This window comes from Salmo trutta, chromosome 12, assembly GCF_901001165.1.
Source record: "Salmo trutta chromosome 12, fSalTru1.1, whole genome shotgun sequence".
Lineage (NCBI taxonomy): Eukaryota > Metazoa > Chordata > Actinopteri > Salmoniformes > Salmonidae > Salmo > Salmo trutta.
The window spans coordinates 49,890,340-49,959,768 of record NC_042968.1 but is presented as its reverse complement, the minus strand read 5'-3'; the positions used below and the strand labels follow the sequence as shown (position 1 = coordinate 49,959,768).

General features: G+C 42.3%; 1 protein-coding gene across 6 annotated transcripts; it reads left to right on the top strand.

Annotated features, from left to right (window-relative positions):
• Positions 1 to 25,715: 25,715 nt before the first annotated feature.
• LOC115203731 (ubiquitin carboxyl-terminal hydrolase 20) lies at positions 25,716 to 66,019 on the top strand. Of its 6 annotated transcripts, none has more exons than XM_029768665.1 (26): positions 25,716 to 25,873; positions 29,201 to 29,297; positions 29,553 to 29,606; positions 29,800 to 29,862; positions 29,979 to 30,149; positions 32,106 to 32,214; positions 32,797 to 32,866; positions 33,099 to 33,212; positions 33,412 to 33,490; positions 34,118 to 34,616; positions 34,775 to 34,927; positions 35,088 to 35,200; positions 35,483 to 35,655; positions 36,361 to 36,455; positions 36,572 to 36,605; positions 36,720 to 36,765; positions 44,609 to 44,789; positions 45,051 to 45,177; positions 52,225 to 52,394; positions 52,703 to 52,784; positions 53,017 to 53,125; positions 54,464 to 54,566; positions 54,907 to 54,975; positions 56,888 to 57,051; positions 65,512 to 65,596; positions 65,938 to 66,019. In XM_029768665.1, the coding sequence occupies exons 2-24, from the start codon at positions 29,217 to 29,219 to the stop codon at positions 57,043 to 57,045; spliced, it is 2,853 nt and encodes a 950-aa protein (XP_029624525.1). In that variant the 5' UTR covers positions 25,716 to 25,873; positions 29,201 to 29,216; the 3' UTR covers positions 57,046 to 57,051; positions 65,512 to 65,596; positions 65,938 to 66,019. The 6 variants fall into 6 exon arrangements, with proteins under 6 accessions (XP_029624525.1, XP_029624524.1, XP_029624526.1 ...); XM_029768664.1 differs by having other exon boundaries at positions 33,412 to 33,511; XM_029768666.1 differs by lacking the exon at positions 56,888 to 57,051 and having other exon boundaries at positions 33,412 to 33,511.
• Positions 66,020 to 69,429: the final 3,410 nt, after the last annotated feature.

The window sequence follows — 69,429 nt, the reverse complement described above, 5'->3', positions numbered from 1 at the left end:
GTGTAATTTAACAATTAGCTGCCTACCGTAATGCAGGCATATTTTATTATCATGTTTGGTAACATTTGCCCATGTATTTATTTTCAGAGTTTCAAGGAGTTGTAAAAATGTCTCAAAACTCTGCTGAATTCCATCAATTGAAGGTCAGCTAAATTTACCTAGGCTACTTAACGTTACTAGCTCGGTATTTGAAGTTGTTATATTATCATTAGTAGTCTATTATCAGGTTAAAGCATATGCTTATTATTCATAATATCTCAAGTATTTATTAGCTAATCATTCAGTCGAATACGCTATGCTTCAGCCATTGAATCTGTCTTTGAGCATTAAGGGACATTAATGGCTAGCTCTGTCCACGAGATTATGTTATTATATTTTTCAATCTTGAAATACAAGGGCAAATGTTATTAATCAGTGACTGAAATTTCGCGGTATGTGATATTCACTTCCGGACTTGGAGACTTGGAGAGCACTCAAAGCTTTGTAGAACGGGGGCGTGGTTTTGGCTTAACTGCGTTGGGAAAAAGAAAGACCCGGTCTGTCCAACTGATTCGTTCTGGCCCCGGCCTGTTTCAGTCACGTCTTTGATCACGTTCGCGTTGGTCAAACAATAACACCCTAATGATTGGTTGACAATAGAGAGCCTCCCACAATGCAGGTGATGCCGGCAGGATGAAGTTCTTTTTTAGGATTTGGTTGGATAATCACATCCAACTTGTAGGTGCATATACCGCCACCTACTGTACTGGTGTGTGGGGCCATTAAAGACCTACATGAAATTATTGATAAGGTAATATAAATTGGGAAAAAGTAAAAATGCCCTGCCAACTACTAAACCTCTATAAAAAACACACACCACCCCATTCCACTATTTAACCCTACTCCAGACCAACGGTCTGAGGACAGAACTACTAAACCTCTATAAAAAACACACACCACCCCATTCCACTATTTAACCCTACTCCAGACCAACGGTCTGAGGACAGAACTACTAAACCTCTATAAAAAACACACACCACCCCATTCCACTATTTAACCCTACTCCAGACCAACGGTCTGAGGACAGAACTACTAAACCTCTATAAAAAACACACACCACCCCATTCCACTATTTAACCCTACTCCAGACCAACGGTCTGAGGACAGAACTACTAAACCTCTATAAAAAACACACACCACCCCATTCCACTATTTAACCCTACTCCAGACCAACGGTCTGAGGACAGAACTACTAAACCTCTTTAAAAAACACACACCACCCCATTCCACTATTTAACCCTACTCCAGACCAACGGTCTGAGGACAGAACTACTAAACCTCTATAAAAAACACACACCACCCCATTCCACTATTTAACCCTACTCCAGACCAACGGTCTGAGGACAGAACTACTAAACCTCTATAAAAAACACACACCACCCCATTCCACTATTTAACCCTACTCCAGACCAACGGTCTGAGGACAGAACTACTAAACCTCTATAAAAAACACACACCACCCCATTCCACTATTTAACCCTACTCCAGACCAACGGTCTGAGGACAGAACTACTAAACCTCTATAAAAAACACACACCACCCCATTCCACTATTTAACCCTACTCCAGACCAACGGTCTGAGGACAGAACTACTAAACCTCTATAAAAAACACACACCATCCCATTCCACTATTTAACCCCACTCCAGACCAACGGTCTGAGGACAGAACTACTAAACCTCTATAAAAAACACACACCACCCCATTCCACTATTTAACCCTACTCCAGACCAACGGTCTGAGGACAGAACACAACGACTCAACACCCGCAGGATGAAGTTGGTGAAGAGCAACTGCAAAAACTTGCAGTCGACTAGTCAAAACTTCATGACCTTTGATCATATAATTTTTTTGTAAATTCATGCAGTCGACATGTTGGGCAATTTTTTACCCCAGAATGCAACACACTTTGAAAAGCGGTGACCAATCGTCACCGCCTTGACAAAAGTGAAGGACTCAAACGCGCCTATTATCTCTATGGTTCAGACCAACAACTATATGTAGAAATGGACAAAGCCATTGACCAAGTGACACAATTAATTCCTATTCCTATTGAAGGCTCAATAGCACATTGAAGTCGCACGGAGACATAACATGTGCAGTTTTAGCTACTCCAGGAATAGACGTTGCAGTCTAGCTCAGTGCTGCCCCCTCTCATTGAGTAAAGGAGTCCGCATGTCTCCTAGCCAAAACTGTTTAAAATTATTTTTTTTTTTAACAAATATCAACAAACATAAGAGGAATAGTCACATGCAAACAAGCATACATACAAACTATTTACATTGCCAGGAATCCTAAACAAACAAATCATATTCATTAATAATACAAGTTTTAATTGCCTTTTTGTTTTTCATTTTAGTTAAAGTAGTGCCATATTGTTTAAATTGTTTAAATTCATTTATAAAGTGAAAAAAGTTAGGTTTTGAATTAGACCATTTGCATTTGTGAATATGAAATGTACCTAGTATTATTAGCAGTTGAATTAAATATACTACATCTTTATCTATGTTTGAAATAAATCATTATATCAAAACCATTAAATAGTACAACCGGTACTATTTTTTTGTAACAAAATTCTGTTTGTCAATCCAAAACATTCTGCTATAAATACAGGTAAAAAAACAAATGCAAAATGGTCTCCTTCTCCATTCCACAGAAATCAGTTATATTCAATATTCAGCTTGATTCTTTCCAAAACATGTTTCACAGGTTAAATTCCATGTAACATTTTAAATGAAACTTCCTTTACCATGTTACTGATACAATATTTATTAGCAATTTTCCATGCTTTCCCCCATTGTATATCACCATAGATATTAGACCAAACGAATCTTGCTGAGGGAATTGTAGTATCACAAACAATATTCCTAATCTGTTTATCACTACATTTATCTTTGATGTTAATATTTCCAATTAATATATTTTCATGTAAATATATATTACTTACATCAACCACAGAGGAATTTAAAATAGATGGAGTCGCATTAAAAACAATTGCATATTCTTTCGGGTTATTGGAATTTTAAACTTATCAAGAAATTCCCCATATGAGAGCAGATATCCATCCTCATTCAGTAACTGACCAACCAAAATAATTTTATTCTCAAACCAGTTACAACATTTTTCAAATGATTTTTAAATCATATATCTTTGTTGTTCCATAGAAAGTATCTGTGAGGGGAAAAATTGTGATTATACGCTAACATCCATGCTAAAATTGCCTGCTTATGGAATTTGGCCAATTTTACTGGGATTTTATCAACATCAAAATTACATCGAAGCAAAAAAGTCTAGACCACCAACAGAGTCAAATAAATACTTAGGGAAGACATTCCAAATGCTTTTCTGGTTCTTAGTATACTACAGAATCCAATTTATTTTAAAAGTATTATTTAGAGTATTGAGATCTAAAACCTCAAGACCTCCTTGTTCTTGGGTATTAGTGAGAATATCTTTCCGTAGATATTGAGGCTTGTTCCTCCAAATAAAATTATAAAGAATCTTATCCCCGTCCTTTACAATTTTAGGGGATAATTCAAGTGATAACGAGACATAAACCGATCTGGATAACCCTTCAGCTTTGGACAATAAAACCCGACCGTATAATGAAATATCTCTCAGCAACCAGAGGCTCAATTTCTTTGTTTTCTCAATAATGGGGTTAAAGTTTAATTCACTCCTTTGTTTTTTATCCTTGCATATAACAATTCCAAGATAAGTAACCTTATCTTTAATTGGGATACCATATACTTCCTGTAAAACACAATCCTTGAGTGGAAATAAGACAGACTTATTGATATTAATTTTCAAACCCTAAACTAAGGAAAAGTCTTCAATACAGGAAACTGCTTTAGAAACCTCATTCCTGTCTCTCAAAAATATGGTGGTTGTCACATCCTGACCAGCAGAGGTAGTAATTGTATTAGTTTTGGTCAGGACGTGGCAGAGGGTTTGTGTTTTGTATGTATTTCTACGTTCTGTCTAGTTTAGTTTTTCTATGTTTAGGATTGGGTGTTGGACTCTCAATTGGAGGCAGGTGTTTCTAGTTGCCTCTGATTGAGAGTCCTATATATAGGTGTGTTTGGTTTGGTTTGGTATTTTGTGGGTAGTTGTCTTTAGCACTGCTGTTATGTGTATAGCTTGTTAAACTGTCATTCTTCGTTTTGGTGTTCACTTTATTTAAAATAAATATTCAAGATGAGCATCCACATTCCTGCTGCGTTTTGGTCCTCTCTACCCAAAGACAGCCGTTACAGAACTACCCACCACAAAAGGACCAAGCAGCGGAGTAAGGAGCAATGGGAATTCGATATGGACTGGCGGGAGAAATGGACCTGGGAGGAGATTCTGGACAGGGCAGGACCTTGGCATCAGGCTGGGGAATACCGTCGCCCAAGGGAAGAGATAGAGGCCAAGGCAGAGAGGGGTCGATATGAGGCCATGTACGTGCTGAGGGAGAAGCACGAGAGGCACCCCCAATATTTTTTTTGGGGGGGGGCACACGGGTAGTTTGGCTAGGCCAAAGAAGAGCCATAAGCCAGCTACCCGTGCTTACAGGGAGGAACGTATGGAGTGGAGGGCGTCGAGTTATGAAGAAGTGCGCACGATCTCGCCCATACGTACGCGCAGTCCAGTGCGAGTTTTTCCAGCCCCTCGCAGATGCCGTGCTAGAGTGGGGAGAGGGGGTGTTGCACAGGTGCCGTCGTTGACGGCAGCCACCCTCCCTTTAGATTAGGGGGATATTTTTGTTGTTTGGGGTTTTTGTGTTTTCTTTTGAGGTGCATTCGGGGTCTGCACCTTTAGGGGGGGGGGGGGGGGGGTACTGTCACTTCCTGACCAGCAGAGGGAGTAATTGTATTAGTTTTGGTCAGGACGTGGCAGAGGGTTTGTGTTTTGTATGTATTTCTACGTTCTGTCTAGTTTAGTTTTTCTATGTTTAGGATTGGATGTTGGACTCTCAATTGGAGGCAGGTGTTTCTAGTTGCCTCTGATTGAGAGTCCTATATATAGGTGTGTGTTTGGTATTTTGTGGGTAGTTGTCTTTAGCACTGCTGTTATGTGTATAGCCTGTTAAACTGTCATTCTTCGTTTTGGTGTTCACTTTATTTAAAATAAATATTCAAGATGAGCATCCACATTCCTGCTGCGTTTTGGTCCTCTCTACCCGAAGACAGCCGTTACAGTGGTATCATCAGTCAGTTGACATAGTTTAAATTCATTGCCAAGTGCTGAAACACCTTGAAAAGTGCTGAAACACCTTGAAAATTCCCTTTATTGATATGAAGAGCCATAATTTGAGTAACCAATAAAAATGGACTAATTGGGCAGCCCTGCCTCATGCCAGGGCCAATATCAAATCTTTGGGATGTCCCGTGAGCTAATTTTACAGAGCTAGTACAACCACTATATAAAGTTTGGACTGCTTTGAACATATTGCTTTGAACATAAACTCATGTTCTACAGTGTCAAAAGCTTTATAAAAATCAACAAACATAAGACAACTATCATCAAGGACGAAGTCATTATAGTCAATCACATCTAAGATCAACCTGATGTTATTACTAATGTGTCGACCATGCATAAAACCAAATTGTTCTTCATCAATTATACGATGCAAGCCTTGTTTCAACCTCTTATCAAATACAAGGGCAAATAATTTACCATCATTATTCAACAGGCTAATGGGTCTCCAGTTGTCTATATAAAGACTAGCCTTATTAGGTTTGGGAATCAAAGTAATTACACCTTGCTTTAAGGAAGCCGGTATCTCCCCTTTTTCTATTGATTCTTGGAACATAGCAAGAATGAAAGGAATCAATTTATCATTGAATGCTTTATAAAACTCGCTTATTAAACCATCATTTCCAGGGTACTGTTGGTTCCGTTTTTTCTGTGCTCCGTTTTATACACTTAACAAATAAGGAACACTCAAAATGTGCACTTATAAATCATAACAATTTGAATCAAAATACAGCTGTAGACAGAAGTCAAAGATCAAACATCACATATACAACTGATGTCTCTCATGAGTTCTGCAAAATAGGAAAAGTCCAAGTTGCTTTTATCATGCTTGTAGTCAACCCCCTGTGATGTCACTGCATACGTCATTACCTGCTACTCCTCAGACCAAGCCCATGCATACACAGCTATACAAACTTGCAAGAGATACAATAGTTCCAGTGTTTTCCAAGGCCTCAGCAGTAAATGTCCACTCCCCCAAGTTGATTTATAGAGGTATGTCTGACTAGCCTCTTATCTCTTCTACTCCCCTGCAGGGCTCTATGTTTATTTGAAGTGCTTTCTCACAGACCCCATGCAATAATTCACACATTTCTCAGACCATTTCTTTATAAGAGGCAGAGATTTAGAAAAGACTGTGGAACAATTTTAAAACCTTATAATGAATATATATTGTTAATCTGTAGTCTAGGATCCTATAGCCCCTCCCCTTCTATTAATATAACAAAACCATAATCAATTATTATAATACATCAAACATTTGGTGCAGCCCCTATCATGACCCCAATTTGACCCCATCAGTACCTATTGTCCTTAAGGCTTTTAATACAGTCTTTTACCTCAATTTCAGATAACTCATCATTACAAAAATCCCTGAAATCATTATCTATCTTCTTAGCAATGTTTGCTACATTGTCTAAGAAAAGATCCATATTGGAAGTTGACAGGGCTGATGTATACAGATTCTGATAAAACTGGGCAACTTGCTGAGAGATTTGATTTTCATTGGGAGTATTATTAATCATTAATTTACATATGGAAGTCCTTTCACCTGCCCTTTTTTCTAAATTAAAGAAATATTTTGTATTTTTATCTCCCTCTTCCATCCATTTTCGTCTTGATCTTACAAATGCTCCCCGGGCCTTTTCTTCGTAGATACAGTCTAACTGCATTTGCAATGATGATAGCTCCAGTAATTCCTGATTAGTTAGTTCACTTTTTTTTAGTATAATCCATTGGACCGGTTCATATTGATTTCATATTCTTTCTCTCTCTTGGCACGAGCAATTTCTTTCTCCATTGAAATAGCTAAAAGCCTTAATCAAATTTCATTAGCTCCCAGTAACTTCCAAACATATTCATAACACAGGCACAATTCCAGTATTTATCAATAATTCCTGCTACTTCCTTCTTAAATACTTAATTCTCTAGTAAAGTCTTATTCATTTTCCAGTAACTGTCACGTCTGTCGTAAGGATGGGACCAAAACGCAGCGGGATTGTGTATACTCATCTTCTTTATTTAGAAGAAAACCAAAATAAACACTTAATCAAATACAACAAAAAACAGTCCTGTGAGGCACACAGCTACACACAGAACAACTACCCACAAATCCCAATGAAAAAACACCCCTATTAAATAGGACCTTCAATTAGAGGCAATGAGAAACAGCTGCCTCCATTGAAGGTCAACCCAATAAACTAAGCATAGAAATAGAATAACTAGACACAGACATAGAAATAGACTAACATAGAACATTACCCCCCCAAAAAACGAAACACACTAAACAAACACCCCCTGCCACGCCCTGACCAAACTACAATAACAAACAACCCCTTTTACTGGTCATGACGTGACAGTAACCTTTACTAACTTTTTTTGTTGACAAACCATGCATATTTATCTTTATTGAGATCCCTTTGTGGTCTGTTAAAATTGATGGTTCAATCGAGACTGTATCAACCTTGTCAGCCATATCTTCAGATATCAGCCAGAAATCAATACGGGATTGTATAGATAAATCTTTAGTACTCCATGTAAACATAATCTTATCTGGGTTCTTATGTCTCCAAATATCTAGAACACCTAACCTTACACATATATTCCTTATCTCACAAACAGAATTGCTATCCTTAGAAGGCCAGCTATCTAGCATATTATGTAATACTGTATTAAAATCTCCACCCCATATTACTTTGGCCAATGGAAATGTAGACAATTTTACTTGTTTTCCTCTCAATGTCTCTAAATAAAATACAGTTACTTGACTTGTTATTGGAAGCATAAGTATTTACAACAATGAATTGAATGTGGTTGACATCTACCAATAGTATAATCCATCTCCCTGTATTATCTGCTTCATAACTCAATATATGACCCTTAAAGTTGCCTTTTAAAATAGCGACACCTGCTGACCGATTAGTACCAAATGAAAACCAAATATCATTCCTCCATTGACACTTCCAAAACGCGGTATCTGTGGAACAGGCATGAGTTTCTTGAATGAAATAAAAGTCGGCACTCTTACCCTTACAATACAAAAATAAAGATTTCCTTTTCAAAATATTACGGATTCCCCTGGCATTAATAGAAAAAATAGAAATGGACATTTACTATCACAGTGACTATATGAAGAATATTAAACTTGTATATGTTCACATGAAGCAGGTTCTCACAAAAAGGAAAGTTCTTTCAAGTTGCAAATAAAAACAGTCCTGTGCACCACGCAAGTGGTTGACCTAAATTATATATATATATATTTTTTTCTACAATTGCAAATAACATTGTGCCATAGATTGGTAAAACAAAAATAGTCCTCAAGCTAACATTAAGTGTCAGTGCGAATTTCCCTGCCATAAAAAATATATACATATAAAAAAAGCTTGGCTCACACAAACAATGCTTTTTCCTCAAATATAAAGTTTTATCAGATGCAAATAAAACTTAGTCCTGCACAATTCACTTGATAAATCCAACAGTCAACAAGCTAGGCGTCAGCGTGAATTTCCCTTCCATTAACAAAAGCCTTGGCTCCCGCAAAGTATGCACTTTTCCCCTCCTACTTTGCTCTCTCAATTATTGGCTACAGACGATTCCGAGCTTCTTTGTCAAATGCTGTCAGATCCTCTTTGAACAACAGGTTGTTGTTCTTTAAATAGTAATTTTTCTTTGCACTTTTCCATGTCATATCCCTCGCTGTCCTGGAGATGAATCTCATGATCACTGGTCGTGATGGCTGTTTTTTTCCCCCATCTCTCAGCCTACCCAGGCGGTGCACTACATCCAGAGAACCTGTAACAACATTGCCATTAAATCGGGTTAAGGAGGAAATCGACGCATTTTGCAGCCTGAATAAAGCATTTTCTTATGTATGAACCGGTCCAAAGGGGGTAGGAGAGTATAGCCACAGAACAATGAGACAAATATTTCACTGGAAGTATAAATGTGAAATATGGTAGTGAGAGGTAGCCCACTGAGATGGATTTTGGCCGACATTCTGCACATTTCCTCATTGATGACGCATTTGATCTAAAATTTGTTATGAACAGAGTGGACTAAGTTTTGTAGACTTTTCTCACGTCCTGACCAGTAAAAGGGGTTATTTGTTATTGTAGTTTGGTCAGGGTGTGGCAGGGGGTGTTTGTTTTGTGTGTTTCGGGGTTTTTGGTTAATGTTCTATATTTTCAATTTCTATGTGTTTATCTAGCTTTTCTAATTCTATGTTGTGTTTTTTCCATGACCTCCATTTAGAGGCAGCTGAATGTTGTTGTCTCTAATTGGGCCCATATTTAAGTGTGTTCATTTTCACTTGTGTTTGTGGGTGGTTGTTTCCTGTATAGTCTGTGCACCTTACGGGACTGTTTTCGTCGTTTGTTTTGTTTAAGTGTTTTTTCCTTCAATAAAGAAGATGATCAATATACCCACTGCATTTTGGTCCACTCCTTACGACGCCTGTTACAACTTTACCATTTGCAAAAGTTTTGAAAAATCGCGTTGTTTAGAAGGAGCGCAAAGGCGAATTGAGTTATTGCACACACGCCAATAGGATCTTGCTACCTAGTGCTTGGCTCTGCCCACCTCCTGCCCAGGCTGTGGTCTATCTTGGTTTTGATAATACAAAACTTTGGTATAGCCAGCTGCATACATTCCCTTTGGATGGTAAGATGAAACGTCTCAATATCACCATCTGCCAGCCTTTGGGCTAGAAACTAGACATCATTCACATCGCGGCTGGCTTGCTAGCTAGTTAAACAGCAAACGTCTCAAACACTACCTAACTTTAGCTGTTATCTCATCTTCCTCTTCATTCGAAGAGCTTTCTCTTCTCCTTCCAAAATTCTTACCCGACGGCAATATTGTAGAATTTTAGAAAGGATGGTAGCAAACTTTTTTTTGTGTACACAACTTTACAGTGTACTCAGCTTTTTCTTCTGTGGGTTTTATCGCAGATTTTAACCCAAAAAGGTGTATTGCTGCCACCAACTGGACGGGTTGAAAAAACAAGGTAAAAAGAAAATCCATATGTGGAGGGGAAAACTTTACTTAATCCATCCGAATAAAAATAGTGCATTGACAATAACAAAACTCCCACTTCTTCCTTCCTTCCTTTCTTTCTTTCTTCCTTCCTTCAAATCCCCATCTCCCCCTTCTCAGGCTCTAGGGCTTTTACGGCTCGTGATAATACTTCATGTAACTCCTACTCCGAGAAGGTTTTCAGTTTCAGGAACCGCTCGGTCGCATCCACAATGATATCTATTTTCCTGGACTTCCTCTCCACCTTGGCAGTGCCATTAACTTCTTACATCTAGGTGTTCCGCTAGCGGAACCCCTAGCCAACAGCCAATGGGGTTGCATGGCACGAAATACAAAAACCTAAAAAATGCAATAATTTAAATTTTTCAAACATACGACTATTTTACACCATTTGAAAGATAAGACTCTCGTTAATCTAACCACATTGTCCGATTCAAAAAGGCTTTACAGCGAAAGCAAAACATTAGATTATGTTAGGAGAGTACATAGACACAAATAATCACACAGCCATTTTCCAAGCAAGCATATATGTCACAAAAACCCAAAACACAGCTAAATGAAGCACTAACCTTTGATCTTCATCAGATGACACTCCTAGGACATTATGTTATACAATACATGCACGTTTTGTTCAATCAAGTTCATATTTATATCCAAAAACAGCTTTTTACATTGGCATGTGATGTTCAGAACATGCATTCCCACCCAAAACTTCTGGTGAATTTACTAAATTACTTATCATAAACGTTGACAAAATACATAACAATTATTTTAAGAATTATAGATACAGAACTCCTTTATGCAATCGCTATGTCAGATTTTAAAATAGCTTTTTGGCGAAAGCACATTTTGCAATATTCTGAGTACATAGTTCAGCCATCACAGTGAGCTATTCAGACACCCGAAAAATGGTATTACCTTTGCTGATCTTCGTCAGAATGCACTCCCAGGACTGCTACTTCCACAAGACATGTTGTTTTTGTTCCAAATAATCCATAGTTATGTCCAAATACCTCCGTTTTGTTAGGGCGTTCAGGTCACTATCCAAAGTTCGCCGGCATTGGACTCTGAAACAGTGGAAAAGCATTCTCTGGAGCAATGAATCATGCTTCACCATCTGATGGACGAATCTAGGTTTGGCAGATGCCAGGAGAACGCTACCGGCCTGAATGCATAGTGCCAACTGTAAAGTTTGGTGAAGGACGAATAATGATCTGGGGCTGTTTTTCATAGGTCGGGCTAGGGCTTTTAGTTCCAGTGAAGGAAAATCTTAATGCTACAGCATACCAATGACTTTATAGATGATTCTGTGCTTACTTTGGCAACAGTTTGGGGAAGGCCCTTTCCTGTTTCAGCATGACAATGCCCCGGTGCACAAAGCGAGGTCCATACAGAAATGGTTTGTCAAGATCGGTATGGAAGAACTTGACTGTCCTGCACAGAGCCATAACCTCAACACCATCGAACACCTTTGGGGTGAATTGGAACGCCTGAATGGAAGCAAGTCCTCACAGCAATGTTCCAACATCTAGTGGAAAGCCTTCCCAGAAGAGTGGAGGCTGTTATAGCAGCAAAGGGGGGACCAACTTCATAGTAATGGCCATGATTTTGGAATGAGATGTTTAATGAGCAGGTGTCCACATACTTTTGGTAATGTACAGTTTTGTTTACTGAGGTTAGGAGATTGTACCGCGAGGTGATTGAACTTTAGAATCGACAGTCAGTAACACCTGTAAGCAGTAGCGATTTTAGCAGGTAAATCTTGGTGGGGCAAAAAAATTAATGTGGGATGCATGCAGGCAAAGCCACTACACAACACTAAACAATACATTAATTGTACAATACCACTGCTACACCTGGCTATCAGCGAAGCCTTGTCTGGCAGCGAAACAGTTCATTCAGCCTCATTTACTTCCTTTTAAAAAAACATCGCTGAAATGGCTGACTTGCTTAAACAGATGTTTCTACTGACAATTGAGATGTACAAACTATGGTAAAAGGGAACAGTGAGCGGATAAGAGGCAATCTGCAATTTCAATTAAGACATTGAGTGAGGTAGGATAGACGTAGTAAATATAACTATTTATTCAACATTTTTTAAATGTATAGTGACAGAATTCAGAACATGGGCCGTTCTTACAGTGTTCTCCCTGTACACCGAGTTAAAACCGTAGAATAAATAATGGGGGCATATAAGCAGACAATGAAAGCTCTTACAATATTCGCTGATTACATTTCTCAAAAACAGCTATAGGCTACATGTGCACCACCAAGTCAGAACAGTAGGTGAAATTAAGAGGTGAAAACATATCAAACAGCTACCAACAGCTTACTACACAACATACACTTAGTATTACTTTCTTAGCTACAGTATACATATCTCCCTGGCATTTTACATCCTTTATGCAGCAGCATACAAGACATTTTTGGACTCACCTTGTTGTGCTGTGTTCACTTGAACAGGAAGGTGGCGCGGTGGTCCTTCGCGGGTACATTTTGTCATCAAACTTTGTCATCAAAGTCTGGCATTCTCTGGAATTTTGGTGCTTTCAAGACAACTGGGAACTCGAGAAAAAAAGTTGAATCATGATGACGTCAGTGATCTTCAGGTCGTAGATCTAGAAAGAGGCCCGAGTTCCCGATTTACAATTCCGAGTTGGATGAAAGTTTACAACATATTTTCCCAGTCGTAGCTCATTTTTCCCGAGTTTCCAGTTGTCTGGAACCCACTGAAGTCAGATTTTGTAGTTTCGAGTTAACAGTTGTTTTGAGTGCGGTACGAATCATGTTTCATTGACAGCATGGCCAATGTTGAATGTTTATAATTTGAAACTAGGAAAAGAGACCCTTAATCTTAGACTTGGGACCAAACAGCCACTCTGAATTGCAGGCTAATGATTGCTTTGCAATGCTTGCAGTTAGCCACTGATTCCTTCCAAACCACTCATTGCTGAATTTGCGATTTCCAACTTGTTGTGTAATGTTTATGTCCAATGGCCGATGAGCACCGATACATTTTATCTATAATTTCTCTTCGTTATTAATCTTCATATGACATTGATTAAAAAGGATATGCCAGTAGATTGGCGAATTGATTCATGATGATGACTGCTAGATTTTGAGTCCAATCAAAGCTACTGTAGATATAACATGATTTGATGTCATTTTATCTCTGGCCAATGACCTTGAGCCTTCTTGGATGGGCAATTCTAATGTAACTCTATGGCAGCACCCAAAGGGCTTGAATTTTCTAGCTCTACCTTTAGGCTGCATTCCAAACACTTAACAGACACACCCTCACCCCTCAAAAAAATGTGGACACTTCCGATGACGTATCATGACGTCTGACAAGTATACACTTGCAGAGCAAGGGCCGAGGGAGGAAGGAATTATTTTTAAATGGACCGCTCTTGCTCAGAAATTCGTCACTCGTTCATCGCATGATGATTGTGTTTTTACATGCGCTAGTCAGTTATGATTGCATGTCTACTTACATTGAATATATAATTATTAATATACGCCTACTGTACGATAGCTAGCAAATTAATTTGATAAATAACATTTGCCTGCCTAGCTGGAACTTCTGAAGAAGGAAAATGTTTTATTTCTACTACAATTTCCAAAAACTAACCAAACAAAAACATTACTTTTACGAGACGTGTTTGTGCCGTCACGTGCATTAGTAGCACAATTTCTAACTTATTTACATACATTTTTACTTACACTTGTATGTTGACTTCTCCATATTTACATTGAGGTTTTTCTTAGCAGATGTACAATCATCGCAAATTGAATTATGGGGCGTTTCAGGCCCCGACGTGAACACAATTGTGCACTCGCAACTCAATCAAAAACGAGGGCTGAGGGGCTTATGTTGCGAACTTCCCTTGTTTGGCTAATCGTTTAGACCGATGTCCAAGATGTTGACGGGGATTCCCCCAAGGGCATAAGGCGAGGATAAGTGGAGGAGTGTGTGTATTTTATGAGTTTGAAACGCAGCCGTAGACTTGGCGGTGACGTAGTGTCCCCATGAGTGACAAAACACTGAGCCAATCACGGTGCAACGCTCTGTATTTTCTGTTGGCTTGCCCCACCACCACAGAAAGCACTGAGCTAGGCTGAAACACCTGCATTTTGGAGCTGCCCTACTCAAGAAAACAAAAAAGAGACCATGGTTGTATTAACTCAATTCTATAATTTTTTTTACATTGTTTGCAAACTGATACGTGACACGTATTAATGCCAAAATAACATGCAAAACAGGCAAGGCCAAAATGTTTTCATTTTTTTGCTAAAAATGCGGGGCTCAAAGCCCCACCTGCCACTGCCTGAAAGTTTTTACTATGCTCATGTAACAGTGTAGGTTCCGTCCCTCTCTTCACCCCAACCCGGGCTCCTTGCACACATTAACAACTGACACCCACCGAAGCATCGTTACCCATCGCGCCACGGCTCTTGCAACGCAAGGGGAAACCCTACTTCAAGTCTCAGAGCGAGTGACATCACTGATTGAAACGCTATTAGCGCGCACCACCGCTAACTAACTAGCCATTTCACATCGGTTACACTCACCCTCTCTTTGACCTCCTCCTTTTCCGCAGCAACCAATGATCCGGGTCACGGCACCAATGTAACAGTGTAGGTTCCGTCCCTCTCTTCACCCCAACCCGGGCTCGAACCAGGGACCGTTGCACACATTAACAACTGACACCCACCGAAGCATCGTTACCCATCGCGCCACGGTTCTTGCAACGCAAGGGGAAACCCTACTTCAAGTCTCAGAGCGAGTGACGTCACTGATTGAAACGCTATTAGCGCGCACCACCGCTAACTAACTAGCCATTTCACATCGGTTACACTCACAGACTCATGGCTGAAAAGCCATTCAAGTTCCCTATGGGGGGTTATTCATGCCAGAATTAAGCCTCGTGAAGCTACTGATACCTCTCACCAAGTCACCTAATGTCTTCCTAGCGTCATAAAATAATGGCATGAATTAACATAGACTGTCAATGGAGACAAGTTTGTTTCTAAGACGTCAAACTGCCGACACGTTCACGTCATGTAGACGTAGTGTTCACGTCGCGTAACGTGTCACTTTGCGTGTAAGTTTATTATGAATGATCTTACCATGAACTCCTTAAAACGTCTACGTGTTACGCATTACGTGTTAGTTTAAGTGTCTGTTAAGTTCGTAAATTTCATTTGTCAATTTAGCTAAAATAGGCCTATCACCTCAATGCAAAAATTATTAGGCTAGTTGATATCGCAGCCACCATTAGATATGTGTGTAGATATGCGTATTTCTCACATCAATACAAACACAAGGGCTTCTTGGTAGCCTAGTGGTTAGTGTTGGGCCAGTAACCAAAAGTTTGCTAGATTGAATCCCAAAACTGACTTAACTTTTTTGATGTTTAGCCTGAGCAAGGCAGTTAATCCACTGTTCCCGGGTGACAAATATGTGTATTTTGATTAAGGCAGCCTCTGATTCAGAGGGGTTGGGTTAAATGCAGAAGACACACTTCAGTTGAATGCATTGTTGTACAACTGACTAGGTATCCCCCTTTACTTTTCTTTGTTGGAGGTAGCCTAGGGCTGCGGTCTAAACACTTAAAAAAACACACCCTCATCCACTTACCCTCGCCTTATGCCCTTCAGGGAATTCCCGTCACCATCTTGGAGGGTGGTCCAAATGATTAGCCAAGCAAGGGAAGTTTGCAACGTAAGCCCCTCAGCCCTCGTTTTCAGTCGGCTTTGCGAGTGTACAATTATGTTCACACCGGAGCCTGAAACTCCCCATAACTCAATTTGCGACGATTGTACAACCGCTAAGAAAAGTCAGCGAAAACATCAATTTTTATTTAACCTTAGTTTAAGTCAGTCAGTTAAGAACAAATTATTATTTAAAATGACAGCCTAGGAACAGTGGGTTAACTGCCTTGTTATATGTTTTTTAATCTCAAATATTGCTAGATTGGTTTTCACAGCTGTTTCATAAGGTGTTCGTTATTATAAATTGTAACGTATTCCTTGATTATATTTGTTAGTTCAACGGTATTAATTGTATGAGACATACAATTAATATATATTCAACCACAAGGGTGCACTAATGAGCTATGTTTTAAAAAAAAAATCATAATTGGGGACTCAAATTATTTCAGTGTAGATAAGGGAATGCCTGTTTAAAATGAAAACATGCCAGCCAGACAAGCCAGTGTATGAATAAAATGTATTTGCATATGAATGGAGTGGAAATTAGCTCACTATGTGATCTGTAAGGTAAGTAACATTAATGTGTGTGTGGGGGGGCATTGAAATTATATTATGTTTACCCTGATGCCTGTTTATTCATAAAAAGCAGAGGATGGTATTTTATCTGTTAATTTGTTCGGTCGATGCATAGACTCATACCGATTCTAACTTTTTGGTATTTTTCATTAGGCATAGATTGCAGAGAATTTAATAAACCAACGCCATTTTGTAATGTTTAGGCTGCGCAAGACCTTCGATAGGCTAGTAGACTGCGGAAATAATCGTGGAGTTTTATCATTGTTACAGCCTAGATCGCTTTATAATATCTGGACCGTTGATTTTACTATGGCTAAGCAACATGCTTTTTTGCACGTCACTATAACAAGGCCTATATCCTCAATCCGAACCCTGCTTTTAACCATAAAACATCCACAGAAATGTATAGACGAAGGATTCCATGGTGACAGTGATTGTGTCTGTTAATCCAGTAGGGTGGGGGGGGCGAGATCAAATCATGACATCAGTGATATTCAGGTCAGAGAAAGATGCCAGAGATTCCGAGTTGGATGACTTCAAAACAAAATACCTTATGAAACAGCTGTGAAAACCAATCTAGCAATATTTGAGATTTAAATACATAACCATTGTTTTGGTACTTGTGAGTGTACAAAAAATCTGAAAGTACATTGTCACATGGCAATCATAGACTGAAATACAGAATTCTGGAGTGTTGATTAGAGAGGGGGTGGGTATTGTGTGGATGGCAGGTTCTGCCTGTCACTTATTTTTCAATAGGTAGTGGACTAGAAAGAGGGAAACTGCAAAGTCCAGGTGCTGCTGCCCTCTTGTTCTGAGTGTTTGCAGTGCTAGTGTTTTTAGCTGATCTGTGCAGCTCACATTATGTGCCCAGTATGATAGTTTTCTTGCTTATTCTTAGCAGACAATGACAACATGACAATAACAGTAGCTGATGTAATGAAAAGTTGGAAGGTAATGGAGGACATCTGGTGGCTCCATGTCTGGGTGTTAGGCAGAACCCCTAGGTCCTGGAGAACAGGAGCAGAGTAAAGAGAACAGGGTATGAGAGATGTAAACAAGCAAACACACGTTAAATGATTATCAGGTATGTAAAAATACAGCTATTGAATGATTTAATTTAAATGTTTGATTAGACATGCAATAATGTTAATGGCAGACAGAAAAGAAAGGATACCCGTCTAATGTTTTATGTCAGTGGGGTTGGTAAGGGGTGGTCCCTGGAAAAGATAGAGAGATGAGTTGGGAGAAACTCCAGGGTGGTGTCATGACCACTGGAGTCATACACCTTAACAGTACCTATCTGGAAGTGGCGGTTACTTATCGTGACCCAGTGGTTAGCCTTGAGATTGACTATTTGGAGAAACCCCTGGGCCAGTGTTGGTACTGCTGACAGCATGGCGATGCCACCCACCATGAGGCAGCAAATGCAAATAGTTATCATCTGAGATTTTTATATTCACCTTAACGGATGTTGACCCCAGCTAGAAGCGAAATAGCACCAAGCTTTCCTGGGTCTCTCCTTCCTTTCATCCTTCTTCCAAGCTAAGTCATTCGCCCAGATGTCAAAGCACTTGATCCCCTTGATTCTTCTCAGGTGGATCTCCTCCTTCTCATGCACCCTGTCCATGTTCAGTCTCACCTTGATTGAGAATAGAAATAAATGCAATTATATTTCAAATTATTACAAATACATCTCATATACACATATACACATACATACATATATTATACATACATATATACATATATATACATATACTATATACATATACATATACATCTATCTTGGAAGGCCAGAAAATAAATTAACAGCAGACAACTTTTTACCTGGTCAAAAACCTCCACATCCTTCTCAGTCCGTGCCTGAAGGTGGTCTTTGAAGGAGTTCTGATCTGGTTTGACAACTTCCACCACATCAGGTGGTGTATCAGTGACCTCAAAGTACGTTATACAAGTCAATCCAAAAAAAAAAAAAATACTACAGTATATGCAATAATGTTATATAAAATTGCACTGCAGGCGATAGAGTGAATACTCTGGAGGCCTGGACACTGCGGTGTTGTGTGCAAAGATAATTACCTTCAGATTGTCCTCTCACCATTCCTGGTACCCGTCAAGGGACTTGCCCATGTCAGTCCGTTCAGCCAAACGTGAGTCACCATACATCTTCTACACATTCACATTATATATAACTCACTGTACTATCAGTGTCAATTTCGAAAAAATTCTAAATTACTGGACGCCTATGCAAAACAATGCTACAACCATTACATTAAGATGCTATTGATTAAAACCAACTAGGCTGGAGCCAACTACTATAGCGCTTAGCCAAGCTACATTTTGTTAGCGTCAAGCTAGCGAACTGTTAAACGCTATTTTCGTACAAATATTAACACGAACACATTTTATCGTGACATCACGTTTACATATTGCCTAAAGTAAACGGAGCCTTTGTTCATAGAAAATAAAACAAATTGGATTTAAAACGTTGGGGGAAAAAAAGTACAGAAAGTTTGGATGCCACGTTAATCCGTTCTCGTTCATGTAAACAATTAGCAACCTAGCCTCCATTAACTCCATTAATTTACTTACAATGGGGAAAATACCAACCAGTTTTTCACTCAGTTAAAACTGCCTTCAAACATCACCAAACGCATGGACTATGTAATTCACCATGTTACCTCAGCATTTTGCACATTACATACCTGAATGAATATGGTAAAATGATGAGACGGAGAAACGTTCGCTTTCAGAACCAGTCATTCTCCATAATGAAGAAGAAACGTTAAATATCTCACTAACTCACTTCATTGACGTCACAGCTCCCCTAGCGGAAGTAATAATATACATTCATTAAATGCAAATACTTGGGAGGAAAAATAAACAAAATAAACATAAACATGGCATATGCTTGAGTACCACCTTGACATCTCTGATCTGCTTGCCTCAATAAATTAATACTAGAACATTGGTAGCCAGGATTAGCTATTTCAAATCAAACTTTGTCACATGCGCCGAATACAACAAGTGTAGACCTTACCGTGAAATGCTTACTTACAAGCCCTTAACAGTGCAGTTCAAGAAGAGTTTGAGGAAAATATTTACCAAATAAACTAAAGTAAAAAATTAAATACAAAAATAATAAAAAGTAACACAATAACTACAGGGGGTACCGGTACAGAGTCAGTGTGCGGGGGTACATGTAGGTAGGGGTGAAGTGAGTAGTAGCAGAGTACAAAACAAACGGAGGGAGGGGGGGGGGGGGGGGGGTCAATGTAGTAGCAGTGTATCTAGTCTCCAAATAATTCCATAACGGTGCAAGTTAGACACGTTTGCATGTTTTTTAAAATATTTTATTTTATTTAACTGGCAAGTCAGTTAAGAACAAATTCTTATTTACAATGACGACCTACCCCAGCCAAACCCTAACCTGGACGACGCTGGGCCAATTGTGTGCTGCCCTATGGGACTCCCAATCACAGCCAGTTGTGATACAGCCTGGAAATGAACCAGGGTCTGTAGTGATGCCTCTAGCATTGAGATGCAGTGCCTTAGACCACTGCGCCACTTGGGAGTCCCAAGCATGTCTTTTTTGTTGGTCCTGTCAATGTTGAGTGATCACACATGCCTCAGCACACAGGTTACTGTGTTTCATAGTATTTCTGATTAACTCACCACCACCAATATTTTTTTCTTCTTCACAGATATCCACGTAACCATGACTGCAATATAGGCCTACACTCAGATAAAAAAAGTGCCATCTACAAACTATAGGATTCTTCCGCTGTCCCCATAGGAGAACCCTTTTTGGTTCCAGATAGAACCCTTTCTATGTCTAGGTAGAACCATTTTGGGCTCCATTCCAGGGGGTTCTACATGTAACCATTTTAGATCCCAAGGGGTCTTTATTTTCATACTGTATGCTCTCACCACTGTCTCCTTTGCCATCTTCTCAAGTCTACTTGGAACTCCACACACACACACACACACACACACACACACACACACACACACACACACACACACACACACACACACACATCTTGCTTACATTTATCATATTTTAGGCATCCAGCTGAGGCCTTGGATGGATCATGTTACACTGAGATGGCACAGGGGTACGTGTACAGTCATTTTTTAGTGTGGTGGCAAAGTAGTTGAAAAGGAGAAGAGGATGCAGTTACTTGTGGAGGGAGAACAGTAAGGGTAGTGGGTTGAGCACCTGCAGTGAAGCTGATTAGTTGCTCTGGCTCATCACATCTTGACTAAAAGAAAGAGATTTACAAATTAGTTCAACAGCTGAAAAGCCATCATTAACATACTCCCAGAGATAGCAATATACACTGCTCCAAAAAATAAAGGGAACACTTAAACAACACAATGTAACTCCAAGTCAATCACACTTCTGTGAAATCAAACTGTCCACTTAGGAAGCAACACTGATTGACAATACATTTCACATGCTGTTGTGCAAATGGAATAGACAACAGGTGGAAATTATAGGCAATTAGCAAGACACCCCCAATAAAGGAGTGGTTCGGCAGGTGGTGACCACAGACCATTTCTCAGTTCCTATGCTTCCTGGCTGATGTTTTGGTCACTTTTGAATGCTGGCGGTGCTTTCACTCTAGTGGTAGCATGAGACGGAGTCTACAACCCACACAAGTGGCTCAGGTAGTGCAGCTCATCCAGGATGGCACATCAATGTGAGCTGTGGCAAGAAGGTTTGCTGTGTCTGTCAGCGTGGTGTCCAGAGCATGGAGGCGCTACCAGGAGACAGGCCAGTACATCAGGAGACATGGAGGAGGCCGTAGAAGGGCAACAACCCAGCAGCAGGACCGCTACCTCCGCCTTTGTGCAAGGAGGAGCAGGAGGAACACTGCCAGAGCCCTGCAAAATGACCTCCAGCAGGCCACAAATGTGCATGTGTCTGCTCAAACGGTCAGAAACAGACTCCATGAGGGTGGTATGAGGGCCAGACGTCCACAGGTGGGGGTTGAGCTTACAGCCCAACACCGTGCAGGATGTTTGGCATTTGCCAGAGAACACCAAGATTGGCAAATTCGCCACTGGCGCCCTGTGCTCTTCACAGATGAAGCAGGTTCACACTGAGCACATGTGACAGACGTGACAGAGTCTGGAGACGCCGTGGAGAACGTTCTGCTGCCTGCAACATCCTCCAGCATGACCGGTTTGGCGGTGGGTCAGTCATGGTGTGGGGTGGCATTTCTTTGGGGGGCCGCACAGCCCTCCATGTGCTCGCCTGAGGTAGCCTGACTGCCATTAGGTATCGAGATGAGATCCTCAGACCCCTTGTGAGACCATATGCTGGTGCGGTTGGCCCTGGGTTCCTCCTAATGCAAGACAATGCTAGACCTCATGTGGCTGGAGTGTGTCAGCAGTTCCTGCAAGAGGAAGGCATTGATGCTATGGACTGGCCTGCCCATTCCCCAGACTTGAATCCAATTGAGCACATCTGGGAAATCATGTCTCGCTCCATCCACCAACGCCACGTTGCACCATAGACTGTCCAGGAGTTGGCGGATGCTTTAGTCCAGGTCTGGGAGGAGATCCCTCAGGAGACCATCCGCCACCTCATCAGGAGCATGCCCAGGCGTTGTAGGGAGGTCATACAGGCACGTGGAGGCCACACACACTACTGAGCCTCATTTTGACTTGTTTTAAGGACATTACATCAAAGTTAGATCAGTCTGTAGTGTGGTTTTCCACTTTAATTTTGAGTGTGACTCCAAATCCAGACCTCCATGGGTTGATAAATTGGATTTCCATTGATTATTTTTGCGTGATTTTTGTTGTCAGCACATTCAACTATGTAAAGAAAAAAGTATTTACTAAGATTATTTCATTCATTCAGATCTAGGATGTGTTATTTTAGTGTTCCCTTTATTTTTTTGAGCAGTATATTTAATATTCACTGAATGAAGTAGCCTGCCCATCCCCATTCACAATTGTATTAATCCATTAAATAAATGATACTATAGCACATTCAATTACATAATTATTGTAGACTATAGAGTACTCCTGTATCTACTTTATACAATAACGTAATCATTGAATGAAATACCATACCCATTCACATTTACAATTGAATTGATCAATTAGATAAATAATACTAGCACATACAGTTTCATTGTTGTAGAATAGGCTACTACTGTATCCACACTATGCACCCCAGGAAGACTGCAAATGGGGATCCATAATAAATACAAATATTAGGATACCGTTGTGATATTTTTAGGCATGATTTTAGGTCTTTGATCGAAGTTACATGTTGTACCCTGTTTCCCTTCTTCAGTGAAAAGTAGTTATTTAATTTACAATTGAATGAATCCATTAAATAAATAATCCAACACATCAAATGACGTTATTGTAAGCTAGCCTACTTGTCATAGCTGTCGTAAGAATTGGACCAAGGTGCAGCGGGAACGTGTATGCACATCTTCTTTATTAAATAAAAAGAAGGGAAAAAAAACAAGTATACTAACGAACACCACTAAGAGACCTGTCAGGCGAACAGACACTAAACAGGAGACAACTACCCACAAATCCCAATACAAAAACACCCCTATACATAGAACCTTCAATCAGAGGCAACGAGGAACAGCTGCCTCCAATTGAAGGTCCATCAAAACCCTAAACATAGAACTAAAAGGACTAGACTAGAACATAGAAATAACTAACATAGAACATAAACCAACAAACCCCGGAACACATAAACCAAACACCCCTCTACCTAAATACATAGCCCGAACCACATAAAACAAACACCCCCTGCCACGTCCTGACCAAACTACAATAACAAATAACCCCTTTACTGGTCAGGACGTGACACTACTCCGCTATCGACACAGTAAATAATATTGCCTACGTGCTTTCGACAATACGTTATCAACCACATTTTCCTTGACACAGTAGACCTAAATATTTCCTAACGATATCGCAACTGAAATATAGCCTACTACTCCTCAATTGGATCAAGGACATCTTGGTAATTATTTTCATCGTCTCTAATAAGAAAACTATCTGGGGCAGATACTCGAAAATCGCTTCTGCCACTTGTAAAAAAATAAACAAATTAATGTCTATGTTGCCGCCTAGCTCTCAAATACCGTGCCAGTCTCTCTCTATGAACGGTCACTGCTATCCGGATTCCTTGGAACGTCCTTACCCTGACCCTAAACTTAACCATTTTTCACTTGATAGAGATAGGGACATCCCAAGGATTCCGAATAGCACCTATGAACTCCTCTGAAAGCCGTGGACACAACTCTTATTGGTTGTCTGATGTGGAACTGGTAACAACACAGTCTGTGATTGGCTAACAACAGTTAGATCTGTACACAGCGAGATAAGATGACATACCATGCCATGATGTGTTGAGGGAAAGACAGATTATCTATAAATTGGGCATAATCTTTTCTAGGCCATTAGCGATAACCGGAAATACACAAGCCGTAGGCTACACTATAGTTCAAGGTGGCTACAACGGAATGTCTGCTTGCACGGGAAAAATTGTAAATTTCTAACATTTATGGTTGAGATTTAATAACTATAAACTATGCACATTATGACTTTCATTAACACGCTATGCAGGCGTCAGTAACGCTTTTAACACACCGACTGTGTTTTTGCGTTTTGGTACACTAGAAATAAATTAATTTGGAACGCTGTGTTTGCCTTTCAGCATTGGGTTGCAGTTGCACTGCTTAATCGAACGTATGCATCAAATTGTATGCATAGACTTCACAGAAAGTAGCAAAATGGGAATGTTGAATTTTTGTTGCACATGTAACAGTGTAGATTCCGTCCCTCTCTTCGCCCCAACCTGGGCTCGAACTAGGGACCCTTGCACACATTAACAACTGACACCCCACGAAGCATCGTTACCCATCGCGCCACAAAAGCCGCAGCCCTTGCAACGCAAGGGGAAACCCTACTTCAAGTCTCAGAGCGATTGACGTCACTGATTGAAACCTTATTAGCGCGCACCACCGCTAACTAACTTGCCATTTCACATCGGTTACACACACATATCCAGTAAAATATACACACACATATCCAGTAATAAAACAGTTTATTTGCATAATTTCTTTACATATTTCATTAATTTATTTGCCAAGTAGTATACATAACAATTTATTGTGAGAGCCTATAATATAATTTCCCTCCAAAATGCATAGTTTTGGAGCAAAATGCAATAATAAATAGTCAAGAAAGCAGAGACTAGGCTCTTTCAACAATGATACCAATGCTGAGGAAGATGGTTTTGATCGCGCTGTTGGGCTGGGACCAGCCGTGTCACACAGAACCCAAACCGGCTGTGCGCGTTCACCATCATGCATACATTTATTTTGTCCCCCCACACCAAACGTGATCACGACACGCAGGTTAAAATATCAAAACAAACTCTGAACCAATTACATGAAATTGGGGACACGTCGAAAAGCATTAAACATTTATGGCAATTTAGCTAGCTAGCTGTCACTTGCTAGCTAATTTGTCCTATTTAGCTAGATTGCTGTTGCTAACTAATTTGCCCTGGGATATAAACATTGAGTTGTTATTTCACCTGAAATGCACAAGGTCCTCTACTCCGACAATTAATCCAAACAAAACGGTCAACAGAATCGTTTCTAATCATCTCTCCTCCTTCTAGGCTTTTTCTTCTCTGGACTTTATATTGCGATTGGCAACTTTCATAAATTAATTGCATTAATGCCACCGACCTTGTTCGTCTTTTAGTCACACACGTGGGTATAACCAATGAGGAGATGGCACGTGGGTACCTGCTTCTATAAACCAATAAGGAGACGGGAGAGGCAGGACTTGCAGCGCGATCTGCGTCACAAATAGAAATGACTTTTATTTTATCGCGTGGCAACGCAGACACTCGTTGGTGCGCTCAAGCAGTGTGTGAGCAATAATTTAATAATATAGATTTCTACATTTATTTTTGCAACGCACGCGACAGGAGAGGTGTAGTCAGCCTGTAAGGCGTTGGTATCATGTCATGTCAGGTGGTACCGTTGCTTAGGCTTATATATGTCCCTTATCACTCCCCATAGTTCCTGTTCTTGCTGACATTGTGCATAACAACACTGACGTAAAACCAATCTGTAAGACGGCAGCACGTTCACGTTACAACAGCTAGCTGGCGTACAATCACTCGTTAGACGTTAACTTACTGTTTGCCTATCTTTAACGGAAGTTTTCCCGTAAATGAACTGTTCTGACATCGCCCGGTGTTGGTAAATATAATTCCGGCAAAGCATGTATTTGTTGTCATCCTTAATGTCTGATGCTAGTCTGGAGAGGAAAACAGGGCCTTCAAGTTTGCAGCAGAGCTGTTATTTCGGTGGCTCTGTGGCCAAACCAAAGTGCAGAAAAATGTTGTCTCGTCTTTGATTTCATTCTGAAACAATATGCCTATGTTGGCTGATATGCGGTAGCTAGATGATGAATTAATTGATCATCAATTTCTAGAATGCAGTTAGCTACAGGGTTGATGTTCTATGACTTCAATCACTTTGACTTCACCCGTTTTGATTTGAACGAAATCTTTTTCATGCATGTTTACCCGGCCATGGTACTAGTTGTCAGAAAGTGACTTTTTGGACCGGAATGCCAAAACATTCATGAGTTAGAGATGCTCAAAGTTGACCCATTTTGGTAGCTACAGAATGTACGCTAGCCCAATACTGGACTAAAGGAGCCTGACTTTACTCCTTATAGTCCAAGGACCTTTCATAAAGCGAGTTGGCTGGCAGCCAAATACTCCGTCTACAGTGAATCGATTCTCAAGTGCCAATTATCGTACGGTTCTAGAAACACAAAATACACTATTTTCATATTACATCAAAATAATTACCCAAATGCAAAATATACACTTATTGTATACTGTTTTAACACAGTTGCAGCCAACAGTATATTTCGGCATCCGTCTTCTGTTTACACACAGGTGTTCGGAGACGCAGATAACACATTGGCACAGGCCAACTGTCTTCCGTCTGTTTTGTCGTAAACAACCGAGGTAATATTGGCATGTGGGAATCCTAAACATCTTTAACAATATGAACGGGCAAATTGTATGCCAGATAATGTGACATAAACCAATTGTATAGATATATATATATCACACACACACTAGATGACTAATAGGGGGCGATGTGTTGAATCCACCGTGCCTCCAGCTTGGCACTCCCTCACCGTCGTTAAACAACATTTTGGAAGCTATAGCAATGCATTTATTAATGTCGCCATCTGTTTTTTGCCAAATGTATTATATTACAGACACCTTAATACATACTTTTAAATTATATTATGTGAGCTAAAAAATTATAAAAACATCCTTACAAGTGTATTTTTTTTAGATTACTAATGTTACTTAAATACATGTAATTTTGTCCTTAACCTTTAATTGAAATACTGTTCCATTAATTTCTATGGAGGACTGCTCCTACTGGGAAGTGGCATAATGGCGGACCGGTGGCTTCAAAGCTTCTCAATGGCCAATACATAGCATCTACAATCCCAGGGTTTATATTCAGCATTGGATAAACAAAGATTTTTGGTGTCCATTACTGAGCATTACAGGAAAGACCCATACACATCGCCGCCATAGATTTTTCATCTAACCTGTTCTTGGCTATACTCGATTCGGTGAAAAAAAGTATCTTAGAAATGTCAGTTTCCAGTTGCAGGTGGTTCCACAAAAAACTAATTCAGAAAGATATTCAATACATGTTTTGTGTTAAACGACTAGTTCCTGCAAAGATGATGGGAAATGCTAGATGTGCGGCAGCTAAGATGGCGAGAACCTCCTTGCTCGGTACAAAACATGGATCTCATATCTTTCTGGTTGAGTTTTAGTTTAATATCAAACTGTTGAGTTTGATATCATTTGAAAGTGTACCAACTATTCTATGTTTTCTTGAAATATATATATATATATATTATATCTCTTTTATTGTTATTTAACCTTTGACATCAATTATCATTTTTTTTACTCACAAATGTTGTATTTTAGCCCTATTTTACATGACGGGCACAACTCAAACACCTGAGCTGATGTAAAATAGGGCTAAAATACAACATTTGTGAGTTAAACAAAATGGCAGCTGTGTCTATGCTGTGTCTGATGACGGGCACAACACAAACACCTGAGCTGATGTAAAATAGGGGTGGGTGTTATTTTAATCATTGAAATATTATTCATAGTTTGGACCTATCCCTTCAGACCACTGCAATTTAGCTGGTGCACCATTAATATTTAAATTGAATTAAAATGTCCAATTACTACCAGAAAGATAGCCGCCCATCCACCCACCATTGAGTGTAAACTTGAATGGTAATGCCTATTCAATTGTATTTATTTCAATAGGTTACCAATGGAAGATTGTCAGTTTAATTTATAACAATGGATATTTCATTGCAAGTGAACATACTCTGATGTATGGACCTCCTATCTTTGTGGTACTATTTCAAAGATGAAATTTCAATTTTATTCACATTTTAGTACATCTATCAGCCATATTTACATTTACATTTAAGTCATTTAGCAGACGCTCTTATCCAGAGCGACTTACAAATTGGTGCATTCACCTATAATATCCAGTAGAACAAACACTTTACAATAGTGCATCTAAATCCTTTAAAGGGGGGGGGGGTTAGAAGGATTACTTTATCCTATCCCAGGTATTCCTTAAAGAGGTGGGGTTTCAGGTGTCTCCGGAAGGTGGTGATTGACTCCGCTGTCCTGGCATCGTGAGGGAGATTGTTCCACCATTGGGGTGCCAGAGCGGCGAACAGTTTTGACTGGGCTGAGCGGGAACTGTGCTTCCTCAGAGGTAGGGAGGCGAGCAGGCCAGAGGTGGATGAACGCATATCCTCCCAGTATTCAAGAGTATGCTGTGTCTCAGCCAATGGCGGACCCATCACAAACACCTCAGAAGCTGTAAATAGGGTCTAAGCTACAACAAATATGAATATGAAAAAAAATCGGCGTTCACACGTTTTTAGATAATTAACATCAAAAGTTACATTTTTTTTTTTTTTAATGACAATGTCAATAAGAAAATAGTTGGACAACCCTGTTTGTAAGCTTTCAAATGATATATTTGCCAGTGATTAAAACTTTGAGAACCTCAATCTCTTGAATGTTTTAGCATTCAGGTCCAAAAAGTCCCTTTCTGACCACTTCTACCATGGGCAAACATGTATGGAAGGTTTCTTTCAAATTTAAGAGGGGTGCAGTCAGAAAGTGATTGAAATCATATGGAACCACCCAACAGTGAATTGTTGCATTGTTCCATATGATTTCAAGTTCAAAGCTTTGTTTGAGTGAGTAGAGTAGCCGGCTAGCTAAATCAAAGAGCTTCATTGTTAGCTGAATTCCCTCCAATCATGAATTCTCCATACATTTTGTAATAGCTGACTTGCAGAGTTAGTCACACACCTTGATTGAAGTGTAACAGCTTGTAGCCTTTGACTCTGTCAGCTTGCTTCCATTTCATGTTTTACCTGCCCATACAAAATGTCATAGATTAATGCCTTTTTGTTTATTATTTGATCTTTAGAAGAAGTTTAATAAACATGTGTGACCAGGGGGACATTTGTCCCCACCTGAATTCCATAGGGGAGGTAACCAAGGAGGAGCTTCTGCAGAAATCCAAGGTGAGCATGAATGGTTTCAAGAGAGACTTGCTGCGTCGAGCTTCTGGAATATGTATGGAATGGATGCAATTTGTGACAAGTCATGCATGTCTTTTAGTTTTGAGTCACATCTTCTAGATTTGCCTTTGCAAAATGTCAACATTTTTTGAAGACATTCTGGTGGTCTGACAGAATCACATAGGAGATGGTGCTGTATGATTGTTTTTCAGCCTAGATTGTTGTCTAATACTGTTTGTTTTCTGTACTATTCTGAAGGGATCCTGCCAGTCATGTGGAGTGGGAGGTCCCAACCTCTGGGCCTGTCTGCAGGTAAACAACAGGGGTTTCCTGTGGGTCTGTTCTTCCTCAAAATATTTTGAGGTAGATTCAAAGACCATGACATAATTCTCAGGATGTGTTATTATGACACTTTTATAACACTCTTTCAGATGGATTAAATATATTTTTGTTTTTACCCCATAGATGTTTATTTCTAATGTATTACTTTATTTCTCTTGGTCAGAGCGAGTGTCAATATGTTGGCTGTGGAGAAACCTTTTCAGATCACAGCACCCTACATGCACAGGTGAGTTTTCCACAGAGCTTTTTTTCCTTGGATAGTGAGAGATGCCATTTCTAGAAAGCATGCAACAACGTTTTTCAAAGCTTAGTGTGTGTGTGTGTGTTTGCTCATCCCCCAAGGCAAATAAACACAACCTGACGGTGAACCTGACCACTTTCAGGATCTGGTGCTATGTGTGTGAGAGGGAGGTGTTTCTGGAGCAGAGGCCTGCAGTCGTTCCTGCAATGTCTGCCACACACACTCCCCACCACTGTAAAGCTAAGGAACACCAGATACGCCATCGCACAAAGGTCAGCTGAATTATAGTCAACTATACTATGTTTACGTGCCATTTGGGCTCTGGTCAAAAGTAGTGCACTATATAGGGAATAGGTCGCTATTTGGGATGGGCCCTATATCAAATATGGGTAACGCCATCATATCTTTCATTAGTAAACATGAATAAACTATTCATGATTACTGTATTATGCACTATGTATAAAGCATTTATTTAATATAAAATTTTACTTAACTAAACTATTCTGTTTAATTTTGATTAGCTCACAATTTACATTTGTGAGCTGAAATGCAGCCTATGTTCTATTAATACACTGCTCAAAAAAATAAAGGGAACACTTAAACAACACAATGTAACTCCAAGTCAATCACACTTCTGTGAAATCAAACTGTCCACTTAGGAAGCAACTCTGACTGACAATACATTTCACATGCTGTTGTGCAAATGGAATAGACAACAGGTGGAAATAATAGGCAATTAGCAAGACACCCCCAATAAAGGAGTGGTTCGGCAGGTGGTGACCACAGACCACTTCTCAGTTCCTATGCTTCCTGGCTGATGTTTTGGTCACTTTTGAATGCTGGCGGTGCTTTCACTCTAGTGGTAGCATGAGACGGAGTCCACAACCCACACAAGTGGCTCAGGTAGTGCAGCTCATCCAGGATGGCACATCAATGCGAGCTGTGGCAAGAAGGTTTGCTGTGTCTGTCAGCGTAGTGTCCAGAGCATGGAGGCGCTACTAGGAGACAGGCCAGTACATCAGGAGACGTGGAGGAGGCCGTAGGAGGGCAACAACCCAGCTGCAGGACCGCTACCTCCGCCTTTGTGCAAGGAGGAGCAGGAGGAGCACTGCCAGAGCCCTGCAAAATGACCTCCAGCAGGCCACAAATGTGCATGTGTCTGCTCAAACGGTCAGAAACAGACTCCATGAGGGTGGTATGAGGGCCCGACGTCCACAGGTGGGGGTTGTGCTTACAGCCCAACACCGTGCAGGACGTTTGGCATTTGCCAGAGAACACCAAGATTGGCAAATTCGCCACTGGCGCCCTGTGCTCTTCACAGATGAAAGCAGGTTCACACTGAGCACATGTGACAGACGTGACAGAGTCTGGAGACGCCATGGAGAACGTTCTGCTGCCTGCAACATCCTCCAGCATGACCGGTTTGGCGGTGGGTCAGTCATGGTGTGGGGTGGCATTTCTTTGGGGGGGCCGCACAGCCCTCCATGTGCTCGCCAGAGGTAGCCTGACTGCCATTAGGTACCGAGATGAGATCCTCAGACCCCTTGTGAGACCATGTGCTGGTGCGGTTGGCCCTGGGTTCCTCCTAATGCAAGACAATGCTAGACCTCATGTGGCTGGAGTGTGTCAGCAGTTCCTGCAAGAGGAAGGCATTGATGCTATGGACTGGCCCGCCCGTTCCCCAGACCTGAATCCAATTGAGCACATCTGGGACATCATGTCTCGCTCCATCCACCAACGCCACGTTGCACCACAGACTGTCCAGGAGTTGGCGGATGCTTTAGTCCAGGTCTGGGAGGAGATCCCTTAGGAGACCATCCGCCACCTCATCAGGAGCATGCCCAGGCGTTGTAGGGAGGTCATACAGGCACGTGGAGGCCACACACACTACTGAGCCTCATTTTGACTTGTTTTAAGGACATTACATCAAAGTTGGATCAGCCTGTAGTGTGGTTTTCCACTTTAATTTTGAGTGTGACTCCAAATCCAGACCTCCATGGGTTGGTAAATTGGATTTCCATTGATTATTTTTGTGATTTTGTTGTCAGCACATTCAACTATGTAAAGAAAAAAGTATTTAATAAGATTATTCCATTCATCCAGATCTAGGATGTGTTATTTTAGTGTTCCCTTTATTTTTTTGAGCAGTGTGTATTGTGTAATTGGCAATCCACAGGCAGACACTGATGTCATTATTTGTTGTTTTTAACGGTTACCTACTTTCCCAGGATGTAGTTCATCAACCAGTGAGTCACCACCACCCGTTGAAGGCAGTCCCTATCGCGGTAGCCGAAGAAGAGTGGTCAGAGTCGGAGGAGGATGCGCTCAAACCCAGAGGTAACCTCAGACCCCCTTCTCTCAACGTCATGGGATCTATTCAATAACAGTAAAAACTATAGTCCAGCATATCCGCTGTTAAACTGATACCCTTAGCGTTACATCATTGTATTTTTATCTTTATGGATGACACAACCATAGCTATCAAATATGATCTGCAGCTTAAATTAACATATTATGTTACAAATGTAACATCAATCAGGCAAAGTCCAGCTGTCGAGGTTTAAAACTCTGTAGAATTGGTTCTTTCATCCTTTGACAGGCTTTGCAGTCCTTAGTGAATTATGTCAAGCTGATTTGGGCAGAGACGTGCAAAATGATCTGAGAGCCAGAGGATCAGGGTTAGGAGAAATATAATTGTTTTTGAGCCTAAGAATAGTTACCAGACCAGGTACCAGATCCATTTAAGTAACGGTAATAGACTGAAGTTCATCATTAACTGACAGGGTCTGTGTCATGCATGTTCTCCAAATGTTAGGTATAAATACAGTGGAGTGGCCTTACCATATAGTCCTAATGTTATAAATATATATGTATGATGTTATTAGGGCTTTTTTTAACCTACATCTCATCCTCTCCAAGGTTTGACAGGGATGAAGAATATTGGTAACTCCTGCTACATGAACGCAGCGCTTCAAGCCCTGTCCAACTGGTGAGGTCACTTCCTGTCTTATTTCCTCATTAGTATGGGGATTTATGGCAGATAGATTGACATGTTTCTGAGACCTGTCACTGAAATGTTTGAGTGTGAATGAGTGTGCGAGCGAGCATGTTCATGTGTACCTTCATCTCAGCAGAAGGGATTGTATTCGTTTTCATAGATTTGAACATTGACTGATCAGTTCTTTCTTACTTTCTTCTCTTCTAATCTCTCTCCTCTCCAGTCCTCCTCTCACTCAGTTCTTCCTGGACTGCAGTGGATTGGTGCGGACAGACAAAAAGCCTGCACTTTGCAAAAGCTACCAGAAACTGATCTCTGAGCTCTGGCACAAGAAACGGTACTATACACACATGACACTATATTTCTTATCTCTGTTATAGTACTTATCTCTCTGTAGAGTACCTCTTAGTGTGCACATTTTTGCAATAGCGATTCATAAGATGATATCCAAGAATGCAGCAAGATACTGTCTGACTTATGTAATAGAAGAAAAAACAGACTTTCTCTTTCCTCTCTCTCTATTCTCTCTGCTCCAGGCCCAGTTATGTAGTCCCCACCAGTCTGTCCCAGGGCATCAAGCTGGTCAACCCCATGTTCCGTGGCTACGCCCAGCAGGTAGGGGCAAGCTCCCAGCAGGTAGGGAACAAAACAATGCCCCGACCCCTCTCTCTGACCCCTGACCTAACCCACCTCTCCCTATGTCCCCTCATCCCCCCAAATCACCCCTGTTACCTCAAATCGAATTTCCCTTTGGGGACAATTAAATTGGATTGGTTGATTGATTGTTGTGTAGCTGATTGGCATCTTGAAGTGTGGTGCCAAGATGATGAAATGGTTTCCCCCCCCCCAAATGACACCCTAGTCTCTATGTAGTGCACTGCTTTTGACCAGGGCCATAGCAGTGCAGTATATAGGGAATAGGGTGCCATTTGGGATGCAGACATTATTTAACTAACCCACAGTAACCAGATGAAATCTGTTCATCAAGATTGGAATGTTGGAATGGGATTGTGTGTATTTCACTTGTTTAGTTTTGATTATGGAGAATCCATTTATCTCGATCTAAAAATGATGTTGAATTAAGCCTGTGTGTGGTTAAGCCTGTGTGTCTCAATGGCTGTCTCTGTCTGTCCCTAGGAGCTGCAGGGAACATTCATACAATACTGTCCGCACTATACACACACACACGTCTCAGTGTATAGGACTGCTCAGCACACTCTCCCTCTGTGTTTTCTACTGTAGGACACCCAGGAGTTCCTGCGCTGTCTGATGGACCAGCTCCACGAGGAGCTCAAAGAGCCACTGGCAGAGTGTGGAGGGGAGGGGGATGAGAGGAGGGATGGGGGCGACCGCTCCCCCTCCGAGGACGAGTTCCTCTCCTGCGACTCAGGCGCCAGCAGCGACCGGGGGGAGGGAGGGGGGCTGGGGGAGCCCGAGCTGCTCATTCAGGACGAGTGTGGGGTGGGGCCGAGAGTTGGAGGAGGGGGGACAGGCACGGGCGGAGGGGTAGGCACAGGGGGGCCCATCTCAGAGAAAGAGAGGCTGAAGGAGAAAAGGGTGTTGGGCTCGCCCCTCCACAGGGGCTCCCAGGAGATGGACGAGGACGCCGATGTGGATACGACAGCGGCCGAAGAGGGTGGTCTGGAGAGGGGAGCGGAGGAGGAGGAGGGGACCCCCCCTAGCCCTAGGCCACAGGGTCCGAGTCAGACACAGGGGCAGACGCAGAGCAACAGCACTCCAGGTAGGGGCCTGGTAATGGTGGAAGTAGAACATCAAAAAATATATGTAAGTGTGTGTGCGAGCAACTATGTGTGTGTTTCTGTGTGTGGAGAGACCTGTTGTAGTGATGTGAGTAATCTCTAAAAGCCCCCTCTTCCTCTCCTACCCACCTCTACCTAGAGCCCGACAATGAGGCATTGATGCAGAAGCGCCCCCAGTCTCGCCCCTGCAGCCCCGTCTGTACTGTCCAGGAACTGCACCCTAAACTCTCCCCCAACCCCACTCGCTCCAGCCCCTTCCGCTCTGCAGGGCCCGCATACTCTTTTAAGAAAGGTATGGGGGGGTTCTGGTCAATTCACATACACGTACAGACACACATTCTGTCACGCAGTCTACCGACACACACAGATACACACTGTCACGTATGCTCACTCTCTCACACACACACTCTACCCCCTCATACACAAACTATGTTTCCCATAATCCTCCACAGCCCAGCTGTTCCTGGGTGCCAAGAAACAGAAGCAGTCTCGCTACCGCAGCGTCATCTCAGACATCTTCGACGGCTCAATCCTCAGCCTGGTCCAGTGTCTGACTTGTGACAGGGTGAGCTGTGTGTCATGTGTCGTAGCACAAGGGTGCACCATTTACATAACTCAGCTCCACTTCTTCTATTGAAACCTCACAAAACTGTCACATGCATATTGAACGTTGACGTGTTGCAATTTGTAGACATTTTACCACATGTTCTTATGCCTAAACTTGATCCTACTTTTTCCATGAATATGATGGATTCTGCTTGTTTGGATTATCACTGTTCAGATCTCTCGCTCGCTCTCGCTGTCCCCTCTTCTCTTCTCCCTCCTCATCTCTCATCTCCCCCTATAGGTGTCGACCACAGTGGAGACCTTCCAGGACCTGTCCCTGCCCATCCCAGGTAAGGAGGACCTGGCCAAGCTACACTCCTCCATCCACCAGAACCTCCCAGCCAAGACCGGGGTATCTCTGGATGTCTACGGCTCCCAGGGCTGGATCACCTACATCATGGACTCCATACGCAGGTGAGGGAGCTGAGGGGTAGGGGGATGGGGCTCGAAGGTTGGGGGTGCTGGGGAAGGGGATAGACTGGGAGTGTGTGGTGTAGAACAGGTATCATGGTCTGTCATGTAGAACAAGGAATCGTGTCAGCTCTATTCAATGAATTTCTATCTGCCACATCTGGATTATATTAACTTTATTTTTCCGTGAGGGAACTTCTTGTTTGGATCGGTTAAAAAACAAGAACAACATAAACAGTTTATACAGTAGACCCACTAGGCACAAATAGTAATAGTCTGTCACCAGACACTTCCTTCCAGCCTGGGGACGAGGATACACAAATAAACAGGACAATAACCTCACACACAACCGTGAGTGCGATAGAGCAGGACTTCCCCAGCAGAGTTGGGGGACTCCGATCATGCAGACTCGCCGCCCGCATTGATAGCAGTAGTTCCTCACATCATAAATTTCACACAGCAGGATTATGGAGAATTGAGCCTCTGCCTCACTTCTTTCTCCCCCCTGCCGACTTGTAGTTGACTCTCAAAGAAGTAGCTAATTAGCGCTGTCTTTCTCTGTCCGGCTGGCTATTCACAGTTCCAACGTCATCTATGTATTAATCTTGTAACAAGTATGGAAGTATATGTAACAGCCACATTGTGCTTACTATGTAATCAGCCCCCCCCCCCCCCCCCCCCCCCCCCGCATGTCTCCCCCCTCTGCAGGTTTGTGGTGTCCTGTATCCCCAGCTGGTTTTGGGGTCCTATGGTCACACTGGAGGACTGCCTCGCCGCCTTCTTCGCTGCTGATGAGCTCAAAGGTAAACTAGTCACGATAAAGTTGTCTAATAAGATGCCTAGATTTCAGCTGTATGATCCGTTCATAATCAGAACATGAAATAAATGGTCAGTAATTTCTTCATTCATTGTTTTGCAGGGGACAACATGTACAGCTGTGAAAGGTGTAAAAAGTAAGTATTTGTGGAATTTGTAGATCATTTTATCATTAGAAGATCAATATGTCTAATTGGTAAAACAGATCACATTACAACACACATTTTAATACTTTTTCACTTACCTTCCAGATTGAGAAATGGTGTAAAATATTGCAAAGTACTTCGGCTACCTGAGGTAACGGCTTCTATTATATCATACTTTGACATCCTGCATAGAAGATAAAACTACCTTATCAAAATGATTGAAGATGCCTAAGTTGTGACATTTCCTTGATTTTTATTATGAAGAATTTTCTTTCAGGAAATCTATAGGGTCGTTCCATTTGATTTCAATCACTTTCTGACTGCACCCCTTTTGATTTGAACAACACTTTCCATACGTATTTGCCTATGGTAGAAGTGGTCAGAAAGTGACTTTTTGGACCTGAATGCCCAAACATTCAGGGGATAGAGGTGATCAAAGTTGACCCATTTTGCATACCCCAACATACCAACATACCATTTTGCATACCCCAACATACCATGTCTTCATCACATCCATGTCTTCATCACTGGAAAATATTAATGATTGAATTTGATATAATTTAAAAGCGTACAAACAGGGCTGTCAAACTATTTGATAATTTCTTGAAATAAATGTTTTTTAATCCTCAAGCTGCTGAGATATTTTACATACATCAGTTATCAACATTTTGATCCCAGAAGAAACTATTGAAAAAAAGCAACAATCAAAGCAAAATATATGCTTATTTCTTATCAAAGCTGCATTAGACATGTAGTTAATGTTGTCTAAAATAAGAAATAACCAAAACAGACTGTTATTTTAGTAAACTTACACTTCATTTGCATTTTCTGAAGAACTGAAATATTAATTTTCCCTTTATATAATGTGTAGCTTTTTTACAAATTACAAACCACATTGGTGCTAAAAAGCTAGTTTACCATAATTTGATTCTGGTATCATATGATTTGACATTTGGTAGTTTAGATTTGTTTGTTTATTATCACATATTTTTATTTGTAAAAGTAATATAAACACAACACATTTTATATTATCAGATTTTTTTAAACACAACACATTGAATTATTGAACAATTATACATTATTGAACAATTGCATTGTATTTATTTTCTTTTTAACTAGTAAACCTACACATTCTGAACAATTATAGTTTTAAGCAGTGTATTGGTAGTTAACATGCTACCTAACTGATCAACAATTATAGGTACAAGCTAATAAGAGGGTGTATATGCAATTTAACTCAAATGCTGATGTGTGCGCTAGGCATCTCTCTCCAGCTCTCTCCAGGTTGTTGTGCTGCTTGGCTGGCTAGCTGCTCACTGGTTTCCTCTAGATATTGCCACTGTTCTCGCTCACACTGCAGTGCACACTGCCACCATCAGCTGTGTATTTCTGCCAGTTCCAGAAAGTCCACTCCTTGCATACGTACTGTAAATATGATGAATCATAGATTGGCAAGGAAATCCACTTCATCTTCACTGTCCAACTGCATTGTCACGGAGCTGGAACCAGCAGAAGAGGAGGGAGTGGCCTTAAAGCTGTATGCTGCTGTGGTGCCAAACTGCTGCAGAACTTCACTTGGTAGTTTATGCTGGTAACAGGTATCACCAGCCAGCTTCAGTCCATACCGGAGTATGGACTTGAGAGTGTGCAGTGACATTCTATTTCTTAACTTTGACTTGAACACACTCATTTGGCTGAACAGCCATTCAACCTCCGCATTTGAGTGTGGCGAGCGCAGCTTTGCACAGTTCTTCAAATGGATTTGACCCGGAAGAGTCTGTGTAGTTATTCACTTCACTCCAAAACTCGACTGTATTTTCAGTTGAGTCCCACTTAAACAGATGGATGTTTCTTCATTGGGAAACAATTTGATCAATTGTTTGGGGCTGGTACCCCAGTAGCTCAGCTACTTTAATAATTTTGGTGGTGCCTTTATTGTGCTTTAGCATTTCCTTAACACCGAACAAGGCCATGTTTCGCAAGGCTTCTAGGTTGTCAGGGAGCCTTGCTTGCAGCTCCTTGCTTAAAGCAACAATGTAGTTGATGCACCGTCTCCATATGACGTTTTTGTCCTCTGGCGCAAGACTGAGTTGGTACAACGTGCTCTCGAAAAGGTACCCAAGGAATAGTGATGGACTGAGATGTCCATCAATGGCATCCTTCAGGACATACATTTTTGCCATAGTGTTGACTACTCTGCTGCAAATTGATATTAAGAGTTGTACCAGATTGTCCAAAAGCTTGACAGGATCTGTTTGCTCTCCCTCAAATGACTTCACTGCAACTTGTATGTCGGACAGGATTGATTTCAAAAATGTCAGGTAGACCTTGTTGGTCTTGTCCATGTACATGGTGTGGAGCACATCCACCATGTAGCAATGCTCACTAGCCTTGGTCAACTCAAAGCGGAGTTTCAGTTCTTCCCGCTGGCTCGATATACGAGTTACCGCAGGCTCAATCGATAGCCAACGTGTGGCACACACTTTGGTGATCTGCAGGGGTTTCTGGCCACAATTAATGGTGGCATACACTGCTTTGTATGCCTCGCACTGTTTTGGGGAAATCGAAAACCAGTTGTAGGTTTCCCTGATTAAGTACTCAACACTCCTAGGGATGGTTTATTTGGATGCTGCACTGACAGCCAATTGTACAGAATGGCACACACAGGGGAAATTTGGGCAATGCACATTTTTCCTTTAAAATCTTGTGCACCCCAGTCATCACGGACGCATTATCTGTGCCAATACACTGAAGATTCTCTTTTTTAAGGTTACACTTCTCAAGAAACTCAACTACTGCCTTTGCTATTGATCTGGCATCGCCCCCCTCCAATTCAACCAGCCCGAGAAATGTGGACACAACAGTTCTTTTTTTAGCACTGAAATACCGAATCACCACACCCAGGTATTTCAAGACACTGACATCAGTGGACTCATCCAAAAGGAGACTGAACTTCTCATCCCCCGCATCTTACCCTTTTGATAAAATAAGGAGCCAGTACTCCCCTAATCATTTCTGTGCACTTGGAAGTTTCTTGCTGCCACAGAATCTGAAAAGGCAGCTTTGCAAGCCATACCTAAATGGTCGCATGCTAGCAGCGAACAATGGTCCTCAATGGCCATTGCCATAGTAGCTTCTGCACTTTTGCAGTTATCCACTTTCTTAACCAACTGTGGTAATGTAGACTGTTGCGGGGTTGTACGGTTTTGATTTATTTATATGCTTTGCTGTAGCACAATGTTTTTTGATGTCATATATTTTTGCAAGCATATCTGATTTGCAGTACGCACAGTATGCCCGACAATCATCCCCAATTACTGGCTTCAGCCACCCTTTAAGATCAGGTACAGACTCCCACTCTTTTCTGTACTTCTGGCTGTACAATTTTGATTGAGACATGTTGATTGATGTTGTAAGTTCTGTTCAAGATCAAACATTCGTGACCAACTATATTCCTTGGGTTTGTCTCGTCGAACGCATACTACTGTTGCTGGAGTCAGCCAACAATGATTTGCAATTTGCTAAAATTGCTGCAGGCCTGCTGCTGACGTCACTCACAATGCACTTTTGCAGCCAGGCATGTGTGTTGTGACTGAGTGTGTGACAGAGAAAATCGTTTTTGTGTCATTTAGAGGGAAAATGTGTGCATTTTAGCGTTTGAGTCACTTTTCAAAAGTTGCTAAAAGTTCCAAATGCATTTTTTAAAGTAGTTAAATTTGTTGCTAGGTGCTGTTTGAAAAAAAACGTTGCCAGGGTAGTCTGAAAAGTTGCTAAATCTAGCAACAAAATTGCTAAGTTGGCATCACTGGTGGCAGTGCCTATGGCAGGATGCTTCAAAAAGCCCGAATCCTCAGTCACTTCAAACCAAATGTAATGGCACCCAAAATATCATACGTTGCACATATATAATATTATAGGATTTTTCTTCTATATGTATACATTGAGGTTAGCTGGTTTCTGTATTACTACCAATAATTCATACCACTGACAGACTTGTCAGCTGTTTTGACTGCAACTAAGCATATACAGTGCATTCGGAAAGTATTCAGACCCCATTACTTTTTCCAGCCTTATTCTAAAATTGATTGAATAGTTTCCCCCCTCATCAATCTACACATAATACCCCATAATGACAAAGCAAAAACCAGTTTGATAATAAATGAAATTACATTTACATAAGTATTCAGACCCTTTACTCAGTACTTTGTTGAAGCAGCTTTGGCAGCGATTACAGCCTTGAGTCTTCTTGGGTATGAAGCTACAAGCTTGGCACACCTGTATTTGGGGAGTTCCTTCCATTCTTCTCTGCAGATTCTCTCAAGCTCTGTCAGGTTGGATGGGGAGTGTTGCTGCACAGCTACTGGCTGGGCCACTCAAGGACATTCAGAGACTTGTCCCGAAGCCACTTCTGTTTTGTCTTGGCTATGTGCTTGGGTCGTTGTACTGTTGGAAGGTGAACCTTCACACCAGTCTGAGGTCCTGAGTGCTCTGGAGCAGATTTTGATCAAGGATCTCTCTGTACTTTGCTCCATTCATCTTTCTCTTGCAAACTTCAAGCGGGCTGTCATGTGCCTTTTACTGAGGAGTGGCTTCCGTCTGGCCACTCTACCATAAAGGCTTTATTGGTGGAGTGCTGCAGAGATGGTGGTCCTTATGAAAGGTTCTCCCATCTCCACAGAGGAACTCTGGAGCTCCAATCAGAGTGACTATTGGGTTCTTGGTCACCTCGCTGACCAAGGCCCATCTCTTCCAATTGCTCAGTCTGTGTGCCTTTCCAAAATCATGTCCAATCAACTGAATTTACCACCGGTGGACACCAATACAGTTGTAGGAACATCTCAAGGATGATCAATGGAAACAGGATGCACCTGAGCTCAATTTCAAGTCTCATAACAAGGGTCTGAATACTTATGTAAATAAGACATTTCTGTTTTTTGTTTTTTTGATAAATTTGCACAAATTTCTATAAACCTGTTTTTGCTTTGTCATTATCGCGTATTGTGTGTAGATTGATGAGGAAAGAACTGTTTAATCAATTTTAGAATAAGGCTGTAACGTAACAAAGTGGAAAAAGTCAAGTGGTTGGAATACTTTCCGAATGCACTGTGGTAAGGTGATTTAGTACACGGACATACTCATGCTGCAACAGGTCCCCCTCTACCCTCTGATATGTATAAGTTAATATTGTCTCCAGAGAAACCTACATTCAAAGAAATATTTTTGAATTGTCTCACATCAGATAGCGCGATGACCGTCTGCACTGATCTGTCTGATAACTCGCAAACACTCATGAGGTAGATAAAAATAAGTTTGGCTACAATATGCTGTCCTTACATTTGAAAATGTTACCAAGGTGACATCATCCACTGAACCCCCCTTTCATCCTCAAAAGAGTAATTCTTACCTTAAAAACGACGAACCTGTAACTAATATATAAACATTTGTCATGAGAAAGTCTTCACTACCTAGTTCTTCATCTAGCTAAGGTGTTTTGTGGTGGTGGAATCAATATTTATTAAATTCAAAATGTGCGCGTAAATTTGCTTGCTAATGCCTTCTTGCTGGCTGAACCAATCTCAAATCAATCCATATGGAAGGAAAGGCAGGGATGCTAACAATGCCAGTTCACACACTCAATGCTGAACACTCCCTCTAGCTAGTGTAGTGAAGTTCTAGCTATGCATAAATTAGTTTTCATGATATCTGTTCTTCCGTGATAGTGCGCTGACTTCTACAGCACAGCTGACTGGTCTCTGCGACGTTATCGCATTGGCCAAATGTTACAAAGTAGCGAGGCACAGTGCCATCTGTCAGTCAGATAGATGCTGATTTCTGAGAACAGTCCCATAACTTTGGTGCCGTACAGCTTCATCAACAAGCTGGCAAACTAGCTACCATATGGCCATTCAAACAAGCTTGCACTAGGCTGCTAGCTGGAGAAAGTTTGATCAGCATATCCAGCGTGCATGGTTTGTTGTAGTAGCCAGTACATCATAGCTACTGAGAGCAGAGGGATTTTCAGAATTAGGAAGTAATGTTAAGCGGATGAGCAAAATCTTGATTTTTAGAGATGAGTTCCACGTCCTACAAGATTGATCGGTTGAGTGACGAGCGTCAACATGACGCCATCTGACGTGAAACAATGGATTTGCCCTGAATAACTACTTATCGGGGAATACACACTGTTACAGCTCTCTGTGTAGAGTTCTGTATTGCAGTTCTGTTAAGTATTTATGTCATTGGCAGACTTTGTATACCATTAGCAGATTTTTATACAGTATATCAAAATGACCCCAGTCTGTAGTTTGTCGGTTAATACAAATGATTTCATTTTTTAACCTTTAACATCAGTTGTCAAAAAATGCATAAACTCTTTAAATTTTGCATATTTTGTAATTTAGACCCTAATTTACATAATCTGAAGTGTATGTCTTGTGCCCACCATCGGTTGAGACACAGCATACTCTTTAATACAGGGTGGATGTCATTTCAATCATAGAAATATAATTCAGTAGTTGCGCGGTGGTCTAAGGCACTGCATCGCAGTTGCTAGCTGTGCCACTAGAGATCCTGGTTCTAGTCCAGGCTCTGTTGTAGCCAGCTGCGACCGGGAGACCCATGGGGCGGCGCACAACTGGCCGAGCGTCGTTAGGAAGGGTTTGGCCGGCAGGGATGTACCTGTCCCATTGCGCTCTAGCGACTCCTGTGGTGGGCCGGGCACATGCACACTGACACGGTCGCCAGGTGTATGGTGTTTCCTCTGCTTTCGGGTTAAGCGGACATTGTGTCAAGAAGCAGTCGTGTTTCGGAGGACGCATGGCTCTCGATCTTCGCCTCTCCTGAGTCTGTATGGGAGTTGCAGCAATGAGACAAGACTGTAGCTACCAATTGGATACCACGAAATTTGGGAGGAGAAAGTGGTAAAAAGTTTTGTTTTTTACATTTAAAAAAAAGAAATTGCTCGTACACAATTGGCATTTTAAATAGAATTTAAATTTAAACTTTCAATTACTACCACAAAGATTGCTGCCGGTCCACCACTATTGAATATCAACTTAAAGAGCGACTGCCTTTAAAAAGCAACAAATCCCTTCATGGCATCGATATGAGTCAGCAACCGTTATTCTAGTGTCATAATTTACTACAAAGCGTAAACAGAATCATTTTGGTCACAGTCAGTCTGGTCTAAAACGGAGTTTGGAACATCTGTGTGTCACAACGGGTAAAATAAGGTTGGGTTTTGATTTGAACAGCAGCTGCTGCTGTGATTGCTCTCGATCCAATAGCATAGACAGTGAGACAGACCTGTCCAGCAGTTCCGACTTTGTTTACATAAGACAACACATTGCACATTTTTTTTACTGGAAAAATACTGCACCAAACACCCTAGTTAAAGTAAAATTGCGCAACTAACACATCCTCGGCCAAAACGTAAACTCAAGAAATCTGTAATTAATTTGATCTGAGATTCATTCTGGGGACTTTGAGAAAGTGAAATAGGCTTCCGTGTCTACAGTGTCTCATGGATGAACATCTTTAACCAAACGCGGAATCGGTTAGAAAACACACCTACCAGACTGAAGTCTAGTTTTTCTTATGAGCAACAGAATAACACACGTGCCAATCGGCGTGTTCAGTGGCTCTTTAAATGGGAGTGTCTATTCTATTATCTATATATCTATAACCTATATTAAATAGGTTTCCTATGGAAGATTGACAGTGTAATTTAAAACAACTGATATTCCCACTCAAGTCAACAATCTCTGATGTGTAAACCTCCAACCATCTTTGTGGTACCTTCCCAAAGTAGAAATTTCAATTTTAGTACATGTATCAGTTCCAAAAAGTCACTTTCTGAACAAATCTGAGCAAATATGTATGGAAGGTTTCATTCAAATCAAAAGGGGTGCAGTCAAAAAGTGATTGAAATCAAATGGAACAACCTTATAGATTTCCTGAAAGAAAATTCTTCATAATGAAAATTCTGTGTTCAGATCCTGTGCATCCACCTGAAACGTTTTCGCCATGAGGTGATGTACTCCTTCAAGATCAACAGCCACGTGGCCTTCCCATTGGAGAGTCTCGAACTCCGACCTTTCCTGGCCAAGGACAGCCCCTCCCAGATCACCACCTATGACCTGCTGTCCCTCATCTGTCACCATGGCACCGCAGGCAGTGGGTGACCCTTGACTGAATTACCTAACGTTAAAGACTCCCTCCAGCTATTTTTGACGTTTGTTTGGCTGATATTGGTTGTGATTCACCGCAGCATAGTCTTAGTGTGTCGGGTGTTTTCTTCATAGCTTACTATCTAAATTTTTAACCTCTTTTTCACTGCCTCCCCCCTCTCTTCTCGCTTCCTCTGTCTGTCTCCTCCTATTCTCTCTCTCTCTCTCTCTCTCTCTCTCTCTCTCTCTCTCTTCCCCTCCCTCCTAGGTGGTCACTACATAGCGTACTGTCAGAACGTGATTAACGGTCAGTGGTACGAGTTTGATGACCAGTATGTAACGGAGGTCCATGAGACGGTGGTGCAGAATGCTGAGGCCTATGTGCTCTTCTACAGGTGAGACTTCAACCTTCATTATGTAAGAACACTTTAAATGTTTTAGTGTTTGGTTGAACTGAATAATGTATTTGATTTTGTGTGTGTGTGTATACGTGTGCTTGTGTGGGCCTGTGTCTGTGCATACACGCAGGCAGATGGCGATTTGAGTCTTTTCCATCTTACCGTGCAAATGCATTGTATGCAGCCATCAATACACTTCTATCCCCCGTGGACTGGTTCGTACCTAAAACATTATCCATTCAGGCTGCAAAGGCGTCGATTTCCTCAACTAGATTGAATGGTGAGAAGGTGGTAAAAAACAGGGAAAATATGCATACTTTATGAAACACCATTTTCCACCACCATGCTAAAGTGGCTAATGCCTAGGAATGCTAGTCACGAATGTTGCGTATTGCGTTCAGCCAATCAGGTTGCAGCATTCTGTTGTTTAGCCCTGTCTGAACGCAGGGCGCGACATCAGGAGGTAGCATTAGCCACTAGCATGGAGGTGGAAAATGGTGTTTCATAAAGAAAGTACACATACTTTCACAGTTTTTTTTTTCTGCCTTCTCGCTATTCGATCTAGTTAAAGAGGAAATCGACTTCTTTGCAGCCTGAATGGAGAATGTTTTAGGTACGAACCGGTCCAAGAAGTATACGTGTGTATTGCCGGTTGCATACAATGCATTTGGACGGTAAGATGAAACCATCCATACCAGATCAATATCGGCATCTACCAGTCTTTGAGTGAACACGCGTAATCAAATTAAATCACATTTTATTTGTCACATGCACCGAATACAACAGGTGTAGTAGACCTTACAGTGAAATGCTTACTTACAAGCCCTTAACCAACAATGCAGTTTTAAGAAAAAATACATGTTAAGTAAAAAATAAGAAATTAAAGAGCAGCAGTAAAATAACAATAACAAGGCTATATACAGGGAGTACCGGTACAGAGTCAATGTGGAGGCTATATACAGGGGGTACCGGTACAGAGTCAATGTGGAGGCTATATACAGGGGGTACCGGTACAGAGTCAATGTGGAGGCTATATACAGGGGGTACCGGTACAGAGTCAATGTGGAGGCTATATACAGGGGGTACCGGTACAGAGTCAATGTGGAGGCTATATACAGGGAGTACCGGTACAGAGTCAATGTGGAGGCTATATACAGGGAGTACCGGTACAGAGTCAATGTGCGGGGGCACCGGTTAGTCGAGGTAATTGAGGTAATATGTACATGTACACTGGTTCCTCCTTTAAAAGTTGCGAGCTTGCGCCGCTGGACTTAGAGCTACCCAGCGTCACGGCTTCATTGCTCCAGACCACCACAAGGGGGAGTTAGAGCACTCATGCATTTGGGTCCCAAGGTTTTTATATGACCAATCATAAAGAGTGGTTCCAATGAAGAATTTGACGCGGGCCACCCGTCCCTGATGACTTCAGCAATGATGGCTGACAAAACATTACGGGAAGCAAATGTATGTAGTTATAACGTCATAACGAGTCAAGCAAAAAATGTACAATTGAGAGGAATATGTTAGTTAAAGTAGAGACCAACGATTGTGCATATTTTTTTGTCATAAAGTTAATTTACGAAAATCACTGTTTAGCAAGTTTTTTTGTCCAGCCATATCCAATACCAGGTGTATCAAACTCATTCATTATAGCAAGCAGGGAGCAGGTTTCGAACCCTCAACATTCTTGCCCGAAGTCCAGCACGCTATCGACTGTGACCAAATGTATTAATTGCGGTTGGGGCTGATTGTGGCTAAAAACACTTTGTCTATTGGAATCTTTAACATGTGGAAAGGGGGAAAAGTATTATTATTAGTTTTTCACAAGCATTGCAGGAGGGCTATTTGCTGAACAATAGACTATTCAACCTTCACTAAAGAATTGTCTAATAGCCGAGCTTGGTGTGAACCCCCTCCCCTCCCCAACTTGAGCTAGGTGTGAACCCCCCCCCCCTCCCCAACTTGAGCTAGATGTGAACCCCCCCCCTCCTCCCCAACTTGAGCTAGGTGTGAACCCCCCCCTCCTCCCCAACTTGAGCTAGGTGTGAAACCCCTCCCCCCCAACTTGAGCTAGGTGTGAACTCCCCCCTCCCCCCCAACTTGAGCTAGGTGTGAACTCCCCCCTCCTCCCCAACTTGAGCTAGGTGTGAACCCCCCCACCCAACTTGAGCTAGGTGTGAACCCCCCCCCCCTACTTGAGCTAGGTGTGAACCCCCCCCCCTACTTGAGCTATGTGTGAACCCCCTCCCCTCCCCAACTTGAGCTAGGTGTGAACCCCCCCCCAACTTGAGCTAGGTGTGAACCCCCCCTCCACCCCAACTTGAGCTAGGTGTGATCCCCCCCTCCCCCTCCCCATCTTGAGCTAGGTGTGAAACCCCCCCTCCTCCCCAACTTGAGCTAGGTGTGAACCCCCCCCCCCTCCTCCCCAACTTGAGCTAGGTGTGAAACCCCCCCCCAACTTGAGCTAGGTGTGAACCCCCCCTCCACCCCAACTTGAGCTAGGTGTGATCCCCCCCTCCCCATCTTGAGCTAGGTGTGAAACCCCCCCTCCTCCCCAACTTGAGCTAGGTGTGAACCCCCCCCCCCTCCTCCCAACCTGAGCTAGGTGTGAACCCCCCCCCCTCCTCCCAACTTGAGCTAGGTGTGAACCCCTCCCCTCCCCAACTTGAGCTAGGTGTGAACCCCCCCCCTCCCCAACTTGAGCTAGGTGTGAAACCCCCTCCCCTCCCCAACTTGAGCTAGGTGTGAACCCCCCCTCCTCCCAACTTGAGCTAGGTGTGAACCCCACCTCCTCCCAACTTGAGCTAGGTGTGAAACCCCCTCCCCTCCCCAACTTGAGCTAGGTGTGAACCCCCCCCCCCTCCTCCCAACTTGAGCTAGGTGTGAAACCCTCTCCCCTCCCCAACTTGAGCTAGGTGTGAAACCCCCTCCCCTCCCCAACTTGAGCTAGGTGTGAACCCCCCCTCCTCCCCAACTTGAGCTAGGTGTGAAACCCCCTCCCCTCCCCAACTTGAGCTAGGTGTGAAACCCCCTCCTCCCCAACTTGCAACAAATCATTTTCAGGACTATCTAGAAAAAGCAGCGGAGATGCGCAATAGGTTTCTAAGAAGAGGCTATTCTCCACAATGTGTGGATGAAGCTCTTAATTTGGCATTGGGGAAAACACAACATGAACTGCTACAAAAAAGACCAGCTAAAGCTAAAGAACACTCTGTAATGTTCACAACTACATATATGAAAAGTGGGAGATGCGGTCAAGAAACACTGGCATGTTTTATTTACGAGAAAAATTGGTCCATGCCAACTACCAGCCACAAAAGAAAATCAGCCAGAATGTTCTTGGATTTTCACCCTCCAGACATTATTTCCTAAAGGACTTAATGATGAAATGCCTATGTATGTTATGTTGTGAATTTTAACATGAATTATGCCCCAATTTCAGATCACTCTGACGTTTTTCTTACACTGTACCCAATGATTTATGAAAACTTGCTCGGTAGGTCGATGTCCTCATTGTGGTTTTACAGACGTGTTTAATATGTTTTATGTACCCAGTTTATTTGAATATTTATGAAATGCATATTGTTATATTTGGTAGCACTTATTTGTTTTTCCTTCGCCTCCAACCCCATTCGATGAGTGGAACGGATGTGGGTGTGGCTAGGTCTACATAAGGGTGCTAATTTAAAAAACTCACAAAAGCTCTGACGAAGGCCGTGAGGCCGATATGTAAAGCTTATTAAAGATCAGTGATACGATCAAGAGCAGTGTGCGGGTTCTTTCTTCTTTTTCCTCATTTTATCCGGCTGTTGCCACGCAAATGCAAAAAAGATAGCTCAGATGTGCGAGTACCTTTTGAATTTGACTTTACAAACAAGAGTGCTTAATTGGAGTCTATTTCTTCGGAGCCTAGACCTATATAAAATAACTTGGCCTACCTCAGCCAGTTATGAGGCTTAACAGCCTAATAGAAGTAGGATTTTTTTTATTAGGCCTACTTACAATTGCAACTGGTCAAAAATGTAACATCCAACATAAAACAATATTTTAAAGAAAAAAAGTCTGCACATTCGAACTAAAACAATGTAACTAAAAAGAAAGCGCACATTTGTAATTCCCAAGCTCTAAAAGTAATTGGAAAGGTAGATACAAATTATGTATGACATTGTGGTTACAATAAAGTATGTAGCCCATCATGCAAATGATTCCTATTAGCAGGACAATAGACTTTTTATAACCCGGCTACTGTTGTGAAAATCCCTCAACTTGCAATGTATTCGACGCTTAAGTACTCTGTGTTACATTTCTAACTCAAAACAGCATTTCTTCATCAACATCTTTATGCTTTCGTTAATCTTCTTGTACTTCTTTCTTTTTTCCCCTGTAGCAATTCTGAGCAAATTGCTTAAGGGCCACGGTTGATTCGTCTGTGAAGATGACATTATTGAATGTCTCGCCAGCTTTGATACATGCCTGGGCCTGCAGGACGCAAAGTTCTTTGTTTGTCAGACAAATCATTCGGTCGAAACCACAGAACAAAACAAGCGAACACACATGGTTAATGTTCTGAGAATAAAATATGTATGTATGTATGTGTGTATGTATATATATGTGTGTGTGTGTATGTGTGTGTGTATATATATATATATATGTATGACTAAAATGTAAATGTAAAAAAATATATATATATATAAATTAATATATATATTATTAATTTTTTTACATTTACATTTTAGTCATTTAGCAGACGCTCTTATCCAGAGCGACTTACAGTAGTGAATGCATACATTTCATTTCATGCATTTTTTTTGTACTGGCCCCCCGTGGGAATCGAACCCACAACCCTGGCGTTGCAAACACCATGCTCTGCCAACTGAGCCATGCTCTACTCTTTCAAAATGCAGATGTTGATTTAGTTATGGATCCATAATGAATTACTATGGGAACAAATATCACTCATTTACAGAAATATTGGACCAAAGTTGTCTAATGAAGGCAAACAATTTAGAATCCTCCAATCCTTTAGCCTACTCCCAACCATCATGTTGGACAATCGCCATATTTTCCATTCCATCCTAACGGAAACCCTGAGGGTTTCATTTTTTCATTTTCTCTGAATAGAAACACGAATCAAATTAATTAAGCCAAATTTCTTAAAATCAATCCCATAAACTATGTTATTACAAAAAAGGTTTTAAATTCTCTGGTAATGCCAATACGGAATACTATCTAATGCTTCTCAAAGATGCCATATCAAACTAGCAATAACTTGCAGTAACTGAAAAAATGGCTGAGAATGAGATGACGTGCCACAGAATGGTGTGCCGCAGCATGACGCAACTTTTAAAGGAGGAACGAACCACTGTCGGTAGAGTTATTAAAGTGAGTATGCATAGATAATAAACAGAGAGTAGCAGCAGCATAGGGGTCGGGGGGGGCAATGCAAATAGTCTGGGTAGCCATTTGATTAGCTGTGCAGGAGTCTTTTGGCTTCGGGGTAGAAGCTGTTGAGAAACGCCTTTTGAACCTAGACTTGGCGCTCTGGTACTACTTGCCGTGCGGTAGCAGAGAGAACAGTCTATGACTAGGGTGGCTGGAGACTTCAACAATTTTTAGGGCCTTCCTCTGACACCGCCTGGTATGGAGGTCCTGGATAGCAGGACTCTTGGCCCCAGTGATGTACTGGGCCGTACGCACTACCCTCTGTAGTGCCTTGCGGTCAGAGGCCGAGCAGTTGCCATACCAGGTAGTGATGCAACCAGTCAGGATGCTCTTGATGGTGCAGCTGTAGAACTTTTTGAGGATCTGAGGACCCATGCCAAATATTTTCAGTCTCCTGGAGGGGAATAGGTTTTGCCCTCTTCACATATGTTTTGGCATGCTTGGACCATGATCGTTTGTTTACGTGGACACCAAGGAACTTGAAGCTCTCAACCTGCTCCACTACAGCCCTGTCGGTCCTCCATTCCCTGTAGTCCACAATCATATCCTTTGTTTTGATCACGTTGAGAGAGAGGTTGTTGTCCTGGCACCACACGGCCAAGTCTCTGACCTCCTCCCTATAGGCTGTCTCGTCGTTGTCGGTGATCAGGCCTACCACTGTTGTCATCAGCTAAATTAATGATGGTGTTGGAGTCGTGCCTGGCCATGCAGTCATGAGTGAACAGGGAGTACAGGAGGGGACTGAGAACGCACCCATGTTTAGGATCAGCGTGGCGGATGTGTTGTTACTCACCCTTACCATCTGGGGCGGCCCGTCAGGAAGTCCAGGATCCAGTTGCAGAGGGAGGTGTTTAGTCCCAGGATCCTTAGCTTAGTGATGAGCTTTGAGGGTACTATGGTGTGGATCTGTTGGTGCGGTATGCACATTGGAGTGGTTCTAGGGTTTTTGGAATGATGGTGTTGATATGGGCCATGACCAACCTTTCAATGCACTTCATGGCTACAGACGTGAGCGCTACGGGTCGGTAGTCATTTAGGCAGGTTACCTTAGTGTTCTTGGGCACAGGGACTATGGTGGTCTGCTTGAAACATGTTGGTATTACAGACTCAGACAGGGAGAGGTTGAAAATGTCTGTGAAGACACTTGCCAGTTGGTCAGCGCATGCTCGGAGTACACGTCCTGGTAATCCATCTGGCCTTGTGAATGTTGATCTGTTTAAAGGAGATGGTGATCACACAGTTGTCCGGAACAGCTGATGCTCTCGTGCATGTTTCAGTGTTACTTTCCTCGAAGCGAGCATAGAAGTAATTTAGCTCGTCTGGTAGGCTTGTGTCACTGGGCAGCTCTCGGCTGTGCTTCCCTTTTGTAGTCTAATGGTTTGCATGCCCTGCCACATCCGACGAGCGTCAGAACCGGTGTAGTACGATTCGATCTTAGTCCTGTATTGATGCTTTGCCTGTTTGATGGTTCGTCGAAGGGCATAGCGGGATTTCTTATAAGATTCTGGGTTAGTGTCTCACTCCTTGAAAGCGGCAGCTCTGCCCTTTAGCTCAGTGCGGATGTTGCCTATAATCCGTGTGTGTGTGTGTGTTTGTCCACAGAAAGAGCAGTGAGGAGTCGGTGAGGGAGAGGCAGAAGGTGGTGGATTTAGCTAGCATGAAGGAGCCAAGCTTGCTGCAGTTCTACATCTCCAGAGAGTGGCTGAACAAGTTCAACACTTTCACTGAGCCAGGGCCCATCAGCAACCACACCTTCCTCTGCCAGCACGGAGGTCAGTACTGTACTGGACCTACCACCACAACCCATCCTAAGCATCAACCACACTCAATCTATATAAGACTTGGGCTCGCTTCAAGTATTACTTGTTTTCTTTCAAATACTTTAAGCTGCACTTGATTGAGCTTCCTGGAACAGTAGAAGAAAGTAGAGTACTGAGTAGTCCCAGAAGTGCAAACTCTGTCCATCTGGTCTGAGGGCCTTTCCTGTTCTATTTCTGTCCTCACTAACCCCACCTTTAGATCCCAAGCACAACCACTTTCAACTCCAATTTAACTAATCTCCTACTTGTGTTTTGTCCAGGGATCCCGCTCAATAAGTACCACTACATTGACGACCTGGTGGTGATCCTGCCCCAGAACGTGTGGGAGTACCTGTACAACAGGTTAGATGAGACTCGCTACTCAGTCTGTCTGACTGGCTGTCAAACTTTTTATCTTCCTTTCTGTCTAACTGACTGACGGACTGACTGACTGACATGGTGAAGGAGTTCAATGGTCTATAAATTCTGTCTTTTCTGTCTGTCTTCCTGTCTTTTCTGTCCGACTGTCTTCCTGCCCACCTGTCTGTCTGTCTGTCTATCAGACTGTCTAACAGACTGTATATCTGTCTCCCAGTTTTGGAGGAGGTCCAGCAGTGAACCACTTGTACGTGTGTGCCATCTGCCAGGTGGAGTTAGAGGCTCTGGCCAAACGCAGGAAGGTGGAAATAGACACCTTTATCAGGGTAAGAGGTGTTGTGTGTCAGTGTTTTTTCTGCATCAAAAAGGGGCTTAAGTGGTTGGCAAGGCACGGTCAGTGTGGCTCAATTTTAGAGAACATTTTAGAGGCCCCCATCTTGCAGTGTATAAACATTGAATTCCATTTTATTTGCAGTTATAAGGCACATTTGCTGCAATTCTGTACTGAACAAAAATATAAACGCAACATGCAACAATTTCAACGATTTTACTGAATTACAGTACATATAAGTCAATTGAAATTAATTTATTAGGCTGTAGTCTTGGGATTTCACATGACTGGGCAGGGGTGCAGCCATGGGTGGGGTTGGGAGGGCATAGGCCCACCCACTGGGGAGCCAGCCCAGCCAATCAGAATGAGTTTTTCCTCACAAAAGGGCTTTATTACAGACAGAAATACTCCTCCGTTTCATAAGCTTTCCCGGGTGGCTGGTTTCAGACAATCCAGCAGGTGAAGAAGCTTGATGTGGAGGTCCTGGGCTGGCATGGTTACTCATGGTCTGCGGTTGTTAGGCCGGTTGGACATACTGCCAAATTCTCTAAAATGACATTGGTAGAGAAATTAACATTAAATTGTCTTGCAACAGCTCTGGTGGACATTCGTGCAGTCAGCATGCCAATTGCACACTCCCTCAAAACTTGAGACATCTGTGGCATTGTGTTGTGTGACAAAACTGCACATTTTAGTGGCCTTTTATTGTACGCAATACAAGGTGCACTTGTGTAATGATCATACTGTTTAATCAGCTTTTTGATATGCCACACCTGTCAGGTGGATGGATGATCTTGGCAAAGGAGAAACGCTCACTAACAGGGATATAAACAGATTTGAGAGAAATAAGCTTTTTGTGCGTATAGAACATTTCTGGGATCTTTTATTTCAGCTCTTGAAACATGGGACCAACACTTTACATGTTGCGTTTATGTTTTGGTTCAGTGTACACATTCTGTTATGGAGCTGAGAGAAAAGGTTGCGGTTTTAAAGCTAATTTCCTGCAATTCTATACATTTTACCATGGCTAATGATGTGTTCTTTTGCTCAAACACAAAATCTGTACAGATAAGTTAATTGTTTTTGGAGTTTAATTCTCCCTGACTGTCTAGCTTTTATTTTGGTGATTGTTAGTTCTCGAAGATTATATTCGAAAAAAATATATATCGATCCATTAATCTTTTCTAAATACATTATGTGGTTTAGTCGTTTAAGTTTACACAAAGCATTTTTCCATTTCATTTTTTAAAAACTGTTTAGTTAAGCGGCCCGCCCAAGGATTTCAATGGTAGAAAAATCCCTGTTTGTTTGTGCCCTCTCTCGGTCTCTCCAGTTGAATAAAGAGTTCCAAGCGGAGGAGGCTCCTACAGTCATCCTGTGTATCAGTATGCAGTGGTTCAGAGAGTGGGAGAGCTTTGTCAAGGGCAAAGACAATGGTAGGATTCTTTGAGAATAGATACCTGGCATTATAGTACCAACAGAAGCTAAGAGCTGAATTACCTCAATACACCATTATCGTATTGTATCCTCTGTGCAGACCAGATATGTAATAATAATATATGCTATTTAGCAGGCGCTTTTATCCAAAGCGACTTAGTTATGCGTGCGTACACTTTACGTATGGGTTGTCCCGGGAATCGACCCACTATCCTGGCGTTACAAGCGCCATGCTCTACCAACTGAGCTACAGGTTAATAAATACAGTCTGCAATGTTCCTCAGTAACAACACTAAAGCTTTTGTTGGTGTTTGTTTATGTTGGTCATTGTTTTCTCAGAGCCCCCTGGTCCTATTGACAACAGTAAGATTGGTGTCATGAAAGGGGGACACGTACAGCTCAAGCAAGGTAAGCAGTGTATGCTCATACATATTCACATTGTGTGGGTTGGTTGGTCGGTCTGTGGGTGCCTGCGCTACGAACACCCACTCTTTCCTTGACAGACTGACCAGGTGAATCCAGGCAAAAGCTATCATCTCTTATTGATGTCACTTGTTAAGTTAAATCCAGTTCAATCAGTGTAGATGAATGGGAGGAGACAGGTTAAAGAATGATTTTTAAGCCTTGAGACGGTTGAGACATGGATTGTGTGTGTGCCATTCAGAGGTGAATGGTGGGCACGACAAAATATTTAAGTGCCTTTGAACAGGGTATGGTAGTAGGTGCCAGGCACATCGGTTTGTGTCAAGAACTGCAACGCTGCTGGGTTTTTTACGCTAAATAGTTTACTGTGTGTATCAAGAATGGTCCACCATCCAAAAGACATCCTGCCAACTTAACACAACTGTGGGAAGCACTGGAGTCGGCATGGGGCAGCATCCCTGTGGAATACTTTTGACACCTTATAGAGGCCATGCCCCGATGAATTGAAGCTGTTCTGAGGGCAAAGGGGGGAGGTGTCCTTAATGTAGCCTTTTTCCACATGTTATTACTTCGCTCCACAGCTATTTTCAGGTCTCTCCAGAGTTGTTCGATTGGGTTCAAGTCTGGGCTCTGGCTGGGCCACTCTAGGACATTCAGAGACTTGTCCCGAAGCCACTCCTGTTTTGTCTTGGCTGTGTGCTTAGGGTTGTTGTCCTGTTGGAAGGTGAACCTTCACCCCAGTCTGAGGTCCTGAGCCCTCTGGAGCAGGTTTTCATCAAGGATCTCACTGTACTTTGCTTTGTTCATCTTTCCCTCGATCCTGACTAGTCTCCCAGTCCCTGCCTCTGAAAAATATCCCTACAGTGTGATGCTGCCACCATGCTTCACTGTAGTGATAGTGCCAGGTTTCCTCCACACTTGGCATTCAGGCCAAAGAGTTCAATCTTGGTTTCATCAGACCAGAGAATCTTGTTTCTCATGGTCTGAGAGTCCTTTAGGTACCTTTTGGCAAACTCAAAGCGGGCAGTCATGTGCCTTTCACTGAGGAGTGGCTTCCGTCTGGGCACTCTACCATAAAGGCCTGATTGGTGGAGTGCTGCAGAGATGGTTGTCCTTCTGGAAAGTTCTCCCATCTCCACAGAAGAACTCTAGAGCTCTGTCAAAGTGACCATTGGGTTCTTGGTCACCTCCCTGACCAAGGCCCTTCTCCCCCGATTGCTTAGTTTGGCCAGGCGGCCAGCTCTAGGAATAGTCTTGGTGGTTCCAAACTTCTTCCATTTAAGAATGATGGAGACCACTGTGTTCTTGGATTTTCAATGCTGTAGAAATTTTTTGGTACCCTTGCCCAGATCTATTCCTCGACACAATCCTGTCTCGGAGCTCTACGGACAATTCTTTTGACCTCATCGCTTGGTTTTTGCTCTGACATGCACTGTCAACTGTGGGACCTTATATAGACTTTTCCAAATCATGTCCAATCAATTGCATTTACCACAGGTGGACTCCAATCAAGTTGTAGAAACATCCTAAGAAAGATCAGTGGAATCGGGATACACCAGAGCTAAATTTTGAGTGTCATAGCAAAGGGTTTGAATATTTATTTAAATAAGGTATTTTATATATTTGTTAATTTATTTTTTTGCAAAAATTTCTAAACCTGTTTTCACTTCGTCGTTATGGAGTATTCTTTGAAGATTGAGGGGATACAACTATTTTTAATCCATTTTAGAATAAGGCTGTAACATAACAAAATGTGGAAAAAGTAAAGGGGTCTGAATACTTTCCGAATGCACTGTATATCAAATAGCTAAATGACCATATGATCCTTGTGGGGTGTTCCTAATGTTTCGTATACTCAGTGTAGTGTATGTTAACACGCCTTGGTGTGTGCTCCTAGGGGCTGACTATGGTCAGATCTCAGAGGAGACGTGGCAGTATCTCCTCGGTATCTATAGTGGAGGGCCTGAGATTGCAGTGAGACAGACAGTGCTGGCCACCGACACAGACAGCCTGCATGGAGAGAGGAAGATAGAGGCAGAGACCAGGGCACTCTGAGAAATGGTGAGTCACAGCACACAAACACGTTGTGTTTATGCACACACACACAAACACACACACACACGTACAGCACCCAATACACATGTTGTGTTTACAAACATATACAGGTAAGCACACATACAAACAAGCACACTCAATCATACACATACAGTGCATTCAGAAAGTATTCACACTCCTTCACTACTTCCACATTTTGTTGTGTTACAGCTTGAATTTAAAATTGATTCCATTTTTAAAAAAATCTTTTGTCACTGGCCTACATACAAACAAGCACACTCAATCATACACATACACTACTCAATCATACACATACACTACTCAATCATACACTAACCCATAATGTCAAAGAGGAATTTTGTTTTTAGACATTTGGCAAATTAATAAAACATTTAAAAAGCCAAAATGTCTTGCGTCAATAAGTATTCAACCTCTTTATGGCAAGCCTAAATAAGTTCACGAGTAAAAATGTGCTTAGCAAATCACATAGTAAGTTGCAAGGCTTGACTGTTTGCAGTAATAGTATTTTAATATGTTTTTTGAATGACTACCTCATCTCTGTACCCCACACATACAATCATCTGTAAGGTCCCTCAGTCGAGCAGTGAATTTCAAACACTGATTCAACCGCAAAGACCAGGGAGGTTTTCCAATGCCTCGCAAAGAAGGGCAGCTATTGGTAGATGGTTGATGGGTAAAAAATAAGTAAAAAAACCAGACATTGAATATCACTTTGAGCATGGTGAAGTTATTAATTGTACTTTGGAGGGTGTATAAATACACCCAGTCACTACAAAGATACAGGCGTCCTTCCCAACTCAGTTGCCAGAGAGGAAGTAAACTGCTATTGATTTCACCATAAGGCCAATGGTGAGATAACAGTTAGAGTTTAATGGCTGTGATAGGATAGAACTGAGGATGGATCAACAACATTGTAGTTACTTCAAAACATGTATCCTGTTTGCAACATGGCACTAAAGTAATATTGCAAAACATTTGGAAAAACAATTCACTTTTTGTCCTGAAAAAAAGGTTTATGTTTGGGACAAATACAACACATTACTTAACAAATCACATAATAAATTGCATGGACTCTTAAATGTATTGACTCAGGGGTGTGAATACTTATGTAAATTAGATATTTTTCTATTTAAGTTTCAATAAACTTAAAAACATTTCTAAAAACATGTTTTCACTTTGTCATTATGGAGCATTGTGTGTAGATGTGAGATTGTTTTTATTTATTTAATCCATTTTGAATTCAGGCTGTAACACAACAAAATGTGGAATAAGTAAAGGGGTATGAATACTTTCTGAAGGCACTGTACACTTGAGCACCAAAATATTATTGCTTCCCACTGACGGTTTCCCACACACATGCACCTAATACACACTATACACGCACACACACACACACACACACACACACACACACACACACACACACACACACACACACACACACACACACACACACAGTTGAAGTCGGAATACATTTAAACTAATTTTTTCACAATTCTAACATTTAATCCTAGTAAAAATTCCTTGTCTTAGGTCAGTTAGGATCACCACTTTATTTTAAGAATGTGAAATGTCAGAATAATAGTACAGAGAATTATTTATTTCAGCTTTTATTTCTTTCATCACATTCCCAGTGGGTCAGAAGTTTACATACACTCAATTAGTATTTGGTAGCATTGCCTTTAAATTGTTTAACTTGGGTCAAACGTTTCGGATAGCCTTCCACAAGCTTCCCAGAATAAGTTGGGTGAATTTTGGCCCATTCCTCCTGACAGAGCTGGTGTAACTGAGTCAGGTTTGTAGGCCTCCTTGCTCGCACACACTTTTTCAGTTCTGCCCACAAATTTTCTGTAGAATTGAGGTCAGGGCTTTGTGGTGGCCTTAACTTTGTTGTCCTTAAGCCATTTTGCCACAACTTTGGAAGTATGCTTGGGGTCATTGTCCATTTGGAAGACCCATTTTGCGACCAAGCTTTAACTTCCTAACTGATGTCTTGAGATGTTGCTTCAATATATCCACATAATTGTCCTGCCTCATGATGCCATCTATTTTGTGAAGTGCACCAGACCCTCCTGCAGCAAAGCACTCCCACAACATGATGCTGCCACCCCCCTGCTTCACGGTTGGGATGGTGTTCTTTGGCTTGCAAGCCTCCCCCTTTTTCCTCCAAACATAACGATGGTCATTATGGCCAAACAGTTCTATTTTGGTTTCATCAGACCAGAGGACATTTCTCCAAAGAGTACGATGTTTGTCCCTATGTGCAGTTGCAAACCGTAGTCTGGCTGTTTTATGGTGATTTTGGAGCAGTGGCTTCTTCCTTGCTGAGCGGCCTTTCAGGTTATGTCGATATAGGACTTGTTTTACTGTGGATATAGACACTTTTGTACCTGTTTCCTCCAGCAACTTCACAAGGTGTTTTGCTGTTGTGGGATTGATTTGCACTTTTCGCACCAAAGTACGTTCATCTCTAGGAGATAGAACGCATCTCCTTCCTGAGCGGTCATCACAAAGCCCTTACCTCAATGCCACAGATGAAAGAAATAAAAGCTGAAATAAATCATTCTCTCTACTGTTATTCTGACATTTCACATTCTTAAAATAAAGTGGTGATCCTAACTGATCTAAGACAGGGAATTTTTTACTAGGATTGAATGTCAGGAATTGTGAAACTGAGTTTAAATGTATTTGGCTAAGGTGTATGTAATCTTCTGACTTCAACTGTATATATGTCAGTGCATTCAGAAAGTATTCAGACCCCTTCCCTTTTTCCACATTTTGTTACTTTACAGCCTCATTCTAAAATTGATTAAATAATGAAAATCCTCATCAATCTACACACACTACCCTATAATGACAAAGCAAAAACTTTTTTGAAATGTTTGCAAATTTATGACAAATATAAAACAGAAATAACTTATTTCCATAAGTATTCAGACCCTTTGCTATGATACTCAAAATTGAGCTCATGTGCACCATGTTTCCATGTTTCTACAACTTTATTCAAATCAAACTTTATTTGTCACGTGCGCTGGTAGTCCTGAGGCATGGTCCTAGGGCTCAGGTCCTCCGAAAGAAAGAAAGAGAAAGAAAAAGAGAATTAGAGAGAGCATACTTAAGTTCACACAGGACACCGGATAAGACAGGAGAAATACTCCAGATATAAGACTGACCCTAGCCCCCCGACACAAACTACTGCAGCATAAATACTGGAGCTGAGACAGGAGGGGTCAAGAGACACTGTAGCCACATCCGATGATACCCCCGGACAGGGCCAAACAGGCAGGATATAACCCCACCCACTTTGCCAAAGCACAGCCCCCACACCACTAGAGGGATATCTTCAACCACCAACTTACCATCCTGAGACAAGGCCGAGTATAGCCCACAAAGATCTCCGCCATGGCACAAGCCAAGGGGGGGCGCCAACCCAGAATACAACAGGTGTAGACCTTACAGTGAAATGCTTACTTACAGGCTCTAACCAATAGTGCAAAAAAGGTATTAGGTGAACAATGGGTAGGGAAAGAAATAAAACAACAGTAAAAAGACAGGCTATATACAGTAGCAAGGCTATAAAAGTAGCGAGTCTACATACAGACACCGGTTAGTCAGGCTGATTGAGGTTGTATGTACATGTAGATATGGTTAAAGTGACTATGCATATATGATGAACAGAGAGTAGCAGTAGCGTAAAAGAGGGGTTGGCGGGTGGTGGGTGGGACACCATGCAGATAGCCCAGTTTGCCAATTTGCAGGAGCACTGGTTGGTCGGACCAAATTGAGGTAGTATGTACATGAATGTATAGTTAAAGTGACTATGCATATATGATAAACAGCAGCGTAAAAAGAAGGGTTTGGAGGGGCACACAATGCAAATAGTCCGGGTAGCCATTTGATTACCTGTTCAGGAGTCTTATGGCTTGGGGGTAAAAACTGTTGAGAAGCCATTTTGTCCTAGACTTGGCACTCCGGTACCGCTTGCCATGCGGTAGTAGAGAGAACAGTCTATGACTGAGGTGGCTGGGGTCTTTGACTATTTTTAGGGCCTTCCTCTGACACCGCCAGGTGTAGAGGTCCTGGATGGCAGGCAGCTTAGCCCCAGTGATGTACTGGGCCGTACGCACTACCCTCTGTAGTGCCTTGCGGTCAGAGGCCGAGCAATTGCCATACCAGGAAGTGACGCAACCAAGCAGGATGCTCTCTATGTTGCAGCTGTAGAACCTTTTGAGGATCTCAGGACCCATGCCAAATGTTTTTAGTTTCCTGAGGGGGAATAGGCTTTGTCGAGCCCTCGTCACGACTGTCTTGGTGTGTTTGAACCATTCTAGTTTGTTGTTGATGTGGACACCAAGGAACTTGAAGCTCTCAACCTGCTCCACTACAGCCCCGTCGATGAGAATGGGGGCGTGCTCGGTCCTCCTTTTCCTGTAGTCCACAATAATCTCCTTAGTCTTGGTTACGTTGAGGGATAGGTTGTTATTCTGGCACCACACGGCCAGGTATCTGACTTCCTCCCTATAGGCTGTCTCGTTGTTGTCGGTGATCATGCCTACCACTGTTGTGTTGTCTGCAAACTTAATGATTGTGTTGGAGTCATGCCTGGCCATGCAGTCGTGGGTGAACAGGGAGTGTAGGAGGGGACTAAGCACGCACCCCTGGGGAGCTCCAGTGTTGAGGATCAGCGTGGCAGATGTGTTGCTACCTACCCTCACCACCTGGGGGCGGCCCGTCAGGAAGTCCAGGATCCAGTTGCAGAGGGAGGTGTTTAGTCCCAGGATCCTTATCTTAGTGATGAGCTTTGAGGGTACTATGGTGTTGAACGCTGAGCTGTAGTCAATGAATAGCATTCTCACATAAGTGTTCCTTTTGTCCAGGTGGGAAAGGGCAGTGTGGAGTGCAATATCATCTGTGGATCTGTTTGGGCGGTATGCAAATTGGAGTGGGTCTAGGGTTTCTGGGATAATGGTGTTGATGTGAGCCATTACCAACCTTTCAAAGCACTTCATGGCTACGGACGTGAGTGCTACGGGTCTGTAGTCATTTAGGCAGGTTGCCTTTGTTCTTGGGCACAGGAACTATGGTGGTCTGCTTGAAACATGTTGGTATTACAGACTCAATCAGGGACATGTTGAAAATGTCAGTGAAGACACCTGCCAGTTGGTCAGCACATGCCTGGAGCACACGTCCTGGTAATCCGTCTGGCCCCGCAGCCTTGTGTATGTTGACCTGTTTAAAGGTCTTACGTCGGCTACGGAGAGTGTGATCACACAGTCGTCTGGAACAGCTGATGTTTTCATGCATGCCTCAGTGTTGCTTGCCTCGAAGCGAGCATAGAAGTGATTTAGCTCGTCTGGTAGGCTCGTGTCACTGGGCAGCTCGCGGCTGTGCTTCCCTTTGTAGTCTGTAATAGTTTGCAAGCCCTGCCACATAACACGAGCGTCGAAGCCGGTGTAGTATGATTCAAACTTAGCCATGTATTGACGCTTTGCCTGTTTGATGGTTCGTCGCAGGGCATAGCAGGATTTCTTGTAAGCTTCCGGGTTAGAGTCCCGCACCTTGAAAGCGGCAGCTCTACCCTTTAGCTCAGTGCGAATGTTGCCTGTAATCCATGGCTTCTGGATGGGGAATGTACGTACAGTCACTGTGGGGATGACGTCCTCGATGCACTTATTGATATAGCCAGTGACTGATGTGGTGTACTCCTCAATGCCATCGGAAGAATCCTGGAACATGTTCCAGTCTGTGATAGCAAAACAGTCCTGTAGTTTAGTATCTGCTTCATCTGACAACTTGTTTTATAGAGTCACTGGTGCTTCCTGCTTTAATATTTGCTTGTAAGCAGGAATCAGGAGGATAGAGTTGTGATCGGATTTACCAAATGGAGGGCGAGGGAGAGCTTTGTACGCGTCTCTGTGTGTGGAGTACAGGTGATCTAGAATTTTATTTCCCTCTGGTTGCACATTTAACATGTTGATGGAAATTTGGTAGAACTGATTTAAGTTTCCCTGCATTAAAGTCTCTTGCTACTAGGAGCGCCGCCTCTGGGTGAGTGGTTTCCTGTTTGCTTATTTCCTTATACAGCTGACTGAGTGCGGTCTTAGTGCCAGCATCTGTCTGTGGTGGTAAATAAACAGCCACAAAAAGTATAGCTGAAAACTCTCCTGGCAAGTAGTGTGGCATGCAATTTATCACAATATACTCTACATCAGGCGAGCAAAATCTAGAGACTTCCTTAGATTTCGTGCACCAGCTGTTGTTTACAAATATGCACAGACCGCCCCCCCTCGTCTTACCGGACTGTCTTGCCGGTATTGCGTGTATCCCACTAGCTGAATATCCATGTCATCATTCAGCCACGATTTTGTGAAACATAGGATATTAGTTTTTGATGTCCCGTTGGTAAGATATTCGTGATCGTACCTCGTCTAGTTTATTGTCCAATGATTGCACGTTGGTGAGTAGTGTTGACGGTAACGGCAGCTTTCCCACTCGCCTTTTCCGGGTCCTGACCAGGCATCCGGCTCTTTGTCCTCTGTACCTGCGTTGCTTCCTATTGCAAATAACGGGGATATCGGCCCTGCCGGGTGTTTGGAGAATGTCTTGTGCGTCTTGTTTGTTGAAGAAAAAATCTTTGTCTAATCCGAGGTGAGTGATCGCTGTCCTGATATCCAGAAGCTCTTTTTTTGCCGTAAGATACGGTTGCAGAAACATTATGTACAAAATAAGTTACAAATAATGTGAAAAAACCCCACATAATTGCACAATTGCTTGGGCGGCCGTAAAACTGCTGCCATTTCTTCCAGCGCCATTTTAGAGTCCACCTGTGGTAAATTCAATTGATTGGACATGATTTGGAAAGGCAAATATCTGCAGCATTGAATGTCCCCAAGAGCACCGTGGCCTCCATCATTCTTAAATGGAAGAAGTTTGCAACCACCAAGAAATCTTCCTAGAGCTGGCCGCCCGGCCAAGCTGTGCAATCAGGGGAGAAGGGCCTTGGTCAGGGAGGTGACCTAGAACCCGATGGTCACTCTAACAGAGCTCCAGAGTTCCTTTGTGGAGATGGGAGAACCTTACAGAAGGACAACCATCTCTGCAGCACTCCACCAATTAGGGCTTTATGGTGGAGTGGCCAGACGGAAGCCACTCCTCAGTAAAAGACTGGCCGCTTTGAGTTTGCCAAAAGGCACCTAAAGGACTCTCAGACCATGAGAAATGATATTCTCTGGTCTGATGAAACCAAAGATTGAACTCTTTGGCCTGAATTCCAAGTGTCACGTCTGGAGGAAACTGGCACCATCCCTACGGTGAAGCTTGGTGGTGGCAGCATCATGCTGTGGGGATGTTTTTCGCAGCAGGAACTGGGAGACTAGTCAGTATCAAGAGAAAGATGAACAGAAGAAAGTACATAGAGATCCTTGATGAAAACCTGCTCAGGACCTCAGACTGGGGCGAAGGTTCACCTTCCAGCAGGTAAACAACCCTATTCACACAGCCAAGACAACACAGGAGTGGCTTCAGGGCAAGCCTCTGAATGTCCTTGAGTGGCCCATCCAGAGCCCGAACTTGAACACGATCAAACATCTCTGGAGAGACATGAAAAAAGCTGTGCAGCGATGCTCCCCGTCCAACCTGACAGATCTTGAGAGGATCTGCAGAGAAGAATAGGAGATACTCCCCAAATTCAGGTGTGCCAAGCTTGTAGTGTAATACCCAAGAAGACTCAAGGCTGTAATCGCAGCCAAAGATACTTTAACAAAGTACTGAGTAAAGTGTCTGAATACTTATGTAATATTATTTTTTATTTTTTTTAATTGCAAAAATTCTGAAAACCTGTTTTTTCTTTGTCATTATGGCGTATTGTGTGTAGATTGAGAAAAAACAACAACAATTTAATAAATTTTGGAATAAAGCTGTAACTTAACAATGTGGAATAAGTCAGGCGGTCTGAATACTTTCGGAATTCACTTTATATACATACACACACACACCACTCAGGTCTAAGGAGGAGGTAGCATAAACATTACAATTTTTCCCAAACACTTCAATACTGGACCTCTTGGCTCCTTTAACTGTCTGGTACCATTGTTCTCACGTAGGTCAGGTCGTTCTCATGAGTTACTACATTCCTCTATTGCGGGATAGGGTGTGTGTGGTTAATGGGTGTGCATGAATGTGAAAAGAACAAGGAAGGCAATGCACTCGATGTAGTTAATAAACATCTTGTAATTCTGGACAACTGTGTTTGCACAACCTGAGATTCCAGATACTGTAACTAGATTGCACATTAAGACGGAGGGGAATTGGTCTTGCACATTAAAACATGCAATTCTACAAAAAAATACTTAATCCACCAGAATACACAAAATTCAAGTTTGTTTCCCTTTGCCCTTGATGTATTTTCCTATTTTTATAAGAATGTTTTCTTTCCTTCCCTTATAGGTTGTCTGTGTTTGACTCCCCTGTACACTAGCCCTCACTGGAGCTGAGGCGGTTGATTTACACCTGGGTGAAGAGAAGCCTTATTGTGAGCACTTTGTAAAATGTAGCAACGCGCCTTATTCTATTACCCGTGCAGGAAGACATATTGGTCAATTATCATCATAGTGTAGTAGAAAAGGTGTTATTTATTGAACAAACTTAAGATGTTTTAGGAAGAAAATATACATTGCGTAGTTGCAGTAGGTTGGTGACAACAAAATCTAAATTGCTGCTGTACTACTGTAGTAGGTGTGTCATATCGTTAACGGTGTCCTGCACTCAGACGAGAGGGAGGAAGGGAATGTCGTGCCGAGGGGCGTGACATCATCAGTGTTAATTGCTACTTGACAACTCGGGTGAACTTGTACTAATCTTTTTTTGCTGCAGGCCCCAAACAACAAACATTCAATGACTACACGTTTGTCTCTCCGAGACAATGGAAGAGGATGGATGGATGTAAAAAAAAAAAGGCTGTTCAGAGCGTGTTGAACGTTGCGATCTTGTTGAAGTGTTCCACTCCCTTTCCGAGGAGGACTGCAAAGTTTTCAGATTGTCGTGACTCGCGGCATCTCATCGCATAGTCGATTTATTTATTTAAGTCATACAGATCGAGGCTTATCCCATCAATAACCCTTAGTAGTGTAAGTTTACATACCGTATGAACAAGCAGATTAGGTTATTGTCTCTCTCTCTCTCTCCATTCCTTAGTGTAGGAGAATAGACTGGTCCCAGGTCTATTTGTGCTGTCTTACCAACTCTGATCTACCAACCCTCCGGTGCCTGCAGCCCCAGTTTAGGATAGGATATCAGGCTAGGAGGAGAGGAAAGAGAGGGGGGAGATCCCGTCCACCTGGAGGGGTAGGTGTGGAAGAGGTGTAGTAAAGAGGTGTGTCGGTCACCCGTCTAAAGTGAGTGTTGCTCAGATGTCCATGTCTCGTACTTCTCCTCAGCTCAGCAAAACTCCATATCCCAGAATTCACCACTCCCCCAGTTTACTAGCCTGCACCTGTCTGCACTCGTCTTTCTGCTTGGAAAATATGGGCGGCAGGTAGCCTAGCGGTTAAGAGCGTTGGGCTAGTAACCGAGAAGTCTCTGGTTCGAATCTCCGAGCTGACTAAGTGAGAAGGCTGTCAATGTGCCCTTGAGCAAGGCACTTAACCCGAATTGCTCCTTTGTGTTGCTCTGGATAAGCGTGTCTGCTAAATGACTTAAAATGTAAAATATCATAATCCCCCTCATCCCTCTCACCATAAAGGTACAATGACCTTTACTGTGCATGTATATACTGCATGCTAAAACAGAGGTTCAAACTTGTTTTTTTGTTTTTGGTAGGTAGGATGATGTTATGTACTTTTACAAGAGATGATGCAAGTGGTGATGTCATTATGAGCTTCCCCTGATTTCCCTGAGTATGCCAACTAACCGTTTAATGGTTAAATGACATGCGTTCACGCGTGTCAATGGCTACTGTAGCAATGCTATGTAATGGATGCTGTCTAGTCGGTCCAAACAGTGTTTGAACCTAAAAGTAGAGGTTTGAAAAATATCTGAGTGATTCTGTGCTGCCGTGCTGGTAAGTGGTATGTCAGTGTCCAAAGAGTAATTATGTAGTTTTTTCCCCTTTTTAATATATATATATATATATATATATATATATATATATATATATATATATATATATATATATATATATACACACACACACTGCTCAAAAAAATAAAGGGAACGCTAAAATAACACATCCTAGATCTGAATGAATGAAATAATCTTATTAAATACTTTTTTCTTTACATAGTTGAATGTGCTGACAACAAAATCACACAAAAAGAATCAATGGAAATCCAATTTATCAACCCATGGAGGTCTGGATTTGGAGTCACACTCAAAATTAAAGTGGAACACCACACTACAGGCTGATCCAACTTTGATGTAATGTCCTTAAAACAAGTCAAAATGAGGCTCAGTAGTGTGGGTGGCCTCCACGTGCCTGTATGACCTCCCTACAATGCCTGGGCATGCTCCTGATGAGGTGGCGGATGGTCTCCTGAGGGATCTCCTCCCAGACCTGGACTAAAGCATCCGCCAACTCCTGGACAGTCTGTGGTGCAACGTGGCGTTGGTGGATGGAGCGAGACATGATGTCCCAGATGTGCTCAATTGGATTCAGGTCTGGGAAACGGGCGGGCCAGTCCATAGCATCAATGCCTTCCTCTTGCAGGAACTGCTGACACACTCCAGCCACATGAGGTCTAGCATTGTCTTGCATTAGGAGGAACCCAGGGCCAACCGCACCAGCATATGGTCTCACAAGGGGTCTGAGGATCTCATCTCGGTATCTAATGGCAGTCAGGCTACCTCTGGCGAGCACATGGAGGGCTGTGCGGCCCCCCAAAGAAATGCCACCCCACACCATGACTGACCCACCGCCAAACCGGTCATGCTGGAGGATGTTGCAGGCAGCAGAACGTTCTCCACGGCGTCTGTAGACTCTGTCACGTCTGTCACATGTGCTCAGTGTGAACCTGCTTTCATCTGTGAAGAGCAGAGGGCGCCAGTGGCGAATTTGCCAATCTTGGTGTTCTCTGGCAAATGCCAAACGTCCTGCATGGTGTTGGGCTGTAAGCACAACCCCCACCTGTGGACGTCAGGCCCTCATACCACCCTCATGGAGTCTGTTTCTGACCTTTTGAGCAGACACATGCACATTTGTGGCCTGCTGGAGGTCATTTTGCAGGGCTCTGGCAGTGCTCCTCCTGCTCCTCCTTGCACAAAGGTGGAGGTAGCGGTCCTGCTGCTGGGTTGTTGCCCTCCTACGGCCTCCTCCACGTCTCCTGATGTACTGGCCTGTCTCCTGGTAGCGCCTCCATGCTCTGGACACTACGCTGACAGACACAGCAAACCTTCTTGCCACAGCTCGCATTGATGTGCCATCCTGGATGAGCTGCACTACCTGAGCCACTTGTGTGGGTTGTAGACTCCGTCTCGTGCTACCACTAGAGTGAAAGCACCGCCAGCATTCAAAAGTGACCAAAACATCAGCCAGGAAGCATAGGAACTGAGAAGTGGTCTGTGGTCACCACCTGCAGAACCACTCCTTTATTGGGGGTGTCTTGCTAACTGCCTATAATTTCCACCTGTTGTCTATTCCATTTGCACAACAGCATGTGAAATGTATTGTCAATCAGTGTTGCTTCCTAAGTGGACAGTTTGATTTCACAGAAGTGTGATTGACTTGGAGTTACATTGTGTTTAAGTGTTCCCTTTATTTTTTTGAGCAGTATATAATTTTTTGTACTGTATTTTTGTCAGTTCTGTACAGATGTGAAGCCTCCAAGAGTGTCTGTTTGTTTTGTTTTTTATGGAGAAGTGCAATGAAACATTTCTGGCTGTCTTATCTGTGCTCAGACACCTTAGAGTTATTATTGTTGGTGTTATTATTATTAAAGTCTGCTGATAGGTTGCTAAAGCATAGTAAATTTGTTATGACAGTGGACTACGGTGACAATCCTTGTGCTGCAGTATTATTCCAACGTTTTTAAAACGCTATGTGATACTTATCTTAATTCACCTCACTTCTGAATTCCTGGTTGGTGTGTTTATGTTGGGTTGTTTGCACACACACACACACACTCGCGTGTAAGAGTTTTATTTTCACTTGTTTTTGATTTAACATTAAGACATTGCTGCGGTGGAATTGATTGCGTAGATAATGACTCGCCTCTGTCTTTATCCAAAATAATAATAGTAATTAATGAACTTGTTTTTCAATGACAATAGTGTCTGTCATGGTCACAGTAATGATCTATTGATGCTGTTTGTCTTCGGTGGTACATCCAAACTCAGATGAGTGTCTGTAAAACTGATGTAATGATTATATGA

Coding starts and splice junctions, on each gene's coding strand:
- LOC115203731 (XM_029768664.1), top strand. CDS start 29,217: ATGTGTGACCAGGGGGACATTTGTCCCCACCTGAATTCCATAGGGGAG. Junction 36,606..36,719: donor AGCTGTGAAAGGTGTAAAAA/GTAAGTATTTGT, acceptor CTTACCTTCCAG/ATTGAGAAATGGTGTAAAAT. Junction 36,766..44,608: donor AAGTACTTCGGCTACCTGAG/GTAACGGCTTCT, acceptor TTCTGTGTTCAG/ATCCTGTGCATCCACCTGAA.